General features: G+C 41.2%; 4 protein-coding genes and 2 long non-coding RNA genes across 9 annotated transcripts; 2 read left to right on the forward strand and 4 right to left on the reverse strand.

The window, feature by feature from the left end:
* On the reverse strand, nt 21,535-24,112 carry LOC109707942. The gene is made up of 3 exons (XR_002215588.1): nt 23,959-24,112; nt 23,453-23,738; nt 21,535-21,802 (listed from the first exon to the last, which is right to left on the reverse strand). It is a non-coding gene; the product is annotated as an uncharacterized LOC109707942 (long non-coding RNA).
* LOC109707910 lies at nt 37,601-38,732 on the reverse strand. The gene is made up of 2 exons (XR_002215580.1): nt 38,404-38,732; nt 37,601-37,948 (listed from the first exon to the last, which is right to left on the reverse strand). It is a non-coding gene; the product is annotated as an uncharacterized LOC109707910 (long non-coding RNA).
* LOC109708121 (RNA-binding protein 38-like) lies at nt 39,176-40,923 on the forward strand. Of its 3 annotated transcripts, none has more exons than XM_020229726.1 (6): nt 39,176-39,486; nt 39,574-39,718; nt 39,810-39,948; nt 40,036-40,096; nt 40,182-40,422; nt 40,514-40,923. In XM_020229726.1, the coding sequence occupies exons 1-6, from the start codon at nt 39,247-39,249 to the stop codon at nt 40,579-40,581; spliced, it is 894 nt and encodes a 297-aa protein (XP_020085315.1). In that variant the 5' UTR covers nt 39,176-39,246; the 3' UTR covers nt 40,582-40,923. The 3 variants fall into 3 exon arrangements, with proteins under 3 accessions (XP_020085315.1, XP_020085316.1, XP_020085314.1); XM_020229727.1 differs by having other exon boundaries at nt 40,057-40,096; XM_020229725.1 differs by lacking the exon at nt 40,036-40,096.
* LOC109707150 (pentatricopeptide repeat-containing protein At1g05600) lies at nt 53,614-56,057 on the forward strand. Of its 2 annotated transcripts, none has more exons than XM_020228251.1 (2): nt 53,614-54,770; nt 55,285-56,057. In XM_020228251.1, the coding sequence occupies exons 1-2, from the start codon at nt 53,721-53,723 to the stop codon at nt 55,399-55,401; spliced, it is 1,167 nt and encodes a 388-aa protein (XP_020083840.1). In that variant the 5' UTR covers nt 53,614-53,720; the 3' UTR covers nt 55,402-56,057. The 2 variants fall into 2 exon arrangements, with proteins under 2 accessions (XP_020083840.1, XP_020083841.1); XM_020228252.1 differs by having other exon boundaries at nt 55,228-55,353.
* On the reverse strand, nt 59,856-63,947 carry LOC109707794. The gene is made up of 4 exons (XM_020229326.1): nt 63,431-63,947; nt 61,501-62,227; nt 60,456-61,347; nt 59,856-60,341 (listed from the first exon to the last, which is right to left on the reverse strand). The coding sequence occupies exons 1-4, from the start codon at nt 63,945-63,947 to the stop codon at nt 59,856-59,858; spliced, it is 2,622 nt and encodes an 873-aa protein (XP_020084915.1).
* Nucleotides 70,453-71,722, reverse strand: LOC109708135 (pleiotropic drug resistance protein 1-like). The gene is made up of 2 exons (XM_020229750.1): nt 70,941-71,722; nt 70,453-70,709 (listed from the first exon to the last, which is right to left on the reverse strand). The coding sequence occupies exons 1-2, from the start codon at nt 71,171-71,173 to the stop codon at nt 70,469-70,471; spliced, it is 474 nt and encodes a 157-aa protein (XP_020085339.1). The 5' UTR covers nt 71,174-71,722; the 3' UTR covers nt 70,453-70,468.

The following is a 72,089-nucleotide window of genomic DNA, read 5'->3' on the forward strand; positions in this document are numbered from 1 at the left end:
ATGATTAAAGGATAATTGATTTTTAATTTGAATTTCAACCAATTGCAAATGCATTTGAATTAATTTCAAAATTATTTTGAATTCATACCATATTTGCAAAACACATTTGAAATTTTATTACATTTGAAAAGCTCATTTGAAATTATACTATATTTGTAAAACCCTTTTAAAATAATATCAAAAATATAAAATCTTTTTAAATTTATTCCACATTTGTTAAAAAAGCTATTGAATTAATACCAAAAATATAAAGCCTTTTTGAATTCATATTATATTTGTAAAACTAATTTATATCATATTTTATACTATTTGAAATCATGTCATAATAAAATCACCTTTTAGTATATATACCATATATCAAACCACTTTTGAATTCATACTGTATTAAAAATAATAGCAATTTGACATTAAGCTCAAATCAAGCATATGTAGTAGATTGGTCAACTTGATTCGGTTGACGGGCTCAAACCCAATAAAATTGCAAGAAATCCTTCAAAATATTTTTTAACACTTGTATCTAATATGGTACAATTTGATCTCGTTTGGGCCATTTTGAATAATTTAATTGAATGATTACTTTTGATCAATTTAGGTTCGGCTTGAGTCATTTCATATCCAACTAAAACATGAAACTACTTGTGACAAACTAAATGTAAAATTTGTTTGTTATCATCGAAATTTATTGTTGGATAAAATCCAACAATCTTTCCTCTTTTTAATAAGGACAAACAATTTGAAAATGTAATAAAAATTAAATAAACTCCACTCCAATTGCTTCGGCCGTTGAAAGCGCTACAAAATTTTCGGCAACTACATATTGAGCTTCGACCGTTGAAAGTGCTACAAAATTTTGCCTTTTGGATTATCAGGATACAAGCGAGTGTCCTACGATAGGATCTACTTATACTCTTTCGATCGACTTTGCCACCCGCAAAGTCGGCATCGATATAACCGACTAAATCAAAATTAAGAGCCCATTCTAGAATACCACAAATCAAAGGTTAAGGTACCCTTCATGAAGTGAATTATCCTTTTAATCGCAGTTAAATGTATTTTTTTAGGATTCACTTGAAAACGAGCATAAAGACAAAAAATATATATAATATCAGGGCGACTAACAGTTAAATAAAATAAACTACCTATCATACTTTTATACAACTTAGTGTCAACTGATTTTTCTGACTCATCCTTATCTAATTTTGTTGTTTTATATATCAGGGTGTTTGAAAGTTTTGCATTGTTCACTCCAATCGCTTAATAAAGTCACGAACATATTTTATCTAACTTAGAAAAATTCTTTCATGCATTTGTTTTATTTGAAATCCAAGAAAATAGTTTGGTTTGCTAACTATACTTATTTCAAACTCATCCTGCATCAACTTAACAAATTCTTTGCACAAGATTTCATTAGTAGCACCAAAAATAATATCGTCAACATAAATTTGAATAATAAGAAAATCATAATTGAAATATTTAATAAATAATATGGTGTCAACTTTGCGAATCCTAATTTTTTTTTGAAATTAAAAATCATGAGCTTAGTCTTTCGTATCAAGCCCTTGGTGCTTGTTTTAAACCATAAAGTGTTTTACAAAATTTAAAAACGTGATTGTCAAGTGTGATTTTCAAATCTCGCTTGTTGTTCAACATAAATCCCTTCATTAATAAATCTATCTAAAAATGCACTTTTTATATCCATTTGAAATAAATTTATTTTTTTTAAAAAAACGAAAGTGGATAAAATTTGAATTGCTTTAAATTGGGCCACCCGTGCAAACGTTTAATCAAAATTGTTAAAACCTTAAGTCACTAATCTGGTTTTGTTTCGAGTCACAACACCATCTTCATTTTTCTTGTTTCGAAAAATCTATTTTGCACTAATTATAGGATGGTCAACGGATCTTTCTATACGCTAGATGTATGCCCTAGAAGCCAAATAGGCTGACATATGTATTCTTTTTAGGATATAAATTTATATTTGATTTCATATATTATGAATAAATTTGGATTTTTATTTTTATTCGTGTTGTGTACGTGTCTATGAATCGTTTAAGAAATTAATAAAATGATGACACGTATTCTCGGGAGTTGAGAATTTGAGACATGTGTTATTGATAGTTAATTCCTAAATGCTCCCGATCGATGGATTATCACCGGGATGGTGATTGATTCTGTGAGATTGGTGCATAGGTCGCTTTCCGTTTTGGATAGATGAGTCGCGAGTCAACAGTGTGGGGACACGAGAGCTAGCGGATGTGCAGATGGTTGTTAGAGAACAAGGGTACTAAGCGTGACCGATGTAAGAAGTTACTTGGATGTCTATTCACTCGTTCATGATTTACTCAATGTTGTAGTAGTGTGACTGGTCCTTTGACATGCGGTGCCTCGGCTATTCACAATAAGGTTACTGTAGTTTGACTGTACATACACTTGGTCCCTAACCATTCAGGTTCTTCTGGTGCATGCTGGCTGCAGTAGGTTCATTGTAGGAATAGGGGTGTGCACCTATATGGAATTTATCTGCCTTGATAGATAGGGGCTATGAGACCCTGAGTAGTCCTATATCTAAGATATAATAGGGCTAAAATTCTTAACCCGGATTAAGTATTTTAGGTGGTGGCTAAACCCAAAAGGTTAAAAGAGTTAAGCATACTAGGAAAGGAGTAGTCCTAGAATGGGTGACCTCCTGGGACGTTGGAGCATCACAGTTAAGGGGAGAGAATGTGAGACCTCAGATAGTCCTATATATAAGATAAAATAAGACTAAAACTCTTAACCTGGTTTAAGCATTTTGGGCTGTGGCTAGGCACAAGAGGTTAAAAGAATTAAGCGTAGTAGAACGGGCGTAGTCCTAGGATGGGTGACCCTCTAGAAAATTGGGGTGTCACAGTTGGTATCAGAGCCAATTACTAACCAAAAGTGTGAGGTAAGTCTCGGTTGAGCCAAGATTATACAGCAGGGAGAGCAAGACTCTCATACTGTTAACTGTTGTAGGTGGAGTGCTGCTTACCATAAGGTCGGTTTAGGCTAGTGACGAGTCTCACATCGTCTGGTATTTGTGAGTCTGAGTCTGACGAGAACGTCACGGCTCAAAAGGGAAAATAATGTGAGACCTCGGATTATTCTATATATAAAATATAATAGGGCTAAAACTCTTAACCTAGCTTAAATATTTTGTGCGGTGGTTAGGTCCAAAAGTTAAGAGAGTTAAGCGTGCTAGGACGAGAGTAGTCCCAGGATGGGTGACCTCCTGGAAAGTTGAGGCATCACAGGGGCGTTAGTCCTATGTGATTTATGAGATCGAGTTTAGAAGATCTTGGCCAAAATAGAACAAATAGCGGAAAGAGTTTCCAATATTAGAAACTCGAGTCGAATAAATTTGACATATGACAAACGATGGTGTTTGATGAGTTATTCCATGACCTCCCACTAATCAGGACTTTTAATAGAATGACTGTATCATACGGTAACTGCATCAAGAGGTTCAGTATTACATTCTATTGGAATATCACTACATGCTTGTAAGGACTGAGATTTTGGCAGTGTAGCTAAACTCTCTATTGACGATGTTTTTATGTGTAATTTAATTACAAAAGCACTCGTCAAGTTTCGGGGAAAAACGAGTTAGAACGGAGATTTTACACGATCTTTAGTTCTCAGTTAAAGTGAATAGTAATCTGGTTTTTCGGAGAGGCCACGAAGTAGAGTTGGCTTCCGGTGCGTATCATACTCCTTTCATAGCGATCCAATAGCTCGTTTTGAATGGTTCAGTTATTATGGAATCAATGGCACTGATGGATTTTAGGATTGATGCATGGTTTTCGAGATAAAGGGAGTTTATTGGATTTACACTTATATTTTAGGTGTGGTTTTAGAAAGTTGGAGAGAGGATAGGTTTTGTCGCAAATCCATGACCAAACGAGGCGAAACGAAGTTGTGAGTTTGTTGTCACTGTCGTGCTGATCGCACTGGTGCAGTCCGTTCGCAAATCTGACGAACAGATCTCCTGATATCGCACGTTGATCGAGGAGGGGCCATTTATGGCAAAACGGTAATTTTGCGAAAAGCGCGATATTTTATGTACCGTTTTCCATGATTTTGAATGTCGAGGTGCGTACGCGCATATTACACGCACTGGCAGGGACTGGGCTAAAATTATGAAGCTCGGGAGGGACTTTTCTGCAAATATACACCTATGCATTTATATAAGTGCTAGGGTTTCACAAAGAAAACCCTAACCCTAGTCCACCCTACCTCCCCCAGCTAACCCTAGCCGACCCACTTCACCTGTGCCCACACCGTGCGTGCACCCCGGTCGTCGACGTGCATCCCCAGCCGGCGGAAAACCTCCCCTCAGCCTCCCACCAGCTCTCTCTCTCTACCTTGCCTCCTTTTTGGCCCATGAATCCAGGGATCATCAAATACCTGGGTGATCACATTCTCTGGCCGAGACTTCCCCTCCGGCGTCGTCCCCGCCGGCCTCTGCCATCCCCGTGCGTCGCCGGCGCCGCCCGTGCTTGCTGCGGCCAGCCCAGACTCGACCGGGACCGAGCTCAACCCAGCTTGAGGCCCGCGCACTGCCTCCACCCTCCATCCGTCGCACCGACCTCTAGGGTCTCCGGCGACCCTCCGCGCGCCACCGCCGCCGTCCCCGAAGCCGCCGGCCGCCGCTCTCACTCTCTGCGGCCGTCCAAATCTTGTGTAGGCCGAACCTGGGCCCGTTGTGATATCCCTGGAGTACAGCAGTTGAGGCTTGTCGACACGACAGGAGAATGTTGGGACAAGTCTGAGTCGCATTGGCGCGGAATAGACGCAAAACGGACTCAGTACAACGCGAGAGCAGGAGATTAGCCTGAAAACCTACAAATGTAGGATTTTTTGCTTGTTGTACCGGTACAACATCAGTGGTGTACTGATACACTGTGCATATTTCTGCGCAGCTGCTCTCGGGTTGCCATTTGTACTGGTACAACCGCACGTGTACCGGTACACCAGGGTAGGTGAGAGGGCATTTTGGTCTTTTCATGCCTCGTACGTGTCACCTTCTCTCCCATGGCTATATAGGCATGTAGTTGAGCTGAGAGGGAGGTGTTTACTTTTCTTCTTCTTCTCTCTCTCTCTAGCTTGGGCGATTCGAGGAGGAGCTCGGGTGGAGTTGGATCGTCGCCGACATCGTGCCGCGGAGCCGTTTGAGCGTGCGTTCGTCGTGGTAGCGCCGTGGGGAGGCCGGACGAGCGTGCGGTTACACTTCTTTCGACGTATCGCCGTGATTGGACGTGCTTTCGAGGTAGGTTAATCATCAATTTGACTCTATGTTTTTATATAGTCGACATGTACTCGGCATGTGTTTTCGCTTATTGTAATGCTCAATTCACTGTTTTAGTATGATTAAAATCTGAATTGGAGCATAGTATATTAACTAGAGACTCATACATGTTGGATTTGGATATGACATAGGAGAAAACCAGCGATTTAAACTTGTCATATGCTTAAACTATCGGATTTAGCTCTAGGAGCCGTAGATATACGTATCCTCGCAGTTTCAGAGCGGTGAATACCCAGGGTAGTTTAGATTGCAGTTACGCTCGTGCTAAGATGCTGAGTATATTTTTACAGTAGTATTCAAACTGTTCTGGACTGTTGGGTGCCATCGGGGTTGACGGTAGACCCAGATTGCCGTTTTGGCATCAGATTGTGCCGAGGGCACGTGACTTTTGGTTGTTAGACTAGTGGAACCATGTTTACTTGACTATAGCCTGTGAGAGCTTGATTGAGCTCGATAGAGACTCGCTTGCATACTTGGTTGGGTAGCGCCCACGAGTGCCACTCCGGAGTCGGGCTTAGTGCTTCTGCATTGGTGTCGAGATGTCCTGATTGAACTTGCTATCCACGGACTGGTTAATGTGGAGGTAGCCTTAGCTTCGACAGGCGGGACGGGTGTGTTCACAGTCCCTGGGATGGGTATACTTACAGTCCCTAGTGAGATTGGGTCAGGATTGACATTTTCTACAAATTGTTAGTGTTAGAGTATGATAGTGTAGTAGCATTTAGCTGTAGATTTGTTCCAACTTTTCTTACTATCCCAGCTCCCTTCTGTAGATTTAGTGGGTAGACCGATGATTTTGAGGGTGGCATCCACTGAGGACTACTTGTTTTTACAGTAGTTCTCACCCCCAGTTGTTTCCTTTCGTTTTGCAGAGCCGTCGTTTTCGGCTACTGCTGCTGCTACTGATCTTGATCGTGACAAGGGCGTCGCGAGTTAGAGCCCTACCAGACAAGCCAGAGCTAGTGGAGTACCAGCTATAGGTATTTGTAGTTTTTGGTTCATTACATACTGATGTTATACCTCACTAGAGCGAGAGTTTTGTACCTGGATACTGTGTATGTACTGATCCATTATTATTATATACTTGTTTTATTTTTAGCGGCTCTATACTACTGGTTGTAGTGTTGTATGATTACAGGTACAGCTATCGCTTTGTATACAGGAGAAATTTCTTTGTATACGGCGGATTTGTCGGCGCGCCCGGGGAACGAGTAATCCGGAGCGTGACAGATTAAGCTGGTATCAGAGCTTAGTATTAGGTCTTTGGGAGCTAGGAACCTTAAGTTTGGTAAACCTTAAGAGGGCAAAATGCGAGATGCGTGATTTATCGCGAAAGTCAATGATTGAATAATTTTGACTCTCCTAGAGTAGAGTGAGTGATTGAAGGAGCGTCTGTTTCGATCTAGAAAAATTATATTTGCTGCAGACGACATAATTTTGAGTAGAAACAGGGGCCGCCTTCTGGACTTTCGTTTGATTAGGTCGAGAGTGTTTGTGTTTTATCTGACCCTCTTTTCGTTTCTTGGCAGCTATGTATCGACGTCGTGGTCGACCGTCGTTGCGGGATCGTGCCGCACCTCCTGAGATGCCTGAGCAAGCAGAGCCGAGTGCACGACCAGAGGCGAGCGCACCCCCTGACTTGAGGGAGCAGTTGGCTGCCTTGACAGAGGTGACGAGACAGCAGGGGGAGTTGTTACAGAGGATGTGTGAGAGGTTAGCTCCGCCCCAGAGCACAGTACCAGAGCAGCCAATTCCACCTCCGTCTACTCCAGTGACAGCACCAGCTGCAGCAGTACCCCCACCAGCAGCAGTACCCTCACCAGTGACAGTTCCACAAGCGCCAGTTGCAGCTTTTGGTGAGGACCCACAGCTGACTCCGGCTGAGCAGGAGCTGATGGCTAAGAGACTTGCCCGCTTCCGTCGTTTTGATCCGCCAACTTATGATGGCAGTTGCACTGAGGCTTGGATTGTCGAGGGCTGGGTCAGCGTGATAGAGAAACTATTTGAGGATTTATTTATTCCTGAGCGGGAGCAGGTACACTTGGGAGTCAATTGCTTTGCAGGTGACGCACATGCATGGTGGAGGAGAGTGAGGCGAGACTACGGGTTGATGGCTTCACAGATGAGGTGGGACGAGTTCTGTGGAATGCTATTCGTGATGTATTTTCCCAACAGTATGAAACAGAAGCTCGAGGAGGACTTGAAGAGGATCTAGCAGGAAGAGCGGACAGTTCAGGAGTACATTCGGGAGTTCACTCGACTCCTGAACTTTGTTCCGTTTGTGGCTCGAGACGAGGCTCACAGGGTATATCTATTTGAGTAGGGTTTGAGACCCGAGATCTTCAGGTTTGTCCAGATGTAGAGGTTGAGGACCTTGGACGCGTCTTTGGAGCAGGCACTTTGGGTTGAGAGAGGTGATGCATCGATCCGTGAGCGAACTCAGTTGCAGGGGCAGAGTCAGGACAGGAAGTACCTAGTTCCAGACGACAAGGGACAGTCGAGCAGCAGGCGTCCGCCGAGACCTCCACGATTACGCTCTCAGGGTCGTGGGGCTTCGGGGCGTCAGCGTTCTGGGAGACCACACTGGCCTCGATAGTGCGAGCAGCGAAAGGGTCGATGCTATGGATATGGACAGCCAAGGTATTTAAGGGCAACTTGTCCCCGAGCAGCATCACCAGCACCATCATCAGCATCAGCACAGCCAGGACCTACGCAGTCTTACGGGACACCACCGAGTTACCGCCAGGAGGATAGAGCATCTGTGCCGCGTTAGGGTGAGTGGCGACAGCAGGCTCCGAGTCGCAGAGTCTACGCAGCTCAGGTAGAGGACTCTACAGCAGCCGATCGAATGGTGGCAGGTATCATTTTGATTTCTGGCATTAGAGCTCGTACACTTTTTGATACCGATGCATCGCATTCTTTGGTTAGCCGAGCATTCGCATTGTTGCATAGTCTAGAGTTAGGGTCATTGTCACAGGCACGAGAGGTGCAGATCCCTGACCATGTGTTACAGGTTGCAGAGTGTTGTTGGTTATGTCCAGTGCAGTTGGATTTGTTGATCATGCCCACAGACCTGCTGGTGCTAGGGCAACTACAAGACTTTGACGTTGTGCTCGGCATGGAGGAGTTCGCTTTTAGAGGCTGCAGCAGTACATTGTTTGCCACTAGGATATCTTCGGCGAGGGCTCGACAGATGATGAGTAGAGGGTGTGTTGCTTTTCTAGCAACTATTGTAGAGGTACCTACGGCGACTCCAGGACTCGAGGATATTCCTGTAATCCACGAGTTTCCAGATTGTTTCCCCCGGAGTTGACGACGATGCCGCCGGAAAGGGAGATTGAATTCGTGATTGATATAGTTCCTGAAACTGCACCAATCTCGAAGGTACCTTACAGGATGGCACCGGCAGAGCTGAGAGAGCTAAAAGCACAGCTTCAGGATCTAATGGATAAAAGGTATGTGAGACCCAGTGTGTCGCCTTGGGGAGCGCTGATGTTATTTGTGAAGAAGAAGGATGGGTCACTTAGGTTGTGTGTGGATTACCGAGAGCTGAATAAAGTGACCATCAAGAACAAGTATCCTTTGCCGCGCATTGATGATCTGTTTGATCAGTTGCAAGGATCTTGTGTCTTCTCAAAGATTGATCTCCAGTCAGGTTACCACCAACTGAGGGTGAGGGCCGAGGATATTCCCAAGACGGCTTTTCAGACTCGGTACGGGCATTAGGAGTTTACAGTGATGCCTTTTGGATTGACGAATGCCCTGCCGTATTTATAGATTTGATGAACAGAGTATTCAAACCGTTCTTGGATAGATTTGTGGTAGTCTTTATTGATGATATCTTGATATACTCCCAGAGTGATACCGAGCATGAGGAGCACTTGAGGATTGTGCTGCAACTTCTGAGAGAAAAGAAGTTGTATGCTAAGTTAAAGAAGTGCGAGTTCTGGTTGCGGGAGGTTGCTTTCTTGGGCCATGTGATTACTGCTGTTGGAGTAGCTGTAGACCCGAAGAAGATTGATGCTATTCGGGATTGGCCCAGACCGATGACGGTGACGGAGGTGAGGAGTTTCCTGAGACTAGCAGGATATTACCGTCGGTTCGTGGAAGGCTTTGCGAAGCTTTCCACACCCCTCACTCGATTGACTCGAAAGGGGATTAGATTCATCTGGAGTGAGGATTGTCAGAGGAGCTTCGATGAGTTGAGACAGGGTTGATGTCAGCTCCTATCCTTGCCCTTCCAGTGATGGGGAAAGAATTTGTGATCTACAGTGATGCATCGCACAGTGGTTTGGCTGTGTGCTGATGCAGCATGGTAGGGTAATTGCTTATGCTTCACGGCAGTTAAAGGATTACGAGAAGAATTACTCTACGCATGACTTAGAGCTTGCCGTGGTAGTTTTTGCCTTGAAGTTGTGGCGGCATTACTTGTATGGCGAGCACTTCGAGGTTTTCACTGATCATAAAAGTCTCAAGTATCTGTTCACCCAGAGGGAGTTGAACCTGAGGCAACGTCGGTGGTTGGAGTTACTGAAGGACTATGATATTAGTATTTAGTATCATCCCGGCAAGGCGAATGTGGTGGCAAATGCGTTGAGCAGGAAGTTAGTGCAGAGCTTGAGTTTGTTGATTACTCAGTAAAGGCCGTTACTCGAGGAGCTGCAGCGGTTGAGACTCAAGATTGTGTCCCCTGGGTCTACTGCGAGATTGATGTCTATGGTCTTGCAGCCCACTTTGTTGGATAGGATCCGAGAGAAACAGAGTGGAGACCCGCATTTGTTGAGGATTCGAAAGCAGCTGAATAGGGGACAGGCAGAAGGCTTTGCAGTGGACAGTTCGGGAGTACTGTGGTATAGGGACCGACTGTGTGTGCCTATGGATTTAGAGATCCGAGAGGATATTTTGAGAGAGGCTCATTGTTCACCTTATACGGTTCACCCCGGTGGAACCAAGATGTATAAGGACTTGAAGGCACAGTTCTGGTGGAATGGAATGAAGAAGGACATTGGCAGATTTGTGGCTCAGTGTTTGACTTGCCAACAGGTAAAGGCAGAGCATCAGATACCTGCTGGCAAGCTTCAGAGTCTGTCAGTGCCCGAGTGAAAATGGGAGCAGATCACGATGGACTTCGTCGTGGGGTTGCCTAGAGCACAGGGTGGTTTCGATGCTATTTCGGTGATAGTGGACAGACTGACCAAGTCTGCTCACTTCTTACCAGTGCAGACCACTTGGTCCAGGGAGAGACTCGCTCAGTTGTATTTGGATGAGATAGTGAGATTGCATGGCGTGCCTGCGTCGATTGTGTCAGATCGAGACCCAAGATTTGTCTCGCATTTTTGGACGAGCCTTTAGACAGCCTTGGGGATACAGTTACATTTCAGCACAGCATTTCACCTATAGACAGATGGTTAGTCAGAGCGGACCATTCAGACTCTCGAGGACATACTGAGGGCATGCGTCCTGGATTTTGGAGGAGCGGACCCCTCGCGCCTTGCTTTCCTAAGATTTGCCAACTTAGGGTTTCTAGGTCCCAACGACTTACAGCTAAGCTCTGATACCAACTTAACCTGTCACGGCCTAGATTACTCGTTTTTCCGGGCTCGCTAACAGACCCGCCGTATACGTAGGTATTTTTCCTGTATACGAAGCAAAAAAATAGAAGTACCTATAATACTACAAACAGTAGTATAGAGCAGTTAGGAAAAATAAACCAAATATATAAACTGTGGTTCAATACATACATGTGATCCAAGTAAACAAACACTCGCTCTGGCGAGATATAACAACTGTATGTAAGACCAAAAACTACAACTACCTGTAGCTGGTGCTCCTCTAGCTCTGTGACTCGACTGGAAGGGCTCTAACTAGCGACGCCCTTGCCACGATCAAGATCAGCAACAGTAGTAGCCGAAGGCGACGGCTCTGCAAAAACACTGGTAAAACAGGGCGTGAGAACTATTGTAAAAACAAGTAGTTCTCAGTGGGTACCGCCCTCAAACTCATCGGTCCACCCACTAAGTCTACAGGGATAAGCAGGAATAGTAAAGAAAGCTGGAACAAATCTACAGCTATATGCCACTATACTATCATGCTATACATCTAATCATCTATAGAACAGTGTCAACTCAGACCCAATCTCAAATAAGGACTATAATCATACCCGTCCCTGAGACTGTGAACACACGCGTCCCGCCCGATCGCGACAATACAGCTACCTCCACACTAACCAGTACGTGGAGAGCAAGTCCAACCTGCACGAACGACACCAACGCAAAAGCACAGCGCCCGTCTCCGGAGTGGCACTAGTGGGAGCTACCAAACCGAGTATGCAGCGTATCTCTGTCGAGCTCAATCAGGCTCTAACAAGCAAAAGTCAAATAGCTAGGGTCAAAACAGGTCTAGAAACCAAACCCACGTGCCCTCGGCACAATCTGAGACCAAAAAATAGAAATCTGAGTCCACTGTCCACCCCGATGGCATCCGACAATCTGAAACAGCCTAAATCTGCTGTAAAAATAAGCTCGACATCCCAGCACGAGCGTAAATGCATTCTAAACTACCCCGGGTATCCACCGAGCTGAAACAGCAGCGATACAATCAAACCACGGCTTCTAGAGCTAAATCATGTAGTGGAATCATATGACAGGTCGAATCGTTGGTTTTCTCCTAAGTTAAGTTCCAAGTCCAACATGTATCTTCATCTAATTAAATAGTCATGCTCCCAATTCAGATTTCATACATGCTACAATCAATGAATTTGAGCTACAACATGATATACAATAACCGAAATCATACCTGTCGACTATAAGCACTTAGGAGCGAAATCGATGAAACACCCACCTCAAATGCTAAACCCTGGCAGCAAAGAGGGGTTTTGAACCAATGCTAATCCCTGCTGGATCAGCCGAAATCCTCCAAAACCAGCAATTAAGCTATATCCAAGCTCTACACATTGAAATCTATCAATTAGCACTATTTCAGCACTTAAGCTTAATTTAACCAAATTGCAATGCTAACTTTACCTTCTAAACTCTAAATTCGAAAATGTAAAGTTCCAAAAGTAGAGTGCTATGCTTGAAGATCAAGCTCAGATCCAAAATACAGCTTCTTCAAAGAATTGCATCAACAAAACCCATAAGTTCACAATTCTGCCCAAAAATACCAACAGTAAAGGAGAACGGAAAAACAACCAAGCTAACCTCAGCCAAAATCTACATTTCTAGGCTTTGTGGATTCCTCTGGAAGTCTAAAATCCAGCAAACCAAGTTTCACCGCAATCCGACCTTCCTACGTCGCACACGAGCCAAAACACTGAAGGTCGTCGCTGGAAAACTGCAGAATTAGCACTCAAGCTGAATTTGTGGACCTTTGATGCAATTTGAGTGATTTGGAGGGGTTGGAAGGCTAAAGTGGACTTCTCTGTGAAGAAGGGAGGAAAAGAGCAGCAAGGGGGGGCACTCTACCTATTTATAGGGTGTTGATGTGGTCCAAAAAGCCTCAGGAATAATTGCTGCAAAGCTGGTACCCCTGCAGAAATCTTCACTTTCGGGCGCCCAAAACCTATTTCTAGGCGTCCAAATCCTCCTGGCTGCACAAAAATCTCCCCTCGGCTCCTCCGCCCATGGTGCACTGCGCCCATAACCAGCTCCGGCGGACCTCACCTATCACCAGCCACGTGTGAGTGAAAACGATACTCACGAGGTGAACTTCCGGGCCTACATCCGGGCGCCCGAAACACGAATCCGAATTGGCTTCCAGTTCTGTCCAGTTCTGCACTCAAGTTCTGGGCAACCCAAAACCTATTATGAGCGCCCGAAACTGGCAAAACTCCAGTTTTGCTTATTTGAGTGCGTCGAGTCCATTTCTGTATTCATTTCGTGGAGAAATGACTCTGACTCAGTCCGACACTCTCCAGATATGTCGACCAGTCACTAACACTGAAGCCAATCCTATCCAAAACTCAGAAACACTACAAATAGTGTAATCGCTGCCAAGTCACACGAAATGTTGAGTTTAATGGTAGCGGGTGACTCCTAGCACAAGTCAGTGTGTTCCGAGACAGTTCGTGGGTCCAGGCAGAGTCCCGGTGCGATTTTCGAGACTTCCGACGAGTTCGGCAATCAATTTTGGAAAACCAATTTCCGTAGGGTTATTGGTGAGGATTGTGAGTTAGTAGTACATGTTGATGGGTTGGATTCTAACCCGGTGGACCCTTCGTAGGTCCGGTTATTTCGTCTCCGCAATCGTGAGACCAGTGCTGTAAGGACTGAGATTTTGACAGTGTAGCTAAACTCTCTGTTGATGATGTTTTTGTGTGTAATTTAATTACACATGCACTCATCAAGTTTCAGGAGAAAACAAGCTAGAATGGAGAAGTTACGCGATTAATACTAATCACTTAAAGTGAATAGTAACCTACTTTTCCGGAGAGGCCACGGTGTAGAGTTGGCTTCCGGCGCGTATCAGACTCCGTTCATAGCGATCCAATAGCTCGTTTTCAATGGTTCGGCTATCCTGGAACCAATGGAACTGACGGATTTGGGTTCTGATGCATGGTTTTCGAGAAAAAGGGGTTTAATTGGATTTATATATATATATGTGTGTGTATTGTTGGGGGATCGAAAAGAGGGATGGTTTCGTTGCAAATCGGCGATCAAATCGGATAAAACGAAATGCTAGGTTCGATGCCCCAGTCGTGCTGAACGCGCTGGCGCGATCCGTTCTGAAATCTGACGGACGGATCTTTAGGAACCGTGAAAAGTTCGCTGAGGGGTTGAATTGGCAAAAACGGAGGTTTCGCGAAAATCCCAATATTTTATGCGCCGTTTTGCGCGAATTCGAACGTCGAGGGACTTGCGTGCAAAGTGCACGTGCTGGCAGAGGACTTAGTTGAAACTAGTGGACAGTGTGAGGACTTCTCTGCAATTATACATCTAATATAAATAGGGTTTTAAGGTTTCAACCATGGAAACCCTAACCCTAGTCCACCCTACCTCCTTCAGCTAACCTTAGCCATCACAGCAGCCCTCTACCCTGCCGTGCGCACGCCCCAGCCACCGGCGGACACCCTCGGTCGCTGGAAAAGCAACCCCGGCAAGCCCTCAACTCCTCTCTCCCTCCACATTGCCTTCTTCTCGACTGTTGAACGCGGGGGAGCATCTTAACCCTTGGATCTTTCACCCCTAGGCCGAGGCCGATCTCCGGCGCCGTCACCGCCGTCCCCGTCGTCAGCGCACGTTGCCGGAGGCCCCCTAGCTCCCTACGGGCACCCGCGGTCAGCCTAGACCGAGCCTGTATGATCTCTGCCTCCGCGCACCGCCACCGCTCCCCATCGGTCGCGCCACCCTCCTTGGACCTCCGGCGACCTCCCGCACGCCTCCTCGCTGTCCCCGCGCGCCACCGGACACCGCCCGGGCTCCTTATGGCGGCCCAGACCTCGTGCGGGCCGAACCTGGGCCCGCACTGTCTCCGTGCGTCGCCGCTGCCCAACGCCGAGCTGGCCACCTCCCTCTCGGCCTCCGGCGACAGATCGTCGTCGCCCCGAGCTCCTCTGGTCGCAGCCCGGCCGCCGTCGCCCTCGAACCAGAGAGCTGCTTAGCGGATTTGATCTTCTCCGCCGCGCCACTGGCTGCCACCAGCCGCCGGCCAGTACCTGCCCCGAACCCCTCCGACTGGCCGCACCCTTCCCCGGCCGGAGCGCCCACCGTCCAGCCGCCGGCGACCAACCCTAGCTCCCACTGCTCCGGTAAGGCTGTTTTTAAATTACAGCACACAGTTTGGGGTTTTCGGTCAACTTTTCAGTGATCCGAGGGCACCCCGATGATGGTAGAAGTGAGCACGATCATCCTCATTTCGTGCTGAACATCGTGCTCACCTCCGTTGGGGTCAACCGTGCCCCGGTTTGCACGTTAGAAGCACTCTTTTCGCTGTGCGTGCTGTTTCGCTGATCGTCGCGTCGATCGTGCGCTTGCCACAGTGACCGGCAGTGCTCCGAAGGGTGAGCATGGCCTTCGGTACGTCGAGACCTGCCAGCAGGTGTCTCGGCTTGGCTGATTGACCTCTGGTTTGCGTGAACAGACCATAAAAGCCCAGAAATCAAATAAAATAATGTGATTTCATGGAATCGAGAGGGCTTTTATGCAATTGTGTTGGTTGTGGTCACTGTGGGCAGCGTTTGTAGGCTGTGGGTGACCTCTGGACTGATTGTCCAAGGCCCCAAGCACTTATGGAAATTGAAAAGTGATTTCCGATGCGTTTGTCGGCAAAATCCGCTGGCGGAATGCGTTTTCGGTTTAGAATTATTCCGACGGTGCCTGGTGATGTTTTGTTGTGTTGCTGAGCCTTGTTGGCAGGTCACGCGCATCGTTTCGGGGGTTCGAAAATGACGGGTGAGCGACGGTGGATTCCGGTGTCGAAATTAACACTTCCGGGAACCTGGATCGGAACGATTATCCGACGATAATCGTTTCGACGTGAAGCGGTATGTTTGCTGCCATGTCACACAAATATTTGTATTTAGTGGCAGTGGGTGACTCGTAGAGTGAGTCGGTGAGTTCCGGGACAGCTCGTGGGTCTCGGCGAAGTCCCGGTGCGGTTTTGAGACTTCCGGCGAGTTACGGTAGTCGGTTTTGGGAAATTGATCTCCATAGGATTAGTTGTGGGGTTGTGGTTTTAGTGTTTGCTATGTGTGGGTTAGACTTTAACCTGGTGGACCCTTCTTAGGTCCGGGTGACTTTCTTCCGCAGTCAGGAGACAGATGCAACATTCGTAAAGGTGGGTACTTCGATCCGAAGTTGGTACAGTGGTGCACGCTCGGTGATATCCTCTTACCTTGTTCTCCTGTGGTTATTATTGCATATTAGATATTGAGCCTTGCACCCATGTTGTTTTCATTGTACTCCACTCCGTTGTTTTCATGTTTAGTATCATTAGTAGGAGTAGAGTAGTTATACCTTATTTTTTTGTTGCTCTACTTAGCTGTTCTGCATATCCTGTTTCATGTTTAGAGTACAGTGGTTTTATAATTTCATGTGAGACCGGTGACCAAGTTAGTCGGTTCTTGTATCTCGTATCTATGACCTATTCGGTCGGTTCCTTGACTTCTGTTGTTCGATAACCATTGAGGTCGGTATACCCTGAGGGGTGGGATTGTCGGTTAGTTGCCGACGGATAATTATAGTTTACGCAGATCCATTATTTGATATGTTTGTGATATAGTCAGTCAGTTCGTGACTCTTGTCGTTTGATGACCTATGAGGTCGGTGTACCCTGAGGGGTAGGATTGTCGGCTAGTGGCTGACGGTAGTTCTGAATTTTAGTGATACATGATGTGACATTAGTGTGATTCATTTGGTCGGTTCTTGCGTATATACTTTAGTTGACCTATTGATCAGTACTTGCATACTTTTCAGAGGATGTTGAGTTTTTCAATCCTAGTTGACCTGAGTGGTCGGTTCTTGTGCTTCCATACAGTTTGATGACTTATTGGTCGGTTTGCCCCTATGGGCGGTGATTGTCAGCTGGTTGCCGACGGTTGGCCATTGAGTATATCAGCATTGATCGCCCTAGACTCGTTTGCATTTCACGAACACCAGCGGTCTGATCCACCGCGGCTAGATGTTCTTTTCCGAAAAAATGGTTGCAGGTGTCAACCCGTAAGCCCAAGAAGGGTTATATGCATGGTAGAGTAGCAGTGGGCACACGCTTGAGGTCTGCGGTGCGGACTAACTGAGCACAGATTTCAGATTGGGTATATTTGGTCTACACGTCTGGTTGACGCATATGTCTATAGTAGCGATTGTTGCATGCATACTTACAGTTCTTTCTTTACACTTGTCTTACCACTATAGTTTTGATATCCATGTATGCATTCAGTTCTTCTTTACAGTAGCGGTAGTTATATATTCTGTTATTGTTCTACTTTCTTTCAGTTTATGGCTACTGTATTTGGTTATCTGCTCATGACCTTATTTATCTCTTCCTGATCCGGTGAGTACTCTTCGCTTTCGTCGGCTTGCAGTACCCACTTGTAGGGGAGACATGTTTACATGTTCTCACCTCCCCCACTATTTTTCAGGTACTACGGGCGGTGAGGGTTGAGACGAGACGTGAGACACGTTCGTAGCGGTCAATAGAGCTTCCAACCCGGTTTGTTTTGTTTAGTTGCTACCCTCTTTATTTCTGTTGATATGACTTAAACATTATGGTTCAGTTGGCTTTCATTGGTTAAATGTGATTTTGGTAAATGAATTAAAGAACTTATGTTTTCTTTGAGATGAAAATAATTTTCTACCCCTCGTGGTAGCATGTTTTAAAGAAAAAAAGTTTCCGTGTGGGAAACGGTTTTAAAATTTTTTTTTTGTGATTTTCATGACTTAGTATTTCGAAACGAGTTTCCGGCTAGAAAACATTTTAAACTAATAGTTGTGGTTTTGTGGATACTTGTTAATTGAAACAGATGTGGTTGTGAATAGTGTATGATTATCTGTGGATGTTCATATATGTGGTTGTTTTTGTTATAGTGAAATTGTATCTTGTACTTATGCGACGTCGTGCAAATACAGGGGAGACTCTGCTCGTGTGAACAGTGGATTCCCTATATTTATGACGGATCTGGCATACCCTTGGGTCAGATTTTTCAAAAAAAAAATTGGACGCTTCCGCTATGCTTTTAAATCAAAAAGGGACCCCGGGTCATGACAAGTGCCAGATACGTACAGGTGGGTGCTTCGATCTCAAGTCGGTACAGTGGTGTACGCTCGGTGATATCTTCTTACCATTGTTCTCCCGTTGTTACTCTACATTCATTTACTATTTGTTGAGCCTAGCACCTATACCATTTTCCTAGCACCTATACCATTTTCCTCTACTTAGCTGCTTTACATATTCTGTATCATGTTTAGAGTAGAACGGTTTTGTAACTATTTGTGAGATTGTGACCAAGTCGGTCAGTGCGTTGCATCTGTTTCGTGACCTAATTGGTTGGTTGTTGTACTCCATATCTATGACCTGTTCGGTCGGTGTACTGCATTGGTATCGTGACCTAATTGGTCAGTTTGATTACTTGATGACCTATACGGTCGGTATACCCTGAGGGGTAGGATTGTCGGCAAGTGGCTGACGGTTAGTTCCGGATTTTACCGATACATGACGTGTCGTCCTTGTGACCTATTGTCGGTTCTTGTGCATATATATTAGTTGACCTGAGTGGTCGATACTTGTTTACCTTCGGAAGGATGTTGAGTTGTTCCATCCTAGTTGACCTGAGTGGTCTGTACTTGTATACTTTCGGAAGGATGTTGAGTTGTTTCATCCTAGTTGACCTGAGTGGTCTGTATTTGTATAACTTCGGTAGGATGTTGAGTTGTTCTATCCTAGTTGACCTGAGTGGTCGGTACTTGTGTTCTTTACAGTTCGATGACCTATACAGTCGGTATACCCTGAGGGGTTGGATTGTCGACTAGTTGCCAATGTTTAGCTATTGAGCATATCAGCATCGATCGCCACTGCTCGTACGCATTTCACGAACACCAGCGGTCTGATCCACAGCAAGAAGGTGTTCTTTTTCGAAAAATTGGTTGGGTGTTTCAGCCTGTGAGCCCAAGAGGAGTTATATGCTCTCAAACCCAAGAGCTCATGCTGAGGTCATGGGCCTGAGGTGTTGCGGACCAATATGGCTTGTTTCTATTTAGAGCAGTTGTAGCATGGGCCTGAGGTGTTGCGGACCAATATGGCTGTTCCAAATTAGGTATTTTGGACTCGTTGTCCATTGATGCATACATACAGTAGCCGTAGCTGTGCATTTGTATATCCTGTTCATTTGTTATCATTGCTATTGTATTTCACTTACCCATATTGTTGTTTATCCTTCTTGACTGGTGAGTATCCCTCGCCCTTGTCGGCTTGCGGTACCCACTGAGAGGGAAGACATATTTTCATGTTCTCACCCACCTACCCCCATTACAGGTGACGTCGCGGGCCCTAGTGGGACGGTTCGTGAGGAGCGAGTCTAGCGATCGATAGTGCCACCGTCCCGTTGTTTGGTTAATTCTCAAACTCAACACATTTAAATAAATGACTTAGACAGTTAATTGGTTTGGTGACTTATCACTTTTGAATTCATATGGATTTATGAATGTAATAAAGGATTTGTGGATTTTGTGAAATAAAAATAATGTTCTACCCCTCGTGATAGCGAGTTTTAAAAGTAAAAGGTTTTCGTGTGGGAAACAGTTTTTAAAAATGTTTTCTCGTAGTTTTCATGACTTAGTATTTCAAAACGAGTTTCCGGATAGAAAACATTTTAAACTAATAGTTGTGGTTTTATGGATACTTGTTAGTTGAAACAAATATGAATGTGAATGGTATATGATTATCTGTAGATGTTCATATGTGTGGTTGTCCTTGATATGGTGAAGTGTATATATTGTACTTGTGCGACGCCATGCAAATATAGGGGAGACTCTGTCCGTGTGAATAGTGGACTCTCTGTATTTGTGGCAGATCTGGCATACCTTGGGGGTCAGGTTTTCAAAAAAAAAAAAAATTTGGTACTTCCGCTTTACTTTTGAATAAAAAAGGAACCCCAGGGCGTGACAATGCTGTTAGGCATCACTGCTAGATTGTTAGACTCATAAGAATTATCTGAATGATCGATAATTCTCATTGGGCAGAGTTGGAATTATTCCAACTCATTGAAAAAAGTTTCAGTGATATTGTTGATAGCGATCAGAATATATCTCACTATCAGATAGAATAGAACCTAAGGGGTCACACACATAAAATGTTGCGACTGATCAAAAAGCTGGATCACAATTTTTGAATTGCCGGAGGACCTAATTGTCAATATGTTGATAATTAAATTAATCTGTAATTGTTACAAATTAGTGGTATTAAAATACAAATACTGCAAGATAGGACTTACTAATAGTTAGTAAATTATGAGAGGATTTATGTGCAAATATTGCACTATTAATTTGATATGATCAAATTAGGATTGAGTTCAAGTCAATTTAAATTAGGATTTAATCAATTGAACCAATTTAGGAAAGGATAAAAATAAACTTAGATTTATTTTTATTCTTACTGGTTATTATATAATTAAAAAGAGGATTATATCTCTCTACATAATATACAGGAGTTTTTAGAAAATCCTAGCTGTCATCTCTCTCTCTTTTCCTCTTCGATCTTCTAGCAAAGAAAGACGTTCTCTACAAGGGAGCTAGCACCCCGGTAGGATATCGATCATATCGGCGATCTCGTGTGGATACCCATAGAGGTCGGATGCTTGTGCAGCTTTAAAAGAACCAATTCCACGATCATCAAATTGCGGTAAAGATCTACCGTGCAAAGGTGAAGATTAGATCTTCCTTTTCGCCCTTTAATCTTAAACAATATGAGAGATCCTCTTTACCTAGTATTTTGAGATCGGATCTCGAGGTTTAAAAATCAAATAAGTTTGATTCTCTTTTTCCGCTGCGTTTTATCTCACACAATTTTCTAACGCTACAATGGTCCAAAGTTCGCGTTTTCAAATTAATTCAATTTCTCTTGCATAACAATGATCCAATTTTTATTATTATATGCTTCATCGAGGTTTTGAGACCCAATTTGTGAGAGAAAAGCCAAATTGTTGCAAGTTTCTCTAATGGAGGCTCTAGTGTGTACACTATCTTATAAATCACCGATACTCGATCGAGAGAATGAGAGGACTTATAATTCAATTTCTCTTGCATAGCAATGATCCAATTTTTATTATTGTATGCTTCATCGAGGTTTTGAGGCCCAATTTGTGAGAGAAAAGTCAAATTGTTTCAATTTTCTCTAACGGAGGCTCTAGTGTGTACACTTTCTAATAAATCACCAATACTTGATCAAAAGAATGAGAAGACTTATGCTTCTAACTTTTTGGAACGACTTTACCATATTTAGATGGTTTTTCACCTTCTTTAAATGCAGTTTCAGTATCATTTTGTGATGATTAAGTGATTCATTATCTTTTGTAGCAATTCGAATAGAAGCCCTATTGTCACAGCCCACGACCATCCGCCTATTTGGCCGAGGTCGCGGCGCCGCCAGCGCCGAACGGACATGGTTTCCCCTGTACTGCGGACAGAGTCTCCCCTGTACGTTCAAGGCATCGCAATCAATACAATATGAAGGTTCCAAACAGGAACAGTATTCAACATACAACGATTGCATAAGGAAGGTATCAAATAATATAAACACATCCTATGTTATTACATTCATTCATATTCATGCATTTTACATCTCAACTACCATTCCTTTTTCATCTAAATGCAATCTAAGTTATTACAACATTTATATCTTTAATACATTATGTTACATTGTGTTGTTTTCATTTCTTTAACTCCTAAGCTATGTCGACGGGGTACTGCTAGCTCTGGTCTTTGGGGTAGAGCGCTATCTACGAAGCTACGCCATTTCCTCGCGTCACTGCGCCGCTCACTTGCGAACCTGTAAACACCCCAAAACAACGTGGGGTGAGAACCAACTCCATGGTTCCTAGTGGGTACGGCCACCCAAGGGAAAAACTCGGCCATCAGGTTCAAAGGAGGCAACTGCAGGGTAGTTTAATAAATAGATAGATAGATATTTTGACTATGCAAGTAATAGAACCATACCTTGCCTCGCAACTGTAACAATGCTATGCAATATGCAACTCATGCAAGAATGTACTATCATAAGTAAATCTCTTGATTCTACTTCTATCTCGCTATCTCGCTCAGATCCAACTAGCCTCTAAGGTTTCTATTTACCTTATTCAAGCTAGCCACCCGACTCGGCCTCGAGTCAATCAACTGCGGATAGTCCGCACTCTATCCGGCTCAAGGTGAAGGACCTCTCACCTACACCTCAGCCTTCAGTCCACAAACATCTCGCCAACGGGTCGCCCAGAGCTGTGTACACCTGTGGTCAGGGATCTTTCCGGTGGGAAGGGGATTATGCCACATACTCAACCCGCAACCGAAGACCCCCGATAGGGAATGGGAACATACCACACTCAACCCTAGCGAAGCACGATTCTGCCGGCGGGAAGGGGAACCTGCCGCACTCGACCCGCGGCCTCGAATCAGCCTTAAGCTCATCCTCGAAGTTCATCCAGTGGGAGGGGAACATTGCCAACTACCCCCACGGCTTTAGAACTATCGAGTTTACAATCCTAAGATTCCGGAATCGACTTTCCAAGTCTCTAGGGTAATCTCAAACCCTATGATATCGACCTATCTAGGTCAAATACACTTTCTATCCTAGGTCTACCCGACTCACGGTTTAACGCCCTTATCACATAACCAATGTTCTTTAAACTAGGTTAATACCTCTCTACCTAGATTTTTATTAACTCTAGGTTCAACAACACTAGGATCAATGTCAACCTATGTTCATGACACTAGGTTAATGCCACTCGATCTAGCCTAGGTTCACGACACTAGGTTCAACATCAATCTTATTCATCCTAGGTTCTCAATCCTAGGTTCATATTCGACCTATGTTATTACACTAGGTTCGGTGCCACTCGATCTAGTTGTCCCTAATTGTCCACAGCGAGTTTCTATAATTACATAACCTCATGCACATGCTCACATTGCTAATATGCATTTTGTCTATCAACATGCAATCAAGTATCTTACTTAGCATCTCTACATTATGTCATCATCTAGTATATAGTTCCGATGCATTAATATGCAATCACTACTAGCATGCATTACATAATGCTAACATGTATATACATTTAACAATTTCTCATTATGTCATGTTAGATCTACAACATGTTATCATTTACTTGCTCTATTATGAATCGACATGAAACTAGCACTTGCATATAATTCCAATGCACCCACATGCCATTAGCAACTAGCATAATTAACTATCATCTAGTACATGCATCTTAACCAACATGCTCACATAATGTTACATGCACCTAGCATATATTCCATGATGCCCTTAGCACACTTCTAACCATGCATATGTATATCAACATGCACATTCTATTTATATGCTTTAACTCATCTACAATACCATTATACTTGTACATATGCATCAACATGAATTTCATGTTTACTTTGACATGAAGGCGACCTAGTCGCTTCGGTAAGCACAACCGACCTCGTTTCGCGTTCCGATTGCTTGTCGACACTTGCAATCGGTCGCCCGCGGCACCCGCTATCCGACTCGGCCCAGACTCGCAATTGCGCACCAACCGTGCTCCGCTTCGCAACCCCGGTAATTATAGGTCTTCGGTTATGTGCCACGAAGCACCGAATCCACTTTCACGATTTATGGACGCCGCCTCGGCCCTACAGGTGGAAACAAAGCTCCAAACATTGTTCTTCAATATCTTTGTAACGACTTGACGAATCGCCGAACCGTCTTCGCCAACGCGTTCGTTTACCTAGCAATTATGTTTATATAGGTTCAATTTAGATCAAACCATCATATTTTCAAAAATTACATTTTGAACCCTAGGTTTCATCTATTGTAGAAATATACCATATAAACCTTAGATTCAAGTAGTAAACATCTCATTAGTATCCTAGGATCCCAAAAAAACCGTTTATAGAGATTATAAACAAAGCTCTAAAGATCTACCATGAGAGGGCATCAAAGCTCACCTCAAGGCTATCTCCAAACCATGGAGAAAATGAAGAAGACGAAGGCGATTCACTTCCAAGCTTCAATCTCCACCAAGGCCACCAATTTTGGGAGAGATTTAGAGAGAGAAAGGAAGGTTTCTCTCTCTCCCTCTACATGCGTGTGTGTGTCGTGTGTGTGTGTTGCATTCGGCTGAGGAAGAAGAAAGGGACAAATCCCCTTTTTACAACTTAGTCCCTCAACTATGCACTATTCTTTCCGGGCAGCTTGAAATCTGATAACTTTCGTTGGAGCCCTTCTGAATGTCCGTTTGAGCTCAAATTTGACAGACAGGCTCGGTTTAATATACTGAGTAAGAATATATCTTAAGTTTCCAGTTTCGACCCCGTTTGGTCACCGAAAACTATGCCGAACTGTAATCTTTAGCAGATAACTTGTCGGATTTTATTTTTCACCTTCCGGGTGTCAGAAAAATATGAAACTTTAAATCTAGCCTCGTAAAAATATTTCTGACTTATTCTCCAATTTTCATAATTTTCTGAGACTGTGCATTTTCCGCTAACTTATCTGTCTGTTTCCAACAAAAAATTCTAAATCTTCTGTTTCCAATCCGATTCAGCACATGTCATTTATGACTTATGTTTTACTTCTCTAATTCCAATATAAATAGTATCTCACACTATTTTTATTTATTTTTATTTTTATACCAAAATCTGGTATGTGACACCTATTCATCATCCTTTTCAATTCATCGATTTCTTCATCATACGAGACCATTCTAACGTGAGATTCATTAAACATAACATGCATACTTTCTTCTACTACTAAAGTACGCCAATTATAAATACGATATACTTTACTGGTAATTGAGTATCCTAAAAATAAACCTTCATCTTAGTATTTAAAATAAAATACTTACAACCAAAAATGCAAAAATATGAAATTTTGGAGGGCTTTTCATTCCAAAACTCATATGGAGTTTTGTCCAAAATAGGTCGAATAGAAAGACGATTTAAAATATAATAGGCCGTATTCATTACAACAGAATTAGGTTATAGGGACACATGTTTGGGACACTTTTGTCTAAGTCTCCCATTTATGTCAAAATTTAAAAAAACATCTACTAATATCTAAATATAAAGCCGAATCCAACAAAAAATAAAATGTTACTATATTCAACCCACCCAACCCAGCCCATTTGGCTCGATTCCAAATAGAAAAGAAAAAAAAAAAAAGAAAAATCGATTACCATCTCCCATTCTCCCCTAACTCAATCCACTGAAATTCTAAACGAAGAGCCCTTCCCTCCCGTCCTCCTTCGCCACCGCAGCCAACGAGATAGAGTTCAGGCGGTTACTAGATGCTTAAATAAGTGTTGCTAAATTAACAGCACTTTTTTAGGTTATAGCAACACTCTTTAACTGTCATTATATACCTAGCGACCCCACATATAGCAACACTTTTTAAAAGTGTCGGTAATTTAGCAAGCAGCACTTTTTTTGACCTATACCGACATTTAAAAGTGTCGCTATAGACCGTTTTTGTTGTAGTGATTGACAATTCTACCCAAAAATAAATGGGTAAATCATTTTTGGGAAGTATTATGTGGACCATTTGTTGAAGCATCTTTTTTTTTCTTTCAATGACTCTATTTTGTTAAAGGGTTTTAGGAGTCGAAAATTCATACTTAACACCATATAAAGAACAAAAATCGTCAAAATTCCAATTAGAAAACTCACCATCATGATCACTTCGAATTTTTGAAACTTTCAAATTCTTTTCATTTTGAACTCTTTTAATAAAAATTTTAAATATTTCAAAATCTTTATTTTTATATGACAAAAATAAAGTCCAAGTAAAACGAGTAAAATCGTCAACAATCACAAAAACATAATTTTTTCTACGTAAACTAGTAACACTCAACCAAATAGATCCATGTGGAGAAATTCTAATGGTTTATTAATAGAAACGATATTTTTAGGCTTAAAAGAGGATTTGACAAGCTTCCCTTAGCGCATTCACAAAATCTATTTTTCAAGTAGTCAAATTTACGAAAATCCTTAACTAACTCCTTTCTTAAAAGTTTAGATAAGATATCCAAACTTGCATGACTAAGCCTCCAGTGCTATAACCAAAAATTACTATCCAAAACCAAAAAAACAAATCTTTCTACTCGGAGAAATCTTGCACAAATATATTGTCTATACATTTTCGGTTGTACGATCTTTAAACAGAATACAATTTGAGTTATAGTCAATTTTGCTACAATGGTTGACTCGAATTTAACGATCAATCCCTTGTCACTCGAATTTAACGATCAATCCCTTGTCACATTATTGGTTAATACTCAATAGATTATGTTTAAGTATTTCGACTAAATAAATATAATTAATTTTAAAACAACTATTACCGGTTGAGCCTTTTCCAATGATATGACCTTTTTGGAGTTATTTTCAAAGATTATGTGCCTACCCTATTCTCAAATGACGATAAATTTATTAGGTTGTCCGTCATGTGCCTTGAGCACCTGCTATCTAAGTATTATTTGTCACTTCACTTTGTTGAGTGTAGCCTAACTAAAAAAAAAAAGAAAAAAAAAGAAAAAAAAAAGAAAAAAATAGAAAAAAAAAAATCAAGTTAAGAAGGGTACCAAAGTGGATTTGGGTCTACTTGTGAAAGGTAGCGTTAGTACCTTTCACCATTCAAAGTTGTCTAAGTTTAAATTTATTTATAAATTGACATTGAGTTATATGATGCCATTTTTTATTATGATAAATGCATAACACATTTTTTTGCCATTTAAATATTTTGCAAATATCTTAGAAATATTTTTTTTTTGACTAGACTTGTGTTGACATCCAAGTCTGGTCTAATTCAAATAGGATCTTTGATTACCCAACATTATGTTTAGAACGTTAGTGCTACTAATGAATCTTTCTAAACTATTTCTTAAATCGATCAAATTCCTCTTTAGATATTCATTTTCAGCTTTAAATAAAATAATTTCTTTATGATTTTCATAGTCACTTTTGGTCTCAAGTTGCTTTTTTAGTAAACTTAACTCTATTTTTTAAGTTTTTCTTTTCAGATTTTAATAAATTTAAATTGGAGATCAAAGATGTATTTTGTTTTTTAAAAAAACATATTTGGGACCAAATTTTTGGATATTATTATAAAGATCATAAAAACTTCTAAAAATTCATCATAAGTTAAATCATTTATCTTATCTTTTATATTTGCCATCAAACAAAAGTTCGAAAGTGCATCATCATACATTAGGCTAGGGATATACATAGATTCGGTTTGGTAGAGCTCCTGTCACGCTCCGGATCACCACGTTTCCTTTGGCACGCCAACAAACCCGCCGTATACATAGAAATTTTCCATATATTCGAAACGATAACTGTACCTGTAAACAAAAACAAGATACAACCACAAGGTAAGAGCTTCTAAACTGAAAATAGTATATATATAAAAACCTCGAGGGGTTCCTGTACATACAAAAAGTCCACTACATAACTCGCTCCAACGAGTACCCCGGCAACAACCAGATGTACAAAAAAATACCCCAAAACTATCTGTGAAAGGTACTCCTCTAGCACAGCAATAAGGCTGGAAGGGTTCTAGCTCGCGACTCCCTTTCCACGATCAGAATCAACGACAGCAGCAGCCACAGACGAAGACTCTGCAAAAAGGGACAACAATTGGGTGTGAGAACTACTGCAAAATAGAATAGTCCTTAGTGTGTACCGTAACCGACCTCAAAGGCTCACCCACTAAGTCTACAGAAAGGTGTACAAGAGATAGTAAAGAAAGCTGAAAACCCTACAGCTATATGTCACTATACTATCGTTAACCAACACTGGCTATTTGTAGATATAGCAAAAATGCAATCTCTAACCTAATCTCACTGGGGACGGCGAAATGCCCATCCCGCAGGTCTATGCTACACCGAACACCACCCCGAGAGCTGCCGGTGGAGAGCGAAGTCATAACTGGACTACTACGACATCAACGGAGCGCGACATAGCCAGACTCCGGAGCGGCACTCGTGGGCGCGGCCCATCCGAGTATGCGAGCGTGTCTCTACCGAGCTCAATCAGGCTCTCATAGGCTATAGTCAAAGCAAAAGGTCTAACTGATCTAACAACCAAATTCCACATGCTCTTGGCACAATCTAATGCAATATACAGAAAATCTGGGTTCACCGTCAACCACAACGGCACCCGACAATATGAAGCAGTCTACACACTTACATAACACAGGCTCGGCATCCCAGCACGAGCGTAAACTCATCCTACACTAATCTGGGTATCCACCGCATACAAACAGCGGCGATACAACAGAACCATAGCTCCTAAAGTTAAATCTCGTAATTTTCACGAAAGTGACAGTGAAGGATTAGAGTGTTTTCTCCTAAGTCAATTCCAAGTCCAACATATATATATACAAACACTAGCTCAACTCCAAATTCAGATTTTATATTGAGTATAATAATGCAACACAAATTCACCAATATATACAAACATGACTCATATAGTAAACAGAAAGCAAGAATATTGAATATTGCTAGATATGAGGAATATAAGCACGTTATTACATTGTTGTCAATCTTACATCCAGTGTTACAACAGCAACAAGAAAAATACGAAATATAGGAGGGGTGGACACTTCGTAAGTGGCCCCGACTCCCCCGTCGACCCATAGGACATGGGTCGTCCCTTGGCTAGCGGAGTAGCCAAGCCTAGCGTTCCGTGTAGCCGGTTAATGGACGGTTGAAGGGACACGGACCTAGGGTAATGTCGGAGACGCGAGAGGTCGACGACATTACGGAGCGGGGAATACCGGGAGGCTTCCTCCCTAGGTTCGCTTGCGCTACCTTATGCCGGCTTGGATCTCCGTAGTGGAGCGTACGAGCGGATGAGGGATAGTCTAGCGACGGACGTTCCTCCGTAAAGGACAAGGCTCGCGAAGGCAGGTGTGCCGAGCGGGGATTCGTGGGGCGCGGCGCCCACGAAGGCCAAGAAGGCAAGACTCGATAGGAACGCTAAAGGGAGGCATGTCGAGGGAGAATTCGTAAGGTGGGTAGCCTACGAGACTCGAGGGGCGGAACCCAAGGGAGCAAGCGATATCGGTATCCGTACGCTCTAACATACAAATTCAATGAATTCGTGTACTAGCAAACGAAAACAAAACCGACGAAACATGCTGACGATGCTAAGGCTTAGGAGGCAATTCGATGATTTCGGTAAACATTAACCCACCTCGAAAAGCTTGTCCAACAACGGTGAGAAGTCGAAAGGAGGGAAATCACGGACTCGCCCGGCCTCCCAACGACGCAACCGAGACGTCCACGCACTCGAACGGCCCTCCGAATCGAATCGACAACCTCCCGAGCTTGAGTCACGACCTCTACAACGTACGAGTCCACCAGCTAGAGAGAGAGAGGGAAAAAAGAAGAAGAAGCAGCTCCTAAGCTCTCTCTGTGAATATAAAGGCTGGGGATAAACATGGGAAGGAATGACACATCAAAAGACCAAAAGGCTTCTCACTAACTCAAAAATCTAGCTGGAGTACCGGTACTCAATTTGAATACCGGTACTCGGGCCCGTAGCTTGCAGCCTCGCACACTGGGTACCGGTACCAGCCCGATGCAGTATTCGTACTCGGGCTCGGTATTGGTACTCAACAAGTAGGTACCGGTACTAAGCATCACCTCGTGCAAACCCGAGAGCATCAGTTCTGAAAATTCCACTGAGGTACCAGTACTCCTCACACTGGTACCGGTATGCAACACTGAAATCTGCACTTTGCAGATTTCAGTACTAGAACTCCGCTCTCGCCTTGCGCTGAGTCCATTTTGCGTCTATTTTGCACCAAACGATCCCGACTTGTCCCGACACTCTCCAGATGTGTCGACAAGCGTCAGATGCTGACATCACCGAGGCCGCTAAACACCAGGGACACTACATCCTGCCCCGATTCGCTCGAATGGGGCAGTAAACGGGAGCAAATAAACGGATTTGTAGTAGGAAATGGGGCAATTTTTTTCATCCACGGTGGATTCAGGACAGGAAACGGAAAAAATTTTGATCCGCCCTGAATTCGCCCCACCATGATCCGCTCCGAATCCGCCCCGAGAATCATTTATATATATATTTTTAACATACCCCTAAAAAATAATATATTTATAAAATAATCCAACTATTTTTAGGCTAGCTATTTTATTTTGCAAACCCTAAAAGTCTTGTCAACAACTCAACATTCATCATACCCTATGGCCCACCACTCCACCACCCCAACTCCTCCTCCCCTAGGCGCCAAATGACCAAACCCCATTAGGCACCACCGCACTAACCACATCACCAGCCGGAAGCCACCTTTTTCCTCGCCTCTACCGCCCTTTTCCTCACCTAACTAGCCTCTATCTCAGAGTCTTCGTTCTTCTCGCCTCTGCCGCCCTTCTTCTCGCCTCTGCCGCCCTTTTCCTCGTCTCCATCTCCTTCCTTGCCTTCGTTTTTCTCGGTGATCCTAGTGCCTCCGCCTACGAGTATCATACTCTCCATGGCTTCAACACGCATATTTTTTCCTCTTCCCTATTTTTTTCACCATTTTTTAGCATCATCTAGTTGTCTCTGATGGCATTGTAGAGAAGGTTCTAGAGGGCTAATTTGAAGCATCATCTTTAGTTACTCACTATTATCTCTTAATTTCATGTACTATATTTTTTAAAAAAATTTGTGAACATAGGTTAATTGGTTGATGCTTTAACTCCTACACTTTGTTGATTTATATTTACAAAATATTTATAATATTATAATTTGTAAAATAAATACTAATTGGCAAAGTGGATTCGGGGTGCGGCGGGAGACAGGTTATGAGACGGTGCGAATTATAGGATAACTATTTTCAACCCATCACGGATTTGGGGCGGGAGGTGAGGTCGACTTTTCGCATTCAGGGCGAGAGGCCGGGCATGGGTCCCGCCCCCAGATTCGCCTCGTGTGCATCCCTCGGTAAGGCTTAAGTTGGAGACCTCCTTATTTGATTCTTTTTTGTCGCAATCGCTATCACTTCAAGCGGTGGAGCAGACTTTATTCTTCTTTTTCTTTTTTTAGGAAAACTTACTTTGATTTTCACAATCATAACTTATGTGCCCGATTTTATTGCGATTGTAGCATTTGATATCTGTTTTAAAAAAGTTTGATCTACCATTAGCTTTGACGAACCAACTAGCTCCATACTTTCTTTATATGATCTTTTTTTAATTTTGTAGTAAAAAAGTAAGATCTTGTCGTCAGTGGCATTATCGGAGTTGCCTCCATCTCCCTTGCTAGAGTTAGGGGTTATACATTTCATTTCGTTATGAATGATAGAAGTAGGAGGCTGTCTTCAATCGGGACTTATATAAGTCATGAGGGACCCTGTGAGTTCCTCCAATGAAAATTTGTTGAGATCGCACGCTTCTTGAATGGCCACCAACTTTTGTTCCGAAGGTTCGTTTTGAGAAAAACTTTGGAGTATTTTTCTAACTAAATTTGTATCAGAAAAACCTTTCCCAAACCTTTTAAACTATTAATGATAATAGTAAACTTAGTGTACGTATGTAACGACCTGACCCACTAGCAACAATAACTCGTTGGGCCCAAACACCGGCCCAAAATGCTTAAGCCCAGTTATTATTACTATGTGTTTAAGTCTCTTATATACCCAATCACATCCCCATTCCTATCCGATCTGGGATTAATAAGGGTGTGACAGACTTCCCCCGTTAAGGCCCTGACGTCCTCGTCAGTCCAATCACACACACAACCCAAGATCACTAGGCCATGTGAGACTCGTCTCGCTAGTCTTGTCATTCAGACCCTGGCATAGCCGGCCACCTTGTCATACAGACTCCGGCATAATATATCACCTTGTCTTTCAGACCCTGGCTCAGCCGAGACTCGCTACACATTTTCGGCTGGTGAACTGGCTCTGATACCAAATGTAACGACTCAATCCACTAGCAACAATAACTCGTTGGGCCCAAACACCGGCCCAAAATGCTTAAGCCCAGTTATTATTACTAGTGTCTAAGCCTCTTATATACCCAATCACACATTCCTATCCGATGTGGGATTAATGTGGTGTGACAACGTATCAGTAAAACTTTTATTTGGTTGCATACAAAATATTTCATAATTACGAGTAAGCACATTTATCTTAAACTTTTTTACTTGGTTTGTGCCCTCGTGAACGACGGCTAATTTTTTTCTTTTTTTTTTTTGTAGTTTTGCATGTGGACATATGGTTGAACTCGTTTGAATTAAGAGCACAATGAAGAGTGTTCATCACTCTAATGTTCAAATTAAATTTAGCCTTGTCCTCTACCTTTCACGTGCTAGTTGCTGTGAAAGGATTGGTATAGTCGTTTTCTATAATGTCCCAAACATCAAAATCAAGGGATTGTAGAAAAATTTGAATATGCACCGCTCAATATGTTTAGTTACTTCCGGTAAAGAATAGAAGACGGGAGATGGATTGACCTTCAATATAAGCATGAAAAGTTATCATCTCACGAGATAGTTAGTCTGTAATAGTGAGACCCGCGCTTTGATACCAAATGAAGCATCAAATGACAACTAAGAAGGAGGAAAAATTCGTTAACAACTAAAACTCAAGTAAAATTAAATTAAGATAACAATTGCACAACCAAATAAAAAAAAGAAAAGAAGAGAAGCAAACTCAGACAACATACATAATTTATCATGATTCGGCCTTCTTGCCTACTCCAGTCTGGTCTTTCTTCTCCTCGAGATAATGATTAATTACTATCACTTCGTCTTTTAAACACTGCAAAATCAAAGCCCCTTACAATCACACTTTACATAATAAAACTCACAATTACAAAATAAAGAACAATTATGCCTTAGAAAATTTTTTCTCAATGTGAAGTTATATCTCGAACAATATTCAAGCCCCTTTTAAATATACTATATATGTCACACAATATTCAAGCCATCATTTCAAAATTAGAATAGAAGTATAATGAAAAGATAATTGATTTTAATTTAAATTTCAACCATATTCGATGTATTTGAATTAATTCCAAAATTATTTTGATTTCATACCACATTTGCAAACTACATTTGAAAAGCTCATTTGAAATTATACTATATTTGTGAAACCCTTTTAAATTAATATCACAAATGTAAAAGCGTTTAGGATTCATTCCACATTTGTAAAAATGCTTTTGAATTAATACCATAAATATAAAGTCTTTTTGAATTTATACTATATTTGTAAAAAGCTTTTGAATTAATGTCATATATGTAAAACTAACTTATATCATATTTCAAATTATTTGAAATCATACCATAATGAAATCACTTTTGAATTCATACCATATATCAGCCTCTTTTCAATTCATATTATATTAAAAATAGGGATAATTGCCTATATACCCCTCATACGTTTGAAAATATCCGATTTACCCCTTTTTTTTTCTTTCTAAAATATCCTTCATATGTCCCACTGTTATTGAAAAATATCCTCGCAGTTATCTCCTGTTAAGTTAACTTGGGTTAAACGTGAGTTAAATATATACCACGATTAAAAAAAATTAAAATACCAATTTTGCCCTTAACTTAAGTGCAAATAAGAAATGTTGGTGACTGTAGGGAGTATATTGGAAAAGACCAAAAGTCAAAATACTTTTTGTGCCCCTGACTTTAAGGGCAGATAAGAAAGTCAGTGATGGTGGAAGGGTATATTTGAAAGGGCAAAATAGTAATTTTATAGAGATAACAGAGTTCATTAACAGATTTTAACTCTAGGAGTATATTAGAAATAGGTTAGAACGTAGAAAGGATATTTTCAATATTAGTCTTCTAAGAGAGTAGATCGAAAAGTCGAAAACTTTTCAGGGGTATATAAGCAATTGCCCCTTAAAAATAATGACTAATTTAACATTAAGATCAAATCAAACCCATGTGGTTGATTGGTCAGCTTGATTTGGTTGATCGGCTCAAACCCAATAAAATTGCAAAGAGGTCCTCCAAAATATTATTGTAGTACTTGCATCCAATTTAGTACAATTTGATCTGATTTGGATCATTTTGAACAATTTAATTGATATGATTATTTTTGATCAATTTCGGTACGGCTTAGAGTCATTTCAAATCCAACTAAAACTTGAAATAACTAAGTGACAAAGTAAATTCAAAATTTATGTTATCATCAAAATTTATCATTGGATAAAATCTAACAACTTTTACTTCAAAATTTAAACTAATTACGTATTTCAATGAATTTATATACAGTTGTAAGAATTATAAGAAGTCTCCAACTATTCAACGTGAAAAGAAAATATTGAATATAAACTATTTGACAGAGGTTTGTAGGTTTATTGAAAAATCATTTGTTGGAAGTAATAATTAAAATGTGCCTTTTCGTCCATTTCGATAGAAAAACATTATACCAAAAAAAAGATGTTAAAAATGATTAAGGCCAACACAACAGAATCTTTAATAAATGAATTCATCTCTTAGCTGTCAAAATAGACCGAATGCATTCTCTCTATTACTTCTAATGTACCTCTGAAAAAATTTGTTAATTGGGTGAAAAAAAATTCGCTAGTTGGGTGAAAATGGATTTGTTGACAATACTATACAATTGACAAAACTACGATTGTTTAATTGTCTTTAGATACAGTATAGTAGGTAAAAATATATTAAAGTACAGCATTGAAATTGTGAGAGAATGTTCGTTTAACGGTGTCATAAAAAAATAAAAAGATTGTGCGACATAACCCTTTGAAAAACTTCGCGGACTACAAGAAATTAACATTTAAAGATGTTTTTTTTATATTTATGTCACGTCCCGAATTTTCACTTTTTTCGAGCACACCAACAGACCCGCCGTATATATAGAAATTTTCTATGTATACGAAACGATAACTGTACCTACAATTGAAAAGAAGCTACAACCAAAGTCTAGAGTTGCTAAAATAAACACATATAAATATATAAAATCAAATAGGTTCACTGTACATACATAGGTCCACAACATCTCTTCGCTCCAGTAAGTATCACAACAACATAACAGTATGTACCCAAAACCCAAAACTATCTTTGACGGGTGCTCCTCTAGCAAACGACCAAGGAAGGGACGGCTCTAACTCGTGATTCCCTTGCCTCGATCAGAAACCACAATAGCAGCAACCGCAGACGAAGGCTCTACAAAAAGATGTCAACAACTGGGTATGAGAACTACTACAAAACAGACTAATTCTCAGTGGGTACCGAAAAATTGTCAACAACTGGATGTGAGAACTACTACAAAATAGAATAGTTCTTAGTGGGTACCGTCATCGACCTTAACGGCCCACCCACTAAGTCTACAGTAATGATATGCACAGGATAGTAAGGAAAGCTGAAAAAATTTTATAACTACATGCCTCTATACTATCACTACCAAAACCAACTAACTGTAGATATAAATATGCATCACTAGCTACCACTGACCCAATCTCACACGGGCTGCCCAAGCGGACCCACCTTACCTATAACCAAGCTATACCGTACACCACCCACGGGGATAGCCGGTTCAAGAAAAATGTTCAAACAGGACGGCAGCGATATCAACGCAAGTCAAAGCCTCACTGTGGACACAGAAATGCATCACTACTAACTACCACTGACCCATTCTCGAGGGACTGCTAACTGGTCCGTCCAGCCTGTACCTGAGCTACACCGCACACCACCCACGGGGGTGGCCGGTCCAAAAACTGCCCAAACGGGACTGCTGCGACACCAACGCAAGTAAAGCCTCACTCCGGAGCAGCACTCGTGGGAGAAACCCAACCGAGTATGCAAGCGTGTCTCTGCTGAACTCAACCAGGCTCTCACAGGCTGTAATCAATGCAAATGAGTCTAACTGATCTAACAAGTAAAGCTCACGTGCTCTTGGCACAATCTGATGCAAATCTGGGTCTACTGTCAACCATGACGGCACCCGACAGTACGAAACAGTTTACACACTACTGTAAAACGAGCTCGATTCCTCAACACTAGCGTGAACTCACCCTACACTATTCTGAGTATCCAGTACGCACTAACAACGGGGATACAAAAGTATAACAGCTCCTGAAGCTAAATCTGATAACTTTTCAGAAAATAACAGTGTAGATTTAACGAGTTTTCTGCTAAGTCAAATCCCAATTCAACATATATAATTTCAAATAAAATCACTAGCTTATACTCCAAATTCAGATTTTTTGAAAGAAAACATACAAATCGATGAATTTGAGCTACTAACAGGATGAACAAAGCCAATAATACATGCTGACAATTTTTGGACTTAGAAGGAAATCCGATAATTTCGGTAAACATTAACCTACCTCGAGCGCTCGTCCAACGTCGGCAAGAAGTCGACAGAAGGAATTCCGCACGCTTGCTCGACCTCCAATAGCTCAACCGAGACACCCACGCGCACGAACGATCATCCGAAGAAACATCAAATCCGAATGAGTTCGATCTACGACTTCCCAATGAACGGCGTACACCAGCTAGAGAGAGAGAGGAAAAGAAGAAGTATCCTGCTCTCTAAAACTCCCTACGCATATATATATAGGCTGATTAGGTTGAGATGAACGACACATCAAAAGGCCCAAAATACTCCTTACTAACTCACTCTTCCACTTAGAGTATCGGTACTAAGCTTGAATACCAATACTCGGCCCCTTAATCCGCAATCTCGCGCGCTGGGTATCGGTACCAGCCCGATACAGTACCGGTACTTCACAATAGGTACCGATACTCAACATCAGACATGCGCAAATCCGAGAGCATCCAGTTCTGCAATCTCACTGGGATACCGGTACTCCTCCCCAGCTACTGATACTCTACACTGAAATCCTGCACTTTGCAGATTTCAGTGTCAGAACTCCACTCTTGCATCACGCTGAGTCCGTTTTGCGCCCATTTCGCGCCAAAACGACTCCGACTTGTCACGACACCCATCAGACGTGCCGACAAGTCACAGATACTGAAGTATCCCAGACCACTAACACCAGGGACAACACAATTTAACAACGCTTAAAAGCATCACATTTAAAGTACCGGCAACACTACTACAGGTACAAGATTTAGTGGCGACAAATGTCGCCACCATAGCCCAAATTGTCGCCACGAAAAACGTTTTGGCGGCGACAATTTGTCGCCACATGCCGCCGCCTAAAACCCCGTCGGTAAAACTATTTGGTGGCGACAATGTGTCGCCGCCAAAAGTTAGATAATTAGCGGCGACAAACAGTCGCCACCAAAAGTTAGATAATTAGCGGCGACAAACGATCGCCGCCAAAAGTAGATAATTAGCAACTAGGGCCCGGACCAGAATATTTGGTGGCGACAAATTGTCGCCGCGACAAGTTAGATAATTAGCGGCGACATATTGTCGCCGCGAAAACTTTACATAATTATTATGACTAATGGCGGCGACTATTGTCGCCACTATTTTTCTGATATAAAATTAATTTTTTTAAAAAAATAATTAGTAATAATAGATATTATTTAAGAAGAGCATAAATAATCTTTACAATATAGTTCATCTTAGAAACCTGTTCCATAGTCAATCAAGCCTAGGATATCATTACAGAAAGCTTTTCAAACAAACCACATATCAACAAACAGAAATCCAACATTTTGCATCGAATTATGTCTCTCACAACAGAGATTATATGCTCACACAAGAAAATTTACGGAAAGAAGTTGAAAAGAACTAATCATCTACAAGTTTGGGACAACACCCAACACAACCAGAAAACAAGAACCATGTTAGAGTATCATTGCATTGTCACCTAATACAATCACCCAACACAACCAAAAAACAAAACACAATAATAGAGTTTTTATCATTTCCACGTGCTATCAAATGTAAAGTTTTGAAAATATGTCTAAATTTTTAAACTTGATTCAATACATCGCCAATGACCTGCCAAAATATTTCTCGTCACCATCTCTTATAAATCTGCAAATAAAAATTAAAAAAAATTAGCTTTTCAACATTTGTTGATCCCTGAATTGATAACGAAAACAATATAAGAATAAAGAGGCCAAGTACGTAGATAACAACTTTGCTAAGGCAACAAGTTTCAGATCAACAAGATCTCAACATTGAACATCAGTACATACTAAAATGTTTAAACTACCTGTAGCTAATGCTTAAGAAGTACACAAAACTTCTCTCACAACGGTTCTTACTTGGCATATACTATGATACAACTAATTATCAATTCGGTAAGCATGTACAGTCATTTTGAGGCTGGAAAAAATATATTATAAACAAGAAAAAACAGATTTAGGTGCTAAGTAATCTTCTCTTAGACAACCTATGGAAAATCAAGCATCAAAGACACAGACAAAATTAGACATAATAAGAAATGACAGTCAAAATGAACATAGGAGCTCAAACATATGACTTACCTCAAGAAAAGTTTCTGCCATCCTTTTAGTTTCTTGCATTTTTGACCAGATATCAATGAATGGAATATGCATTTCTTTGGCCAGCTCAACACACTGCCTTGCATAAATACCAGTAATCTCATTTGTTCTCTCTGGGTCTTTCCTTGCCTTCTTGCCATATACAGCTCTTGAAGAGAGAGAAAAAAAGGAGGCTTACTTCGGAAGCCTAGTAATTACAACAAAATATCAGGTATCTACAAAAAGAGATGATAAAAAATATCAGTGAATTTGACCGAGCATTTCCTACTAGTTTTTCCAATTAAATTATAATGTTGAGGAGAAGAGATCAGACATATAAGGAGAAAAAATATATNTCTATATATATTAACTCAATTCACGTTTTGGGCCTGTCATAATATTTTAAGATTAACTGTGAGAGAGAGTGCTAAATATAAATCGAGTTCCATCACACTACTAGTGTTTGAAAATATATATTTTATTAAATTTAATAACTTTATCTGCTATTAACTCTTAATTATTATAATTCTATTTATTAAAAAATAAATAAAATTATTAAATTTAATAAATACATCAATATTTGTATAAAATTTGAATTTACTTAATTCAAATTATTCAATTCCAAAAAATTTAAAGACAAAGAATCTTAAAAAAGAAAAATAAAGTTGAGGGGCCACTTCTGAATTTCCTATACTAGAGTTGTCCCCATACATTTTTACCTTATATTTACGTACACTCTCTTTCTCCTCCTCTCTCTCTCTCCCTTGCTCCCTCCTCTCCTTCCCTCTACACAAAAGGCTAGAGAGAGAGAAAAGAGAGAGAGCGAGAGAGAGAGAGGGTGTCGCAATGGCATTGCTACCCCGTCGAGTCCAAGAAGGCGGTGGCAGCGTCGGAGTCGGCGGTGGCAGCGTCGGAGTCGGCGGTGGCAATGGCGACGACACCACGCTCACGAAGATCTTCGTCGGCGGCCTCGCATGGGGGACGCAGCGCGACACCATGCGCCGCTACTTCGAGCGGTTTGGCGAGATCGTCGAGGCCGTCATTATCACCGATAAGAACACCGGCCGATCCAAAGGCTACGGCTTCGTAAATATACGCGCGACTCCCCTTCTTCACTCTCCTTTTCCTCCACAATACTGGTTAATTCGTAATTTCTCTTCCTGCTTTTATCAGGTGACATTCAGAGATCCCGACGCCGCGATGAGGGCGTGCGAGGATCCTGCGCCCGTGATCGACGGGCGGCGTGCAAACTGCAACTTGGCTTCGTGCCGCTCCACGCAGCGCGCTCGTCCGCCCACCCCGCCGATGCAGCATTTCGGTCAAATAATCTCCTCTATTTTTACTAAAAACTAGTAAGCATTTTTTGTTCGCACGTCAATAATAATTAATAAGTGCTTCTTTGATTGCAGCGATGGCGCAGTTTCAACTTCCTCAAATTGGCTCCGATGTTGCAGCATCCTCTTCTTACTATGGATCGGCTGCTACTGCAACAAATACCTCTTATTTCCACCACCCTTCTCAATATGCAAATGCCCATTTCAATTATGGGTACTCAATTAAATTTGTAGTTGTGTGCTTTTCTTCTTCTTTTTTCTTAAAAAAAAAAAAAAAAAGAAAAACTGAAGCTCAATTTAGATCAGCGTGTAATGTTTGCAGATACACTGGAGCATACTCCCAAGAAAATATGTACCCAATGGTCAGGATGCAGAAACAAAACGAATTTCTTTTATACAATTCATAAAAAAAGATTAAACTAATTACAATAGCTTCTATATTTGCAGAATTATTATAGTTCATATAGTGGAGGAGCACAACAACAACAAATGTTTACACCATACTATACAGCTGGGACAGGAGCAAATTACCACAACTTCACCCCTTATTATACTCAATACACACAAAACAACCAATCACAAACTCTCTATGGCATACATTACCCTCAAATGTTGCAGTACTCTTATTTGCCACAGCATCAGTATGGATATGGGTTCTCTGCTAATTCTGTTTCAGCTACAAACACAGGTAAAATTTTTGTGATTTATTACAACATTGGTAAGATTTATTTAGTGGGTGGGACTAACATGAGCTAATTGTTGATATTTTGATGTTGCAGAGGCACCGAGCTCTTCGCAGATTCCTCCAGGTAACAACATCCATGACCAGAATCCTTCTACATCCTAAAATTTTGCATAGAGAAGGAAAAAGGAATTCACAATCTTATGCAATATTATTGATTCATTTTTCTAATTCGTCGACGAACAAGCTTTGCTAGCTAACTGCCTTGTGTTGTTCTGTATTTGTTGATGTTCATTCAGAGAGAGAGAGACAGTTTTAATTAGCTGAAATTTTTAGAGACAGCTAATGGGTGTTTGTTTCATTCCCCCTCTCTCTCTATCTCTTCTTTGCTGTTTTAGATTAATTATGCAATGGTTTAGTGAGACCAATACCTTGAAACTGGTCATTTTTTAATCTGTATGTCATAAAGCTATGTATTTAATTAATTTTGATACAGGTGCTTTGTCTACTTCTTTTCTTAACTTATGATCTAAATATTTTTTGTGTTAAATTCTATGTAACGATAGTATATAAGTAATTAAATTTTGCATACATACTTGCTCAATTATGCCAAATTCCCTACATATTTCTACAGAGTTGGTATTTGCATGCAGAATCTGGAAAATCTTAACTATTTACATACATCTCCCTGCCAAGGTCTTTTATACAAGAATCTATAATATCTAGTACGCAAATAAACAAGTTTTCCATGAACTTGCACGCGGATACCAACTTTATAGAGATATTTACATAATTTATGTATGTAAAGAAAAGAAAACTCTATTATGATCTGCAGAAACTTTAGTTTCTCTGGGTTCTTTCTCTCTTCATTGTATCATGGCTTTTGTTGGGTGATTTATAAGAGAGAGAGAGAGAGAGAGAGAGAGAGAGAGAGAGTTGCAGGTGTATTGGAGCTTTAGCAGAAACAGCAATGAGAGCTGCGTGTGTGTAGTATAGCAAATTAAAGTAAACAGAACCATTTCTACTTTTGTTTCTTTGGTTAAGAGAGAGAGAGAGAGAGAGAGAGAGAGAGGGAGACGGGGTGGTGTTTCGTGTTTGCGCGCGCATGCAGAGGAGGAGAAAGGTGGGCATGTGAGGGAACGTGGGGTGGATGAATGCAGCGGATTGACCGTCGGTTTGACGGGGTTGGATTTATTCTCTTGCTGTCAGTCAGGTTGAGTGTGCCATGTGGAGAAGGATATACGGTTCATGTACAGGGCCTGCCTGCCACAGACAGAAAAGAAGTGGCCAAATTAGGAATCAAATTTCCTGCAACCTAGTTTGTAGGATTTCCTGCGTACGGAGTTTTTCTAGTCACTAAATTTTAGTATAATTAATTCATGTCCTCCCATATAAACGTCACAGATTAATTTTCTAAATAACACTTTCAGTCCTCAATCAATAATAAGAAAGGCGGCCCTTCGCGAAGGACAGAAATTTTGTGGGCACCGTCCCCAAACTAATAGTTTGGGGATGGTGCAAGATGGGCACCACGTGGCCCATCCGACGGCCTCCCTTCTTCCTTTGCTACTTGCTTTCTTTCTCTCTAAAAATACAGGGCAACTCTTTTTTTTTTTTTTTTCTTTCATGGGGGCCATTGGATGGGCCAGATGGGCCATATATATGGCGCCTATCCGCATCGTTTCCAAATTGATGATATCGATAAAACTTTTGTCCCTTCGTGATGGGACCCGCCGAGAGCACACCTCAAAACCGTATGGTATTTGAGTGCAGCAAAAACATGATTTTTCGTAAATGAAAGTAGGCACGAATGATTATAGAAAGCAAACACAAAAATAACAAAGTAATAAACCGAGCAAGAGAACACAATAATATAGGATTTACGTGGTTTGGCCAACAATATATCGATTTATGTCTACAAGCAAGACCATCTCAATATGTTCTTGGATTGATCATTGGCACAAAAGTGTAAGTAGTAGATTGAATTATAAGAAACTCTTTCTTGAAAGTTTTTCACGTTTTTCCTCTCAACTAGAGTGTCTAAAATAAAACTCAACTTTAAAACATGAATTAGTTATAAGAGTTTATAAACCTAAAATCCTCATTCTAATTGGAAACGATCTCCTTCATCTATTCAAGTCCTCGATTCACATACTTCTAGCCGTCGATTTTCTCTTAAAAATTCTCTCCAAAGTGTTCCTGGATCAAATTGGAATTGGTGTTGAGTACCGGTAATCAGCGAGTACCGATACTTAAACATTACTAGAATTTCAGTACCGGTACTCAAAATCACATACAGATACACAATACAATAATTAGTTTTGCACCGCTTCGGGTTCGAAGGAACTTTTGAGAAGCTCTTGAGGTACTTCGCAGTTTCGGTACTCAAACTTTAAATTTCAGTACTTAACATTCAGAAAACTCAAATCTTCGGCTTTTTCACTGTAATATCTACTCAGCATGGCTTCACATAATCCAACAATTCTCCTATTTGACAACGTGCCTCGAACTCTATAAAACGCCAAATTAGAAGTCCTGCTAAATTCCCACTCTCCTCATGTAGCTTCCAAATCGAGAAAAGTCATGCTCCAATTAAACCTTTCTCAAGTTACCAGCTTCGTCAAAATATTTGCTCGTGTTTGCGACCACGAGTAACTCATTTCGCATGATCATTATTCTTTTTTTAGTTCCTATAGGGTACTATTCATGATTGAAAATAGTATTTAAATATACGTAGGTTATCAGATATTATGGATCCATGCCTTCGGTAGATGCAAGCATCTACTGTTATTTCCCCTATAAAATATTAGAGCACCTTCGATTAAGAGATATATGAAATGCTAATAATGAAGTAGATTGAAATCAAATAAACGATAAATTTTATTACATAAGCTATTGTGCAAATTACATAACTTAATTAGAGGCATACCTCGAATGTACATGAATAGAGCATAAATATAAAAAAGAAAGTGCTCAATTTAACGACATGACGGTTGATTGAATTTGGGGTTGTTTGGTTTCATGGCATGGCGGTCGAATTGGGTTTGATTTTGATTGCACCTTAGTTATATGTTCTAAAGTGTTAATTAAACCTTAGGTATATATATTAGGGTTAATCAAATTTAGATTTGATGGGCTCTAAGTTTATATTTTAGAGCTCAATGTGTTCTGTAGAATTAATCAAATCTCAAGTACATATATTAGGACTTGGTTGGATTTTATTTAAATTAATTCTAATCATATGTATAATAGCTTAATTTGGTTTAATTGAAATTTGGTTTGATTGAACTCTAAACATATGTATTAGAGTCTGATTACATATAATTTGATTTCACTCTAAGGGTGCGTTTGGTTCGCGCTATCTTATTAAGATTCCTAGTAATCTAATAGGAATAGAAAAATATGACGGTGTTTGGCTAAATGCACTAAGTAATCTAGTTGGTAATATTAGATTTACTTGGAAATAAGATTCATTCCAAAGTACTAATCTCATTCCCTTGAGGGAGGGTGGGTATCCTCATATTAATGATTGGGGTAATCATAATATGTCTAATATTTTTCTTTCTCCCTACCCCCTTGCTAGTTGGTATTATTTTTCTTTATACTCTAATCTCATGTCTCTTTCTAAACTTATCTTTTTCTCTATAAATTTCAACTCTTTTTCTCTCTCTAAAGTAAGTTCTCTCTCTCCCTCTTTTTCTAGAATCTCAACTCTCTCACTCTCTCTAATCTCGACTATATTTCTCTTTCTATTTCTTTAATTATGCTCTCTCTTTCTAATATATGTTTTCTTCCCTTTTTTCTAAAAAGATGTTGAATTTTTTATAGCATTATCTAAAATTAAATAAATAAATAAATAAATAAATAAATAAATTGTATATTTTTTGTAATATAATTAAATAACATGAATAAATAATATGACCGTGCGAACCAAATACAGGAATGCCACATTCTTAGTAATAGGATGAATAGGAATAAGATTCTCGGACATCTTTTTATTCCTAGTAATTTTTTATAGTGCGAACCAAACGCACCTTAAAGTGAAAGTTGGCTAAATCCTAAGTAATGTATTTGGATTAGTCAAATTTAATTTAAATAAAACTCTAATTATATGTATTATAGTCTAACTTGCATTAGTTGAACTCTAAATATATGTATTGGAGTCCAATTTGATTTGGTTTAAATTCACTCCAAGATGAAAGATAACTGAGTCCTAAGTGTATTCATTAGGACTTAGTTGGATATATACTTTAAATTAAACTCTAATTTTTGTATTAGAGTTTAATTTGATTTGATTGAACTCTAATTATATACTAGTGAAGTTACATGCGCATTACAGCAGACCGATGTTATAGAAGACATAAGATCGACAAAATAAATATTTTAAAATATTTTGACTTGCCAAGAGACATCAATAAACAAAAAGAAATAAAACAGATATAGGTACATATATAGGTACAAATGTAGGTATATATATTATGAGTGAGGCTAGTATATATGCTTATAAAAGTACGAAACCCTCCGTACTTTCAAGTCATTTTTTATGTTGGAACTTTCGAATTGACGATCGGCTATATTAGACTTGATTTAGAGTATTAAAGTACCTAGAAAATAAATTTTGCGATTTTTCGATATCATTTGCCTAGTAATCGAAATGGCTCAAAATCAACAGCTGAAAATAAAAATCTTACAAAATATAATGATATTAAATTAAAATTTGAGATTAAAAATATTAATCTTATTTTATATATTATAAAGAATTTTCTAGCAAAATTTCATGTGATTTGGATATTTTTATACCGTTAAACTTGCAAATAGCTCACTACGGCCATTAAAATTATTAATTTTGAGCTATTTCGATCACTAGGCAAATGATATTAAAATATCACAAAATTTATTTTTTAGGTTCTTCAAATACTCTAGATCAAGTCTAATGGAGCCGATTGTCAATTCAAAAGCCCAACATCAAAAATGACTTAGAAGCACGAAGGGTTCCATACTTCCAAAAGCATACCAGCCTTACTCATATATTATTTTTATATATCAATATATATATAAATAGAAGAGATGAAATAGAAATAGGTACAGATGTAGTAAAACTTACAATTTTCGCAAATAAATTATATGTAGTGTCCCTGGTGTTTGGTTGCCTGTGAGATTTCAGCATCTGAGTCTGGTTGACACATCTGGAGAGTGTTCGGACAAGTCGGAGTCGTTTTGGCGCAAAATAGACACAAAACGGACTTAATATAAGGCGAGAGTAGAATTCTAACACTGAAATCTGCAAAGTGCAGAATTTCAGTGTTGAGTACCGGTACCAGAGAGGAGTAGTGGTACCCCAATGGAATTACAAAACAGGATGCTCTTGGGAGGTGATGTCACGCCCCGGGACCTAGCGGAAGCCCGCCCAGTGCGTGTCCAGACCCGCCATATGCCTACACATATAAGACATCTACAACAATAACATATGAAAGTAAGAAGATAAATCATCTAGTAGGTTATCAGAGCATAATGACATCTAACCTCTAATAACAAGTAGAAGCAAATATAACTGTTGGGTGCCGATCGTCCCGACCCTTGACCCAGTCAAAGATCTTCCTCGGAAAGCATGTCGGGGTTGAAACGGCTTCGAAAGATGACCCTCGAAGAGTGCGCCCTTTTACTGAACAAGCGATTCGGCTGATGAAGGATCCAATCAGCCGGGTCCGAAAACTCTATTCTCTCTTTGGTTCGGCCGGATGAGCCGAATGTACTGGGGAAGCCGGAAACTCGACCAGGAGATGAGCCGAACGGCTAACACAACACAAGATCTGGCCAGCCTGAAGAGCCGAAAATGACTTTCTATTGAATGAACCAGTAGAAAGTACAGAAAGAGGGGTTTTAGTCTACAACGGAGTGATGCCCAGGAGGCAGACAGACTCCAGGATTCTAAATTACCAAGCTACTCCTAGAAAAAGTGGTAAAAACATGAAAGAAAGATGAGGTAAAATAATAGTGGTCTTTTGTTCGCAGGGGAAAAAGACCCTTATTACAGGCTTTGAAGTTACTATTTATAGTGATGTCTTCTCAGCCCATATTATTGGTCGGTTGAAAGTAGTGGGGGGAGTGGTTGTAACCATGATTGTGGAAGTTACGCCCACTCCTTATGGAAGTTACCCTCTATCGTAGAAGATATGCCTACTTCCCAACCGTTCCTGCCTAAAACCTTCAGGTGCCTTATTGCCGACTCTTGGTGTACCACGTGTCCTTATTTCTTCGGCTCATACGTGGGCTAGGTCGGCGTGTTTATTTCAAATTTGGCATTAACAATGCCCCCTCAATAGTCTTTCGAATGAACATTCGGATTACTATTGGTGCCAAATCGACTGCTCAATAGCATAGCCGAGATCCAAGCTTTAGTTTAGCTGGTCTTGGTCGGCTTAAAGAAAACGACTTTTTATCATCCAAGCTGCATATACCTCGGCTCCATCAGCCGATTCTTACTTTTACTCGATTGATTCGGCTCTTCTTGAACCGAATGTTTTTCTATCAAGAATTTCTCCTTGAAAAAAGTGGCTCTTTACCAGCCATATATACCTCGGCTTCTTCAGCCGATTCTTTACTTTGGCTCGGCTCTTTTTGAACCGACTATTCTTCTTAGCAAGAATTTCTCCTTGCCTTTGCTTTGATTTTTATATCGGCTCTATTGCAGCCGATCGTCCTCACTTTTTCTCTGAAATTGCTCATATTGGGCAACTCGAACACCTAGAAAGTCGTCGACCGATAATTGTGGCTCCGACCTATAGAATCGCTTATGAAATTTTCTTTCCAATTCGTCCCAATCTTGGACGAAATTGGCGGATAAACTTGTATACCAAGTAAACGCCGTTTTAGTTAACGACGTGTTAAATAATCGAAGTTTCAAAAATGAGTCAGCGGCCGCTTCTCTACATTAGGCCGTGAACCGGGCTACATGCTCAACCGTATTCTCGGTCTCATCGCCCGAGAACTTGTCGAACTTCGGCATTTTTCAGTTTGCCGTATACGGATGTTCTGCGTCTATGCTCGCGGTATAAGGGGAACGAAATACAGGCCGCACTGCCGGCCTTGCGCCAATTCTGAAAGTATTCCGGATGGCTTCCTTAATTTGTGCGTATATTTCATTATTGTTCCCCTGCAAAGGAATCTGTGCTTGTGCTGCATTCGGTCCTTATAATGGTCCGAAGTTTTATACTATGGGATTTGCTCCTTGAATATTTGGAGTCTGCCGCCCAGCTCTAGCCCCTACATTTTGGGGCTGGTATGTTGTCATCGGCGGAGGTGGTGGCAATTCCCATGTAATTTCCGGCTGTTGACCGATATTGACGACGGTCGGTCTGTAAGCCGCTTGGAATGGTGCCCCCTGGTATTGGGGCTGTCCATTTACCGGTATCGCAGGATTTTGCAATACTGGTGTCATTATAGGCCCTTGTAAGCCTGTCATTGGTTGCTCATTTCGAATCAATAATTGCCCTATTCATGCAATATTTTCATTATAGGCCGTGATGGCGGCTAGCACCGTGTTTAGTCGAGCGGTACTTTGATTGATATTTTGATCTAAAGTTTGCAGGACTCGGCTTATTTGGCCGAGCGCCTGAGTTAGACTCGGCTCTTGATGAGCTGACTGTCCACTAGTTTCTCCTTCAACTGGCAAATGTCAAGCAGTTTTGCCATAAATCTACGTAATTGGGCCATAAATCTACGTAATCGCCATAAATCTACGTAATTGGGCCAACTGGCGAATATTAAGCAGTTTTGCCAGTTGAAGGAGAAACTAGTGGATCGTCCTTAAAAATAAGGTCCCACCGGACGTGCCAAAAATTGTTGGGTGCCGATCGTCCCGACCCTTGACCCAGTCAAAGATCTTCCTCGGGAAGCACGTCGGGGTTGAAACGGCTCTGAAAGATGACCCTCGAAGTGTGCGCCCTTTTACTGAACAAGCGATTCAGCTGATAAGGGATCCAATCAGCCGGGTCCGAAAACTCTATTCTCTTTTTGGTTCGGCCGGATGAGCTGAATGTACGGGGGAAGCCGGAAACTCGACTAGGAGATGAGCCGAACGGCTAACACAACACAAGATCTAGCCGGCCTGAAGAGCCGAAAATGACTTTCTATTGAATGAACCAGTAGAAAGTACAGGAAGAGGGGTTTTAGTCTACAACGGAGTGATGCCCAGGGGGTAGACAGACTCCAGGATTCTTAATTACCAAGCTACTCCTAGAAAAAGCGGTAAATGCAGGAAAAAAAGATGCGGTAAAATAAGGGTGGTCTTTTGTTCGCAGGGGGAAAATACCCTTATTACAGGCTTTGAAGTTACTATTTATAGTGATGTCTTCTCAGCCCACATTATTGGTCGATTGAAAGTAGTGGGGGGATTGGTTGTAACCATGATCGTGGAAGTTACGCCCACTCCTCATGAAAGTTACGCTCCATCATGGAAGTTATGCCCACTTCTCAACCGTTCCCGCCTAAAACCTTCAGGCGCCTTATTGCCGACTCCTGGTGTACCACGTGTCCTTATTTTTTCGGCTCATACGTGGGCTAGGTCGGCGTGTTTATTTCAAATTTGGCATCAACAATAACAGAATAGCTATCATAATCCAAAAGTAAGATACATCGAGAGATCCACATGAATACAATTAGATACAAAATGGTGGTCTCTATACATCGGGTACAATAATCTCATCCTCTTCCAAAAATAAAAATAGAGGTGAACCACCTAATAGAAAAACCTCTCGCTGACTAGCTAGAAGCGATCCCTTTACCGCGATCCCGAGCCTCTCCCGGAGTGGATGGCTCTGAAATAAAAACAACAACACAGAGGGTGTGAGAACTATTAAACAATAGTTCCCAGTGGGTAAGCCGCCGACATCAGTGAAATACACCAATAGGCTATAGAGGCAAAAGTAATAAAGAATACTAAATTAAGCAACAAGTAAATTTAACAAGTATAAATTTTACTAAGCTACTATGCCTCAAATTAGCATGATGTCCAACAAGTGATACTACTAGTCTATCATGCATGAATATATATCCAATGAGTATACTAATATACTCTAAACATGTCCAACAGGTATACTACTATGCACCAAGCAAGTCTATCAAGTATACTAATATGTCCAAGTATGTATAACAAGTATACTACTATACACTAAGCATGTCACCACGTGTCCAATAGTATACACCAAGCATATCCAAGGAATCCAACTACTTTATACTATCTAGTAGTAATTGTCATACTAATGGTTTAAATTTCATTATCCAACCTCAACTCAGGACCTACACAAGTGTAGTCCGGTTTGTGCCGCCTAATTGCCCGTCGTAGTTCAATATTCCCACTCTAGGAATGAGCCTGGCTTGTGCCGCCTAATTGCCCGTCGTAGTTCAATATTCCCACTCTAGGAATGAGCCTGGCTTGTGCCGCCTAATTGCCCGTGGTAGTCCAACATTCGCAATCTAAGAATGAGCCTATCCCACCCGGCCCAGTAGGCTACCCCAATACCGCACAAGCGAGCATATGTCGCGTAAGCCAACTCCGAAGCGCCGGCTTGTTGGGAACTACCCACACAAGCATGTGCGAATAAGCACAAATGGCAAGCAAGCATAATCATCATCTCACATATACAGTCATCATGTCTCAAACATGGTATAACACTAGCAACCAAAAGATCTAGTTCTATATCACAATATAAGGGTGTAGCCGTTTACTAAGTCTAATGCCACTTTATAACATTATGGTTTACTATATCAATACATGTTCCAAGTCCAATGCCACTTTATGACATTATATTTTATTTATATTTAGCATATGTCCAATGTTCATAAGCAAATAGAACCTTGTCATACCATCAAATAATACATGATTCTAACATATTATGAGAATGCCATTTTTCATGCAATTACGAAGCAATTTTTCTCCCTACTACATAGGGGTCATACAACATGATACATGACATATACATTTTATGCATTCTAAAATTTCATGATACTCTATCTAGCATGAATATGCATGATTTTCTATTTTTACAATAAGGAATATAATATAGAGGGAGTTCAACTATTTCGGTGAGGTCAAACCTACCAAGAACTCCTTGGATCCCCTTCGTTTGCGCCAACGAAGATGTCCACTAGTCTCCTAGCTCTCTAAAGAAAATTCTAAGAGAGTTAGACGCAATGAACGAACACTCCATGAGTTCATCTTTAACTAACCCAAAGATAGATCAAAACTCACATTAAGTGTTGGAAAAACTCTCTCAAATTCCAGCCTAAAGGAAAGTTCTAAACCAATCAATTGAGCTCCAAAAGCTACAAATCAAAAATTTCCAAATAAACCATAGATTTTTCATTTCTAGGTTTTATCATAAGAAAGCTACCAAAATAAGATCTAAAAAGAAGATCTAAGGTACTAACCTCTCAATAAGCTCCAATCCAAGCTTGGAATGAGCTAAGATTGAAAATTGATCCTCAAGAAAGCTCCACTCTCCAACCCAAGGCATCTCCAATGGTGGAAATCCAACATGAAGCAAAGATAAGAGGAAAAGAGAGATCAAACCAAGCAAAAACCTCAAGAAAAGAGAGAAATCCAATGGAGAGGAGTTCTACCTGTGCTCTCCACGGATTAGGGCTCAAAAGAGCTCTCCAAAGACTGTGGAGGTGTTATATAGAGTTGTAATAATCTCAAAAACACCCCTCAATAACGCACAATCTGCACTGCACTGCGTACCGGTGACACGGGCTGGAGTATCGGTACTAGGCAGCAGCTCGCGCAAACCTGAGCCTCGAGTAAGCGAGCAAACGCGTTGGGTACCAGTACCATCGCGATGCCGTACCGGTACCAGGTCCAGTACTGGTACTCGGCCAATGCAGTACCGGTACTCTGCCATGTAGAGTCAAACCCGAGAGCAATTCAAAATCTGCATTTTTCAGGTTTTGGTGCTAAGTTTGAATCCTCACTCCTCGGGATGCGAGTCATAGGTCGAAATACAGTCAACGACCTTCTAGAATACCTGGGAATACTCAAAACACCAACCAAACACTCGAACCTCGCAATTTGCTAAAGTTCAGTGTGTTACAGGTGATGCTGATTACCGGTACCGACCTGTCGAGTACTGGTATCGAGCCCGAGTACCGGTACTGCATCGGGCTAGTACCGGTACCCAGTGTGCGAGGCTGCCGGCTGAAGGCCCGAGTATCGGTATTCAAGTGGAGTACCGATACTCCAGCTGGATTTTTGAGTAGGTGAGGGGTAGTTTGGTCCTCTGATGTGTCGATAACATCAACCTTATCCTTAGCCCTTATATAGGTGTAGAGAGCTCAGAGAGGAGGACTTTTGTTCTACTCCCTCTCTCTCTCTAGTTTTGGATGTCGCTCGTGGTAGAGGTCGCGGCTCGAGCTCGGGTGGTTTTCGACGGCGACCTGGAGGGCCGTTCGAGCATGTGTGCATCGCTGTTGCGCCGTTGGAGGCCGGGCGAGCGCGTGGATTTTCTCCTTTTAACTTCTCGTCGTGGTTGGAAGAGCTTTTCGAGGTGGGTTGAAGTTTATCCAAATCGTTGGATTTCCTCCTAAGTTGGGATTTTCGTCAGCATGTGTATTTCATGTGTAGTATCATGTTAGTAGCTGAATTCACCGATTTGCATAGTTTTGTGAAATCTGAGTTGGAGCTTTAAATTCTAGATTCGTTTTACATGTTGGATTTGGAATTGACTTAGGAGAAAACTATTGAACCCTACACTGTCATTTATGAAAAGTTACCAGATTTTACTTTAGGAGCTGTGGTTCTTTTGTATCGCCACTGTTAGGATGCGGTGGATATCTGGATTAGTGTAAGATGAGTTTACGCTCGTACTGAGATGCCGAGCTTATTTTACAGTTGGATGTAGACCATTTTGTACTGTTGGATGCCATTGTAGTTGACGGTGGACCTAGATTTCTGTATATTGTAGTAGATTTTGCCAAGAGCACGTGAGTTTTAGTTGTTAGACTAGTTAGACCCTTTTTTGCATTGACTACAGCCTGTGAGAGCCTGATTGATCTCGACAGAGACATGCTTACATACTCGGTTGGGTCGCGCCCACGAGTGCCGCTCCGGAGTCTGGCTACTTTGCTTTGCATTGATGTCGTAGTTGTCCGGTTTGGACTTTACTCTCCAGCGGCAAACCCTCGGGATGGTGTACTGTGTAGCTTCGATAGGCGGGACCGGTGTATCACAGTCCCTAATGAGATTGGGTCAGAGGATGCATTTTTACATCTACAGATAGCATGTAGCTGTAGAGTTCATCCCAGCTTTCCTTACTATCTCTTACGCACTTTTCTGTAGACTTAGTGGGTGAGCCGTTGAGGTCGGTGACGGTACCCACTAAGGACTACTGTCACACCCAGGTATTACCGATTGTATAGTAGTCAGACTCTGATATCTAATATATTCTTCAAAACTTCAAAAATATTTAATAGACATCTAATTGATCAAAATATCGTTATTAATTTTTAATATATATATATATATATATAGAGTATGGCTAGAATACTTGTAAAAGTATCATGGGGGTGATACTTGTGTGTTTTTAGCCATTGGATGGAGAGATGTGAGGTTGAGATGATGGTGGTAGGTGGTGGTAGGTGGAATAATGTTTAATCCAAGAATTATTAATAATCAAAAAGTAGATCCAATAACTTAAAACCTAATAGCACCATGATGGTGATACTTGTAAAAGTATCATAGCTCAACTCTATATATATATATATATATATATATATATATATATATCTATATGCAAGTAAAAATATCTTAAATATTGTCGCTCCATAGATCGCAATACTTAATATTACATTATTTTACACAATCAAAAACCCTACAGAGTGGCATGGCCGCAGTCACGGGTGGCCGCGCGATCCTGACTCCGCCGCAGCTGGCGAGCTATCCGAGCAGCAGAATGGACCCACGCGGCGCCTCCGCCTCTTCGAGCGCCCCCGAGCTCTACCCCTCCTACCGCCAAACACCCCCCACGTCTACTCGCTCGCTCCTCCACTCCCGTCTCTCCTCCTCCCCTCCCTCTCCCTCTCCCTCCCCTCTCCTCCTCCGCGTCTCTCCTCTCCTCCCCTCCCATGGTCCGACGACCCCCTTCCTCTCCGCGCCCTCCCCTCACCTCTCCCCCTCCCTCGCCCTCTCCCTCTTCCGCTCCCTCCCCCTCTCCTTCTCCTCCTCCTCCGCACGCTGGACCCTCTCCTTCCACTCCCTCCTCCGCCTCCTCCTCCTCTCCCACCCGCAACCCCAGCACCTCCGCGCCGCCATGGACGTACTCCTCGAGAGCTCCCGGCGAAGCGACGTCGCGGTCGAGCTCGGCCCCGAAACCCTAGACCTCGTCGTCTCCGCCCTCTGCCGCCGCCTCCGCCGCCCCGACCTCGCCCTCTCCGCCGCCCTCCCCGCCTCCCGCGGCCTCTGCTTCTCCCCCGATCGCCGCACCTACCGAACCCTAGTTAAATCCCTCTGCGATGCGGGCATGCTCGACGAGGCCACCCATTTGGTGTACTCCATGCTCTCCCGCATCTCCCAGAGGGGTTGCGACGCCGATGTCGCTGCGTATCGAGCGCTCCTCGAGGCGCTCTGCGCCGCGGGGCGCGGCGCCGACGCCGAGGCGGTGCTCGGGAAGGTGCTCAAGAAGGGGCTCCGGGCGCCGCGGCGGCGGCGCGCGTTCCGCACGCCGGAACTAGCCGGAAAGAGCCTCGAGGAGGCGAGGAGGGTCATCGACGAGGCGCTCGTCGTCGGCGGGGTGGAGAGCCTCGCGAGCTACGAGGCAATGGCGGGGGATTTGTACGAAGAAGGGATGTTCGAGCGTGCGGATAAGGTGTTCGACGAAATGTGCCAGAGAGGGTTTCGGCCGCCGGTGTCGATGTACGATGCTAAGATCACAGCTTTGTGCGGAGACGGACGGGCCGATGACGCGGTGAAGGTGTTGGAGGTGGAGATGGCGGAGAAAAACTGCGTACCGACCGTGAGGACTTATAATTTGGTGATGAAGGGGCTTTGTCAGGAGGGGAAGTCCCTAAAAGCAGTTAGATATCTGAAGAGGATGGACAAACAGGTGGGCTGCGTTGCTAACAAAGAGACATACGAGATATTGGCTAATGGTTTGTGTTCGGAAGGCCGGTCTCCTGAGGCGGCGCAGGTCCTCGATAGGATGCTGAAGTGGCACCATCGGCCGGAGAGCGCCACATTCGGTAGTCTCATTAAAGGGCTCTGTTCACTTGGTCGGAGATACGAAGCCATTTTGTGGCTGGAGGAGATGATCGGCCATGGTCGGGCACCGCCGGATTGCGTCTGGGCATCTTTGGTCTCTATGGTATGTCACAGTAACTTGGTTTTGCAATCTTCATGCATAGGATTCTTTGAGATATTGAGTGGTAGTGCATCATAATTCATCCTGTATTATCAAACTATTGTATATTATATATTGCATTAATGTGTTTGATTTTTTAATCCAAGCCATAATACAATGATAATTGATACTAAATTATGAGCTAGTCTTGCCAAGCTTCCATGCTTATTTGGCAATTCTCAAGGGGGAAAAAGAATGAAAAATGAATCTACAACTAGAGAAAATTTCTTTAGTTTTGCAGAACAACTTGTGATCATCAGAAGAGATAAACAACTAGACACCATAAAGGTTTTCATCTTGGTTCAGTGGCTACATTATTATGTCTAGTTTGAAGTGCTTCTTAATCTGTTTGATGATGTATATGAATGTAATGGTTCGTGTCTCCATATCATCTGATTTAGTCTGATATTTGATGCCCCAGTTAACCTTTGCGAGACTTTGAAGATCAAAGTTTATGAGAACCGATATGTTATTTTAGGTTACGAGATGCAAACCGCGTCTAATTGCGTATGAGGATTGGAAGAGAACACTAGCATCAATTCCAGATGAGTTGTTCTTATATTTGGCCAAATTGGTTTCTCTGAAAGGTTTTTAGCCTTTTATAGGGAGTATCTTTAGGACAATTTGGAACTTGAAAGAGTAGATACAAGTGCGGAAAATGAAGAGATCATATACCTGAAACATCCATTAGAGGCATTGAGGAATAAAAATGGCTATGAAGTTCATGAGATCTCTTTCAATAATCATTCGCATCAGTTTGTGAAGAGTTTATTCCTCTCAAATTCAGCATGTGTGTGTAGATAGTTACCTTGTCGGCGCTGCTATTCACTTGCTCCTTTTGTCCGAATACTTTTATGTCTGCAATAAACGGATGACACGAACTAATCTACAATACAATCTGTCATGGAAAGACTTTTGAAGATTAATTCCGGAGAAGATGATATACCATGAGCAGTAAGGCATTTAATTTCGGATATTAAAGTCACGGGGACTGCAATTGATATAAAATTAGGGCAGTATCATCACGAGGAGAATAAGGTAGCTAACTGGCTTGCTATCATGCAACATTCATGAGTTCTTGTTTCTTAGATGTATCTGTATTTGTAACTATATTATCTGACTTTTATTTCCTTTCTTCTCGCCCTGTCTTCACATTTTGCTGTTCGTTGAACCGTTTTCTTGGAGGCCTCTGCTGTCTCACATCTATTGTTAAATTTATTTCTTTTGAATAAATGAAGTGGGTAATTTATACTTTTTTTCTCAAAAAAATTAATCAGATCTACCGCTTGTAATAACTGAATTGATACACAATCTTAGGCAATTTACGGAAAAAAAAAAAAGGATGTTCTTTTTGTCTCAGTTTCACAAACCTTCCTTTCTCTTTGGTGGATCTTGACTTTTGTAATTCACTAGAGCATCTGTCACCAACCTCGAGGCCTGTTAGTTTGCCCGTAATTAATTTTCAAGTTAAATATGATTTTTCATGGAACTGAAGTTCAAATAAAAATTATTTTTCAACCATTAAAAGTCAGTGATTTGAAACTGTAGTTATCATATACTTTATTTGTTTATTTTATTGGAAATTTTTTACATTAGCACATTGAAAGATAAATTAAAGTTTTAAATGTCGAATTAAAAATTTTCAAATGTCGCTAGATCATGCGGCGATTAACAATATATGCGGCTAATTTATCCTACTTAGCAGCATAAATGTTAAAATGTTGATAAAATTTTATATTTGGCAGTATATAATGAATAATATTGCTACATACTAAATTTAGCAGGATATAGGGGGTGTTTGCTTTGGCCTGAAACGAGGCTGAAAATTATTTGAAAAATGCTTTTTCGCTCGCTTGATTCCATGTTTACGGATTTGATAAAAGAAATGAAGTTTTCATTTTTTCACTATTTTCACAATTTTTCGGCGAAAAATCAAAACCAAGCCGCCTAAAATTTTTTCAATTATTTTTTCCTACCAAATCAAACAAATTTTTTTTTTTTTTTTTCCTTTCAACCAAACAAATGGCGATGAAAAGTAATTTTTTTTCCTACAAAATATTAAAAAAAAAATTTCACCAAAAATATTTTTTATGAAAAAATATTTTTTTATAAATTTACGTTAGATTAACCCGACCCTTAATCAAATGTCGCTAGTTTTCTGCTGCTGCGTTGACTGAAAACATAAAAAAAAAAAAAAGATGGTTTCTAACAAATTTGAATAATTGAATCCAAACAGTCATCCAATAAATCTATTGATCCCGTCAAAATCTGCTTATATCTTCACTCCTACGAAAAGTAAACACTATAAACAGCTTTTCATCTTTTTGAAACAACAAAACAGGATGAAAGAGTGAATCATTCTCAAATTCAAAAATAAACTTAGCTGGAAATATAAATCAACTAGCATTCGAACTTGGGACCTCGGGTACCAACCACCAAGCCCTTTGCCACTTGTTCTAACGACGGTCGGTATTTCTTATAATTTTTCAGTATAAATTTTTAGATTATTTCAATCAAACACCATAGTCAAGTTTAATTAACTAACTAAACGCTGACATGTTGTAAACGTGGTGACACTTTAGTCATTTTAATCATATCAACCACAATATTAGTGTATCGCTACCTTATCGATGACATTGATAAATCACTATTCAGTCAACTTAAATTGCATGTTTTTGAATCGCTACCTTTTCATTGTTTGAGCTCAATTACAATAATGTAAAAAATTATAATAAACTAAAACTTAAGAATTAAAATGCCATACATCGCTTAAGCGAGTTTAAGCATCAAAAATTAAATTTAGCCTTTGGGTCACCTGTATTTCAATGGATAAAATGCACAGAGACCATCTGAACTTTAGTACGTTGGCAAATAAGCATCTGAATTTTTAATCCTGACAGTTATATTTTTCTAAACTTTATTAAATTATATGAAATATATATGAACAAAACGATTGGGAAATTTACAACTTTAATTAAGTTGAGAGACATATTGAACTATTTGATAAAGTTCAGAAAATATAATTACCAAAATTGAAGGTTAATGCGTCTATTTACAGAAAAGCTTTTGTTCCGATGGCCTCTATACATTTTACTGAATTCCAAACACAAAAATTTCTGTTTATATACTTCAAAAGAGGGTATAGATCTTACATTTCTTATTCTAAAGTTTACAAAAATTTAAAAAATTAATATGACAAATAAAATAAAATAACTCTTGAATAAATAGAAAATATATATATATATATATATATATATATATATATATATATATATATATATATATAACTTATATGAATTTCTAATATTTTTGCCACATGACAAGTTTTCTTTTAACCTCACTAGCCTTTTTTTTGAACTGACATTTGCTCTTAACTTTTCCTCTCCCCTCTTTTCTATTTGATGACCTGTAATCAATGTGCTCTTTAATTTATACATTCCTTTCTTTTTTCCTCTTTAATATTGATCATTTTTTCTCCCTCAAACCTTTTCTCAATGTCCAACTCTTCACCTCTCCAGTCCTTTAATTATATGCACACCATATTCCACCAATAAGTGGGCTTTTAACTTCAATCCACTCCTCACCTCCATTAACCCCCCCGCTCCCTCTCTTTTGCATCACCTGTTATTTTCTATGCAAAACAGAATATCTTCATCTAATCTCCCACCTAACACTCATTTCCCTCTCTTTTATTGTGTTAACGAAGATGATGAGGACGATGAAGAAGAAGAAGAAGAAGAGAATACCAAAAACGTTATCTCCTTCGAGAAGTATTGTCCCGCGAAGTCGAGCCACAGCCTATATAAATGCCCGCTGGGCCGTTCTGCGCCGGGGCCCCCGCTCACCGTGAATTGCTGCCGCCTCAGCTGCCTCCTCACGTGGCTCGCGCGTGCCCACAACTCAGCCGAGGTGAGCAACTTCCTAAGGCTCCTCTTCAAGGGGACGCTGCGCGAGAGCTCGCTTCTTGAGGATCGCAGAAACTTCTTGATAAATCCAAATTGTTTGAGAATTAGGGTTTCTGTGATTGATGTAATGGCAAGGTTGTGTCAATTTAGATATCGCAATTTGGTAATGTAGATGAGGTGTTTGTTCATATTTCGCAATGAATATCCAGAAGCGACTCGGTGCGGGGAGTAACTATCAACTAAAAATTAAAAAAATGTATGAGATTTGGATGAACAAGTCGCGTGGATGAAGAAGTGCTCCGAAAAATTATTAGTTTTTTTAATTAATGTTTTTGTTTTATTTTTATCCCATGTCCATTTTTTTGAGTAGACACTGTTGTGGGCAAAGTTCCTTTCGTAGATTAAAAGGTATCATGTGGAGACTGGAGCTTGTGATTCCACACAAAATTTTCTTAAGCCAGATATGTTGACTTATTATTTATATGTTTCATATCCTTAATCTGTTTTAATGCTTGGACAGAGGTGCTTAATTCAATTGAAGCTAGCTCTTATTTATCTTTCACAACGAAATGTTCAAGAGGCACAAAATGCGATAAAATCGTATGTCACTTACTATATTTCAATAATTTTTAAAAAAATTATGTAAGTTTCTAGTTATAATTTTATTTTTTTAACAATTAAATTTAGCCATACAAATTGACTCAGCTTAACATGATATAATTTTTTATACATCAATAAGCTGTAAATATAAATTTTATTAAAATTTTAAAATTTTAATTTTTTTTTTTTTTTTTTTGAGAACTAGGTAGCAAGCTACCTGCTTCATTCATTAAGTAAAATGAACTAGGCATACATGATGGAAGCAACTAGGGCCTCCAAACCGAGCCGACAAAACAAAAAAGCAGGAAAATGGCGAAAAACAGATCCGTAAAAACGGGAAGCGTAAAACCGAAGAAACAGAGGAAAACAGAGGAAAACGAGGAAAACATGAGTAAAAGGGCGAAGAGAATAAGACTAAAGGTATATCTCAGATTTCGAAAACGTCAGTCCAGTCTTTGATCAGAGCGCCGACTCGTTCCAGAGCACGGGAGGCGTCGGGAGACCCATCGCAGAAGATGATCCTGTTTCGCTCCGTCCAAACGACTCACCAGATTGTCGCAAGCTGTGTTAAACCGTTCGATCTCGCTCGGTTGTTTATGCTGTCGGAGATTTGTGCCCATAACCGCCGAACATCCCCCGCGTCCAAATCGGCCGTCACAATAACCCCCGTTTCAAGTCGGAGATACCTAACAAAGATACATTCTCCGAACAGGTGGTCGCAGCTTTCGAGTATTGACCCACACAACATGCAATGCTGATCTACCGAAATCCCCCCACGAATCAATCTATCCGCTGTAAGCAACCTCTTGCGCAATAAAATCCAGATGAAAATTTTTTGCTTGAGCAGAATTTTTAACCCCCAAAGATGATCGTACAGAGGATCAATCTGCCCTGCATCTGTGACGAAATCATAAAGGGATTTAACAGTAAAATTCTGATTGGCGGTCCATCGCCACTTTAGTATATCGTGTAAACCGGAAGGGCTATACGGATTCAGGAGGTTTTTGAGCGACGTGATAAGTTGACGATCCTGAGAGGTAATATTTGTAGCGAGGCATCTAGTTATGAAACGCCATCTCCACCCTCTTTCGCTCCAGCATTGTGACACTGTGGCCTCCTAATTGATGATTTTATCAAATAATACCGAAAACCTGGTACTTAGAGGGGTTTCTTCGATCCAAATGTCCGACCACCACCTGATGTTTTTCCCATCTCCAAGTACATACGAAACTCCACATTTGAACACTTCACGACAGCTCATCACGCTTCTCCACCACTGCGAGTAAGGTCTGAAGGATCTTCCCTCATTTAGCAGTCTTCGTCTGGTGTAATACAATGCTGTGACCAATCTCCTCCATAGTAGGTGTCTCTCATTGAAAAATCGCCACCACCATTTAGTTAGCAGCGCCTTATTCATAGCTTCCATATCTTTAATCCCCAGACCCCCTTCTCTTTTGCTTTTGCATATTATTTTCCAGCTGACTAGGCAAGAGCCGCCTGAAATATTGGAGCACCCTTTCCAAAAGAAGGCTCGTCTAAGGGCTTCTATCCGGTTCAAAACCCATTGTGACGCTTTAAAAATAGCGAAGTAGAACAGCGGGAGATTTGAAAGTACCGAGTTGACTAGGATGACTCTTCCGCCATGTGATAGTAGTTTTGCCTTCCAACCTTCAATGCGCATCTCTATACGGTTAATGATCGGAGCCCAATCTTTTTTACGGAGGGGGCTGATATGTAGTGGTAAGCCCAAGTAGCGGAATGGTAGCTTACCTACTCCACACCCCAAAATATCAGCAAGTCTCTTGGCTCTGTTTTCGTTGGTTCCCAAGTAGTAGAGCTCCGTCTTATTAGTATTAATCTTAAGGCCAGAGGCCCATTCAAACAGCTTCCAGAGAAAGAGTAAGTTACTCATGGCGGACTTTTTGGGCTCTGAAAAGAATAAAGTATCGTCCGCATACTGAAGGATCGTCGTTTGACATTCGACGGTCGGTCCAATCCCCTGAATCAAGTTATTTCCCCTAGCTGCTTCCGTGATCCTAGCCAAACAGTCAGCAACCAGTAAGAATAAGTAGGGAGAGAGCGGGTCCCCTTGTCTCAGCCCCTTCCTAGTTTTCAACCACCTTGTCGGTTCTCCATTTACTAAAATAGCTATTTTAGCATTGCAGATACACTATTCGATCCAGTTCCACCATTTCTCACTGAACCCAAGCCATCGTAGAATACTTTGCAGGAAGCTCCATCTCACGTTGTCGTAAGCTTTCTCGAAATCCACCTTAATGCTGACACACTCCTTCCCAGATTTTGCGCACCAGTTGAGTAATTCACTTGCTGTGACGAAAGAGTCAGCTAGTAGTCGATCCTTCAGAAAAGCCGCTTGTGACGAAGAGATGATCATTGGCAAAATGGTCGCGATTCTATTCGCGAGCACTTTAGAGATGATCTTCTGAATTCCATTCATTAGGCAAATCGGTCGAAAGTCGTTAGCATGGCATGCGCCTTCCTTTTTGGGAATTAAACATACGTAAGGGTAGTCTGTTGGGGCCGTGAAGAGGTTGTTCTCCTGCAGGTCTGTGAAGATATTAGATATAATGTCCTTGACCGTCTCCCAAAAGTATTGGAAAAAAATGAGTGGGAAGCCATCGGGGCCGGGTGCCTTTTCACTACCCAGTTGGAAGGTAGCCTTTTTAATTTCGTCGATAGTAAATGGACCCGTAAGGGAATCCGGGTCAATAATGAAGTCCGCTCGATACAGGTTGGCCCAATCTCCAAAAGAGGCAGGCTCTGCTTCATCACTCCCAAACAGACGTTTGAAGGTGTGAAAAAAATAGGAATTCTTTATAGCTTCATTGTGAATTTGTTCTCCATTATCATCTACTATATGATGTATCGCATTGCAACGCTTCCGACCATTGGCCACTGCATGAAAAAATTTTGTATTACAATCACCTTCCTTGAGCCAGTGCTACTTCGCTCTCGTTTTCCAAAGGATTTCTTCCTCCTTAAGAATGAGCTGAAGTTGAGCTTTAAGGTTGACCCGTTTATCTCGTACGTCCGGCGGCAGTGTATCTCGTTCCTCTAACTGGTCGATACTGCGTATTTCCTCCTGTATGCTCCTTATAGTGTTGGATATACTATGAAATTTCGTCGTACACCACTCTTTCATCCTGTTTCTACAATGCCTCAGTTTAGCCGTTAGAGTAAGGATAGCTGACCTCTCACTGGTAACTTCGTTCCACCAGATAGGTACGCTGATGGAGAAGCCCTCCCTAGAGAGCCAAACTCTCTCGAACCGAAACCTCCGCGTAGAGCAAAAACCTCCTAAGTTGAGAATTAGTAGTGTATGGTCAGATGTGATTCTGGGTAACGCAGAAACCCTGCAATGCAGGAATTCTTGATCCTACTCTGTCGAGATTAAAAATCTATCTAGCTTGGCCAAGGTCGGCGAGTGTTGCATATTTGACCAAGTGAAGTTTTGGTTGGAAATGGGCAGATCCATGACTGCGAGATTCGCTATGAGGTCGGAGAACATGTTCATCGCTCTAGTGCTCCACATATGTCCAGTACGTTCGAGCTGGTTTCTAGTAAAATTGAAGTCCCCACATATCACCCAGCTAGTGTTAGAGCATATCACACTGAGAGAAAGGAGTTCAGAACAAAATTCTTCTTTTCCTTCCCAAGTCGGTGGTCCATACACGTTCGAAAGGTAAAAACCCCTTCCGCTGTTAATATGTTTCAAGTTGAGGGTGAGCGAGCGATCTCGAATTACAACTTCGGTACAAACGAAGAATTTGGAATTCCAGCAAGTGATTAAGCCCCCCGAAGCACCGGTTGTCGGAATAAAGTGGCATCTGTCGAAACTCGACCCACAGCAAGAACGAAGGAACGAGCGAGACACGGAACAGACCTTAGATTCTTGGATACAGATGACGGACCCAAAAAATTTTGAGATACAAGACCTGACACAACGACGCTTACAAGGGTCGTTCAGACCGCAAACATTCCAAGTGATAATACTAAACATAAGAAAAGCAACACACAAACAAAAGGCGACCGCGGCTCTCAGCAAGACACACAAAAGGCGGCCCAAGCACAAAGCATTGCACACTGTGGATCAGCCACGCAGCAAGAACTTGTGTAACTCCTCAGCTTCGACCCCCGAGAGCTTCACACCACACTGAGCCCCTTTCATCAAAACCTTTTTGCTGTCCCATTGACGCGGTAAGGACGTCGCACCAGAGGTCTTTCCTTCCAGAAGGAACACTTTCCGAAGTTTCGCCCGCTCGAGCATCGAAACCTTCCGAGCAGAGTCGAACCTTGCACTAGATCTGGTTGCCCCAATCGAAACGCTCGGGGAAGCCTCCACCTTTCCGAGCATTGGTACAGTATCAGGGGCATGGGTTACCATGTCCCCTCCGCAGGGCTCGGGCAACCGACCGACAGGCGCCGAGATCCCACTGAGGGTGAGCTCCAACGAACCATCCCGAATAGCCGGGCCGCTACCCCCCGAAGCGAAGATGGAGAGAGGTCCAAGTGGGCTATCTTGACAGGAAGCCCCAAGAGTAGCAGAAGTGTTGTTGAGGGTGGGCTCGTGAGAAGCAAGACTGGAGGCCGGCCTGAAACTCAGCTCAAAACACATCTCTTCAGGCTCCGCAACCAACCCTCCGACCGCCGCCGATAGGGCCCACACAGATAGAGAGAGCAAGGTTGAGGTAGCTACCAATGGGCGGCCCTAGCGTTGGCTCGTCGAACGCCGCACTAGACCCACGGCCTCCCGTCTTCAGACCCTGGAGAGAGAGAGGTACCTCCGAAGGAGATGGGAGGCCCGCGTGACGAGTGGAACGATCAGGTCCCTCAGTTAAGTCACCAAGGAGGCCCAAGTGGCAAAAGGATCCGGCAAAAGAGAAAAAGAGAGGCCCCCACCGCAACCCGACAATGAGAGGCTCCCACCGCAACCCAACAAAAGGCCCAGTTCCAAGTACATCCAGTGGACCCCTCCGCTCTGCAAAGAGACTGTTCCCCAACTCGGGCCCAAACCCCAAGCAAGCTGACTCGGGGGCTGATCCTGAGTGGGTCCGTTGCCAGCAAAAGCCAATGATCGGCCCGGAGCTCGAGGCAGATGAGCAGATCTTAGAAATAAAGGACCCCCGATTCTCCCAGCTGGAGGACATAACTCGACGGCCCAACTTTGCATTAATTCTATGCTCCAGAATCCAACTCGAAGACCTAGAATCAAGAGAAAAATCTTTTCCAGTATGCTCCGCACCGAAACCGCCTGCCACCTTGCTACTACTGCACCCACCCACCGTCAAGATGCTACCGCCCCCTTCCACAAGAGGTAAAACATTAAATGCGCCGTCAATATCAACTAAATTTGAATTCCAGTCCATTGTACCCCGCTTTCCGATGATCACCGGACCCTTCCTGGTCGATACCTCCTCGGGCTGCCGTTTGGAGTTGACCGAAGAGGGGGGTAAATTTCGCCGTGGCGAACAATCAGGAGACGAAACGCACCTCCTCCTATCCCGGATTTCGGACGAATTCCAAGACGCATCCGAGCTTGAAGAGCCGGCCGACGAACGTCTCTCTCTAATAGAACCGGCTAAGCGATAGTTCGGTGCGGGGTCACTCCGCAGAGGGTCGTGCTGATCCGTCCTCTCGTTCGGTGGATTGGCAGGAGCGGCAACGTCGCGACGGCCCCATCTTTCGAGCTGGATGAGCACCGAGAGCATGTAATCGCCCACCGTAATTTTCAAGTTTTCCGGAATATCGGAGAGAAAGTTCACCGCAACGAGACACCGATATCCTGTGAGATCCACCATACAAATCGAGAAATCATCCGCCCGTATGAACCTGCCGAACCCACCAACTAGCGCCGCCACCGTTCGGGAGGACCAACACTCGTAAGGTAAGCAAACCAGGCGGATCCACACATTGTATGTAAGTGAAGCCCTTCGTAGCCCAGAATAAGGATTCCAGGGAAAACACTGCAACCTGTGGTCCTCCAGCGACAGGATCTCTCTACGGATTAATTGATCCGCCGGCACCCACTCCGGCAGAAAAATCACAAAGTCGCGTTGGTTGAACTTGGCAACATGAAAGTCCGACGGAAATCCGCCGAAGCGACTCGCCATTCTGTTGGCTATCGTCTCTTAAGGGAAGTGACCAAGCTTCTTAGGCGGGAGAACATCTACCAAGATGGCGTTGCGACAGTGATTCTGTCTGGAGAAGAGGTCGTCCGTCTAGGGGACAAATGCACTGAGGTAGGAAGGTCTGGCCCGCATCGCCCTGTCTGCCGCCATCGGCAGCCGATCCATACAGCCTCTAGCGACGTGGCCCGCCTTAAAGCACCGCACACACCTCAGGGGCCCGCGACAGGTGGATGCCCAGTGGTTGGTACCCAGACACCGGTAGCACCTTCCCTTGAAAGAAGTAAAGGCAGGGCTGCATCGCCGGCATCACTACACTAATTATTAATTAATCTTTCCATATCATCCCGCCTACCTGGTTGGCCGGACATCCCACCTTACATTTACACGAGCCGACGGTACAACAACATGATGGCTTTGTGGGACCCGCACACTTACCAACCAACCAACCATTGATTGATTTTTTTCATGAACTGCAACTCCCAACGACCCCACCGTTCATTTCTATAATAATAGGGATTTCTCAGGAGCAATCCAAGAAAGGTACCGATTCCTCTCACCAAAACCACAATAAAGCACAAAAAAAGATCCCAGCAACAAAAGCAATCAAAATGGGTAAATTGCAGACCTAGTCCCTGTGAGTGTTTATTAAATTCATATGTGGTTTAAAATTTTGTGTTGTCCTTATGGGCCCCTTGGATTGTCAAAATCAAATAGATTTTATCCGAAAGCTTTGTGCATCATTTACTATAGGTGAGTTTAGTCCTAAACAGAAAATTAATGAAATGTACTAGCGCTTTATATTCTCCTGTATCTCCAAATGACATGTTTAGGTGATAATCAGAGTGGTGTCATGTACTAATCACACATGCGCAATGCACAGCACGAGTATGAATCCAGTTTAAGTAACGTGGCATGGAATCGTATCGAAAGTATGCCAGTATGGTACAGCTCGCTATAATTAGTATAAGAACTATGTTGCACCATTATTTTTTTGGCATGATATGGCACGATAATACAAACCATATCGAATGGACACTCAAATCCTTGCTAAGCTGTAAGTCCAAAAATGAGCGGTCCATAATTTATCCAATCAAAAATAGAGCCCACTTGTTTCCTCCTTTATCGATTATAATGACCAGAATTAAAATAGCATTTTATAGCCTTATAGGAATTACTTGTGAGCAACTCAAAAAAAGAGACCAAACACCTTCACCAAATGCATCTCAAAAAACATAAAAATGAGTCCGCAACAGCAGCAATCGAAATTATACTTCACAGGCATGTCCTTCTTGGGCAATGCTAACTTTACAATATATAGCTAGGCTGGTATACTATCGGTAGCACGGAGGCCTCCGTGCTACCAAGTTGTTTTCAATGATGCGGCTTCCAAATGGACGATCGGCTCCGTTAGACTTGATCTACACTATTAAAAGTATTTGGAAACCAAATTTCATAATTTTTCAGCATCATTTACCTATCAAACGAGTAGTCTAAAAATAAACGGCTGAAAATAAAAATCTCATAAAAAATAATAATAAAAGACTTGAATTTAAGATCAGAGATATTGATCTTACTTTAAATAGTGAAAAGAATTTTCTATAAAAATTTCATCAGATTTGGATTGTTTTACACCGTTAAATTCACAAACTCATCACATCTACCATTAAAATTGTCAATTTTGAGACCTTTTGATCACTAGCGAAATGATGCCGAAAAATTATGAAATTTAGTTTCCAAATACTTTAAAGAGTATAGATCAAGTCTAACGGAGCCGATCGTCGATTTGGAAGCCGCATCATTGAAAACAACTTGGTAGCACGGAGGCCTCCGTGCTACCGATAGTATACCAGCCTAGCTCTATATATATATATATAGAGAGAGAAAGAGACAGAGAGAGAGAGAGAGTGTGTGGCTATGGTTTTTGTAAAAGCACAAAGCACTTGGTACTTGTAAATATTTTACCGTTAGATCTACGTTTTTTATTATTTTCACTCGTTAGATATACTTTCAATCAACCACCCACTCAATCTTAGGGAGCCCACATCATTCTAATCGCTCATCTCTTAATTCAATGGCTAAAAATCTACAAGTAGCAATAACTTAGTACTTTTAAAAGTATAGGAGCTCAATTTTATATATATATATATATATAGGAGTTTGATTGGACTACTATCGGCAGTAAACTGCTCGGTTTTCTACCGAGTTGTTTTTTATGATAGAGCTTCCAAATCGACGATCGGCACCGTTGAACATGATCTAGACCATTTAAATTATTTAGAAATCAAATTTCATGATTTTTTGGCATCACTAACTGAACGATCAAAGGGTCACAAAATCTATAATTTTAATGGCCGATATGGTGCGTTTGCTCATTTAACGGTATAGAAGAGTTCAAATCAACTGAATTTTTGTTAAAAATTTTTTTAAACTATTTAAAACAAGATCTAGACTCTAGATCTAAAATATAAAAATTGTATCATCACTTTTTGAAGGATATTCATTTCCAGCCATTCATTTTTCTGTTCACTTGATGGACAAGAGAACAATATCGAAAATGTGTGAAATTTGATTTTTCGATAGTTTAAATAGTTTAGATCATGTTTAACGGTGCCGATCATCAATTTGGAAGCTCTATCATCGAAAACAAATCAGTAGTAAACCGAGTCGTTTACTACCGATAGTATTCTAGCAAAAAGTATATATATAATTGAGCTCGTATGCTTTTAAAAGTACCAAGTTATTGCTACTTGTAGATTTTTAGCCATTGAATTAAGAGATGAGCGATTAGAATGATGTGGGCTTCCTAAGGTTGAGTGGGTGGTTGATTGAAAGTATCACCATCATGGTCCTATTAGGTTTTAAGCCATTGGATTTACTTTTTGATTATTAATAGCCCTTGGATTAAACACTATTCCACCTACCACCACCTACCACCTTCATCTCAACCTCACATCTCTCCATCCAAGGGCTAAAAACACACAAGTATCACCCCCATGATACTTTTACAAGTATTCTAGCCCTACTATATATATATATATATATATATATATATATATATATATATATAATCTAGCTACTATCCTATTAATAGGATAGAGACCATCATCCTATCAAGTCGTTTTTGATGATAGAGATGCCGAATCGATGATCGGAACCATTAAAATTGTTCTAGAGTATTTGAAATATCTAGAAATTAAATTTTAGAAATTTTAAAAATCATTTACATGGTGATCAAAGGATTGTAAAATCGACAATTTTTGACGGCCTATATGAGCCGTTTGTTTGTTTAACGGTGTAGAGCAATCCGAACTGCTTGAATTTTTCATAAAAAAAGTTTTTATACTATTTAGATAATATTTAATAATTCTGATCATGATTTGAGAAAGTCTAACCTCTATTTTAAGAAGGTTATTCGTTTATGACCGTTCATTTTTTCGACTCTTCGATAGACTTGATAATGATTTTTAAAAATTACAAAATTCGATTTTTAAATATTACTTATAGTGTAGATCAATTTCAACGGTGTTGATTATCAATTTGGACTGTTGATCATTCAAAACGACTTGATAGGACAATGGTCCCAATCCTATTAATAGAATAATACCCGGACTCTATATATATATATGGTTAAGCTAGTTAGAATACTATCGGTAGCAAATAGACTCCGTTGTCATTCATTTATTTTCGATAATAGAGCCTCTAAATCGACGATCGGCACCGTTAAGCATAATCTATACCACTTGAAGTATCTAGAAACTAAATTTCAATTCTTTTCAACATCATTCACCTAACGATCAAAGGATTTCAAAATTTGTAATTTTAATGGTCGATATGAAGCGTTTTCTTATTTAACAGTGTAAAGATGTCCAAATTAATTGAATTTTGGTTAGAAAATTTTTTAAACTATTTAGAAGAAGATCTATACAATCGATCCTCATTACAAGATTCGTATCATTACTTTTTAAAAAATTTTCATTTTCAACCATTCAATTTGTGTCCTTTTGATGAACAAGAGAACAATACCGAAAGAGTATGAAATTTGATTTTTAAATGTTTCAAGTGGTATAGATTATGTTCAACGGTGCCGATCGTCAATTTTGAGCTTCCATCATCGAAAACAAATGAATGACAATGGAGCCAGTTTGCTATTAATAGCATTTTAGCTCAACTCTATATATATACTGAATTATGAAACATTTTGAATCAGCTATCCTATTTTTCAAAAATTTAAATTTACTATTCAACTTTTCAATTTATTAATTTAAAGCGATCGATGGTATTACTTTAATAAATTCATTGATGTTTCCTTTTTTTTTGACCAATTTGCATAAAAATCCACAAGTTTTGAGCTTTTAGTAAACCCGGCCGTTTTTTTCAATTTTGCAGATTTGGTCTGAATTTTCAGCAAACTGACCAAAATACCCTTATACTCTTTTCTCTCTCCTTTTTTTTCTCACGTTCTTTTTTTTCTCGCCGAAAAAGGCGGCGGAGGCAGAGGTGGAAACGGCTCGCCTAGCCTCTGCCCCTCATGCCCTCGCCCTGGCTCGCACACCCTGCGCCCTCTTTGCCTCCGACCCTGCCGAGGCCGCGTCGCGACCCTCTTTTTTTTCTCTCTCCGACCCTACTCCACTGCCTCTGTGGCCTTCCGCGACGATAGCGAGGACTGTACCACGTTCTCTTCCTCCGCTTTCGCCCTCCACCTCCACTGCAATAGATTTTTTCTACCCGCTAAACAAACCCGCCGTCCCAACCCGTTGCTGCCGGCGACGAATAGGAAGTGCTTCTCGGAGCCGAAAAACACATCGGCGAGGGAGGAAGAGAAAAATAGTTACTCTAGCAAGAGCAGTGACTGCGGTAGAGGGTAAGGGAAAGGTTGTGACCAAAAAAAATCAGAGAGAGAAAAAAATATAAAAAAAATATAAAAAAAATATTTTTTTCCTATCGAAAGAGCAAAAATTATAGAAGAATGAAGAAAAAGATAAAATTGTACAATTAAAATAAAATTACACTATTTTAAAAAATGTTTGCGCTGTTTTAAATAAAAGTTGCACTCTTTAAAATAAAAATTATATTTCTTGGGATGAAAGTTACACTCTTTAGACGAAAGCTGCACTCTTTGAATGAAATTTATACTATTTCTTTGTCTCTTTTTCTCGTCCTCCTCCTTCCCCTCCGCTTTTGCGTAAGCGAGTGCCTCGATGTTGAGGTGCTCGTACCACACCTCGATCGTCGGGAAATCGAGTCCAACTCTGAAGATTCATAGAGGAATTTCATCAAATATATGTTGGGCTTCATCAAAACATAATTGTGACAACATAATCTATGGGATGGTAACTCCCACTGGGGTGGGTCCTTAGCCTTATTAAGCAGTTTCAATTTGCTCCTAGGACTTAAGGATTCATAGTTAAACATAACCAAAATCTAAGTAAAATCAGTTAATGGATCAAAATGATAAAAGAAAAAATTGTAGAACTTCTCACCGGTCGATCCGACCCTTGAGCTTCAATAGAAACCTCTTGTTATCCTCCTCTGTGACTCGAACAAGCCTCTCGAGCAACTTCTTCTTCTCCTGGAAACCCAAGCTGTCGATGTCGATCTCTTTGCGGATCCCCTCATCAAAAAAGATCCCATTGTGCACCCGGTTGTAGGTTGGCAGCTTCTCAAGTGCCGCATACTTGAGGGCCTCCACGTCGTCCTTGTCGCGCGACGACATCGAGAAGACGTCGTCCCCCGCCGAAAGATGGACGAGCTCACGCCGCGCTGGAAGATAGACGAGCTGTTCATCCGCAGGCTCACAATCCCTACCTTTCTATGCCCAACTCCATATCGAATCTTTACTACTTCAACCCAAAGGAGATCAACTTAAACACCCCAAAAAAAGTTTTTTTTTTTTTTTTGTCTCATTTTTTTGATATTTTGAAGCTATAAGGATTGAATTGAAGAGGTTCTCTTTACTCTCTCTAAGGTGAGAAAGAGATCAAAACAAAAGAAATCGGGTTTTTTCCTCTCTCTACTCTTCTCTCTCGAAACAAGGCGATTTCAAGCAAAAGAGGGATCAAATTTGAAGGAGATTAATAAAAATTGCAAAAAAAATTTGCAAAGAATACAACTTTCACCCAAAGGGTCGAATGAGGAGGAAGAAGAAGAAAAGAATAAAAAATAATATAAATTTCATCCAAAAGTGCAACTTTTATCTAAACAGTGTAACTCTCATTTTAAAGAGTATAATTTGTCTCAAATAGTACAACTTTCGTTTAAAACAGTACAAAATTTTTTTAAAACAGTATAACTTTATTTTAACAATACAATTTCATATTTTTCTTCCTTTTTCTATAATTTTTAATTTTTTTTGTAAAAAAAAATATTTTTATTATTTTTATTATTTATTTTTTTCTCTCTATAATTGTTTGGTCACGACCTCTCCCTTATCCTCTATATTGGTGTTTAACTATTTTTCTCTTGTGTAACTATTTTTTTCTTCCTCCCTCGCCTGCGAGCTTTTCGATCCTAAGAAGCACTCTCTCTTCGTCGCCTCTTCGCTTTTCGGTCCTAAGAAGCACTCTCTCTTCGTCGCCTCTTCGTCGCGAGCAACGACAGTGAGGACAACAGGTTTGTTTGGCCGATAAAAA

This window comes from Ananas comosus, linkage group 3 (assembly GCF_001540865.1).
Source record: "Ananas comosus cultivar F153 linkage group 3, ASM154086v1, whole genome shotgun sequence".
NCBI lineage: Eukaryota > Viridiplantae > Streptophyta > Magnoliopsida > Poales > Bromeliaceae > Ananas > Ananas comosus.

Bases quoted from the DNA above. Each gene is read 5' to 3' on its own strand.
- LOC109708121 (XM_020229725.1), top strand. From the start codon at position 39,247: ATGGCATTGCTACCCCGTCGAGTCCAAGAAGGCGGTGGCAGCGTCGGA. The intron at 39,719-39,809 runs GTCAAATAATCT...CTTTGATTGCAG, and splicing joins CCCGCCGATGCAGCATTTCG to CGATGGCGCAGTTTCAACTT. The intron at 40,423-40,513 runs GTAAAATTTTTG...TTGATGTTGCAG, and splicing joins TGTTTCAGCTACAAACACAG to AGGCACCGAGCTCTTCGCAG.
- LOC109707150 (XM_020228251.1), top strand. From the start codon at position 53,721: ATGGACGTACTCCTCGAGAGCTCCCGGCGAAGCGACGTCGCGGTCGAG. The intron at 54,771-55,284 runs GTATGTCACAGT...ATGTTATTTTAG, and splicing joins GGGCATCTTTGGTCTCTATG to GTTACGAGATGCAAACCGCG.
- LOC109707794 (XM_020229326.1), bottom strand. From the start codon at position 63,947: ATGTGTTTTGAGCTGAGTTTCAGGCCGGCCTCCAGTCTTGCTTCTCAC. The intron at 61,348-61,500 runs GTGGAACTGGAT...CTGTTTGGCTAG, and splicing joins CTTGGGTTCAGTGAGAAATG to GATCACGGAAGCAGCTAGGG. The intron at 60,342-60,455 runs GTATTATTTGAT...ATTACCTCTCAG, and splicing joins CTCTAAGTACCAGGTTTTCG to GATCGTCAACTTATCACGTC.
- LOC109708135 (XM_020229750.1), bottom strand. From the start codon at position 71,173: ATGTCGTCGCGCGACAAGGACGACGTGGAGGCCCTCAAGTATGCGGCA. The intron at 70,710-70,940 runs GTGAGAAGTTCT...ATGAATCTTCAG, and splicing joins CTCAAGGGTCGGATCGACCG to AGTTGGACTCGATTTCCCGA.